Source organism: Pollicipes pollicipes, unplaced genomic scaffold (genome assembly GCF_011947565.3).
Source record: "Pollicipes pollicipes isolate AB1234 unplaced genomic scaffold, Ppol_2.1 Scaffold_6138;HRSCAF=7277_pilon_pilon_pilon, whole genome shotgun sequence".
Lineage (NCBI taxonomy): Eukaryota > Metazoa > Arthropoda > Thecostraca > Pollicipedomorpha > Pollicipedidae > Pollicipes > Pollicipes pollicipes.
Genome location: NW_023596818.1, coordinates 34,747,161 through 34,817,755, shown reverse-complemented (window position 1 = coordinate 34,817,755; position 70,595 = coordinate 34,747,161). Strand labels below are relative to the sequence as shown.

At 51.9% G+C, this 70,595-nt stretch overlaps 2 protein-coding genes across 5 annotated transcripts in view; both read right to left on the bottom strand.

The window, feature by feature from the left end:
* LOC119106324 (kielin/chordin-like protein) overlaps positions 1-28,015 on the bottom strand; it is a 32,235-nt gene extending 4,220 nt beyond the window's left edge. Inside the window, exons 1-18 of the mRNA XM_037229936.1 lie at positions 27,498-28,015; positions 21,846-22,082; positions 17,281-17,478; positions 16,255-16,473; positions 15,576-15,776; positions 14,738-14,865; positions 13,958-14,162; positions 12,581-12,757; positions 11,789-12,073; positions 11,436-11,588; positions 10,483-10,620; positions 6,082-6,184; positions 4,338-4,531; positions 3,450-3,588; positions 2,135-2,331; positions 1,597-1,756; positions 1,105-1,223; positions 381-482 (exon numbers count right to left, since the gene is read on the bottom strand). Coding sequence (XP_037085831.1) covers positions 381-482; positions 1,105-1,223; positions 1,597-1,756; positions 2,135-2,331; positions 3,450-3,588; positions 4,338-4,531; positions 6,082-6,184; positions 10,483-10,620; positions 11,436-11,588; positions 11,789-12,073; positions 12,581-12,757; positions 13,958-14,162; positions 14,738-14,865; positions 15,576-15,776; positions 16,255-16,473; positions 17,281-17,478; positions 21,846-22,082; positions 27,498-27,693 — 3,151 coding nt within the window. The 5' untranslated portion in view covers positions 27,694-28,015. The remainder of the gene's footprint in view (positions 1-380; positions 483-1,104; positions 1,224-1,596; positions 1,757-2,134; positions 2,332-3,449; positions 3,589-4,337; positions 4,532-6,081; positions 6,185-10,482; positions 10,621-11,435; positions 11,589-11,788; positions 12,074-12,580; positions 12,758-13,957; positions 14,163-14,737; positions 14,866-15,575; positions 15,777-16,254; positions 16,474-17,280; positions 17,479-21,845; positions 22,083-27,497) is intronic.
* Positions 28,016-37,137: 9,122 nt separating this feature from the next.
* Positions 37,138-69,920, bottom strand: LOC119106477 (uncharacterized). Of its 4 annotated transcripts, none has more exons than XM_037230122.1 (17): positions 69,689-69,920; positions 64,831-65,490; positions 63,565-63,783; positions 61,737-61,970; positions 58,791-59,009; positions 56,953-57,186; positions 54,240-54,458; positions 52,402-52,635; positions 49,550-49,768; positions 47,716-47,949; positions 45,248-45,466; positions 44,114-44,347; positions 41,845-42,063; positions 40,628-40,831; positions 39,355-39,558; positions 38,631-38,834; positions 37,138-37,807 (listed from the first exon to the last, which is right to left on the bottom strand). In XM_037230122.1, exons 1-17 carry the CDS (start codon positions 69,894-69,896, stop codon positions 37,551-37,553), a joined length of 4,221 nt encoding a protein of 1,406 aa, XP_037086017.1. In that variant the 5' UTR covers positions 69,897-69,920; the 3' UTR covers positions 37,138-37,550. The 4 variants fall into 4 exon arrangements, with proteins under 4 accessions (XP_037086017.1, XP_037086018.1, XP_037086019.1 ...); XM_037230123.1 differs by having other exon boundaries at positions 64,831-65,487; XM_037230124.1 differs by having other exon boundaries at positions 64,831-65,019.
* Between the last annotated feature and the right edge of the window lie 675 nt (positions 69,921-70,595).

The following is a 70,595-nucleotide window of genomic DNA, read 5'->3' as shown; positions in this document are numbered from 1 at the left end:
TGCAGTGTCGTATGTCAATGTTTTATGTTTCGGAAGACGGAATGACTGTCCTTTTGCCAAGTGCCAAAAGGAAAGTGAAAGGGCGAAAAAGGATGCCCTTTTGCTGTCCGTGCGGGACAGTGCTATCCCGCACGACACTGGCGACCAATGAAAGCTGCAGCACTGCACAGTTCCACAGCGGCTCTTTCGAACTATTGCTTGACACCGGACGTATCGCCTGAGAAAGATAAGTGCGTAGATGTAATTGCATATCCGAAATATGAAACGAAAACATAACACATGAAACACCTAGTACACCCGGCCAATGGCAGTTTTCAGGCTCGGGGGTTAGACATTCTTTAACAGACATTCAACGCGGACACATGTGTGCACCGACTTACTGCCGGTACTATCGGCGCACGCAATTTGTGTGCAGACTGCCAGTCCCTGGATGCATTGGCAAGTGTTGCAATCAATCTTCCACGTCTCGCCTTCCGTGCAATCTGTCAACAAAGCAACAACCGTCCGGAATAGCGGGATCTAACAACCACCATGTATCTTCAAGACACACGCGCAATATAACGAGCCGATTGGCGCCTGCCTTTTGATGTTCTGAAGCTTGATGTTCTTTTAAAAACAGCTTTTCGAGCGTATGTTATGCCACGAAGTTTCGTAACTTATCCAGTGCACTAGCGAGGAACATTATTCACATGTTTAAGACAGCAGTAATGGCCTCATGCATCGGAGAAATACCGGGAGAATGGAGATACAGTTGGGCTTAACTCAACTATATCTCCACTCTCCTGCTTTTTCTCTGGGGAATACGACTATTACTACTGTCTTGTCACGAAGTTTCACTGGTATGACTTTTGGCATGCCATGGTATAAAAGGGCATCCCTGAGCCGGCGAACGCCAGATGCCACGAAGCACACTCTCATCGATAGTGGGAGACGTGACACCGATGCACATGTCGTTTGTCTGCAATGGTGTCCAACTGAGGACTGTCCTTAGTGGTGCATGGCTGAGGACTATCTCCAGTGGTGTCCAGCAGAGGAACGTCTGCAGTGGTGCCGGCTGAGGAGCACTTGGGCGGGGGGGGGGGGGGGTCCGTCGTGGCATCTCACTGCTGCAGAGACGCTCTGTGCAGACAGCCAGGCCGCTCCGGCAGTAGCACGAGTTGCAGTCGCTGGTCCAGGTGTCACCGTCCTTACACGTGTCAGCGCAGTGGTAGATCGGACAGCATCTGCCCCGTAGAACAGGGCTCAGCCACACATCCAGGTGCACAAAAGCAGCCTCAGCCTCACTCTGTCATACTATTCAGAAAAGAGAACTTCCAAATCCACACTGAGCGGTGTCCCAACACAAAATATTTCCCTGGTGACCAGCTGGGTGTCATACCCTCCATACTGCAGCCCGCGGGCTGCGACCGCGCAGCATGGCAGCTGTGCGAGGCAACTGCTCGGTAGAATAGGTCCGGCTCTGGTGGGCCAGTCACCCAGCAATAGAGCACCAGACACGGAATGAACAGACACAAGCTTCCGGGGGAATGTGTTCGGGATTGCGAACGCCCTGTTGGCCGGCAGCGTCTGCGGTAGCTGAAGCTGTGGCTGCCTGACCTGCTGTCGTCCAGCAGCGGCCTGCAGTTGTCGGCAGGCGGTGGGTGGCACCGCACCTCCATCTCCTTGATGTGACCGTTGACGCAGGCGCGGTGCTTGCAGGGGTTGGGCGTGGCCCAGACGCTGCCGTGCACATGTTCGGCACTGGCGTCCCAGCAGCCTGGCGGAGTCAGCCGGAGGTTTGCGGCAGTGCGGACGCCGGCGTTTGCCTCAGCACGTCCTGACAATGCCCTGTCCAGCGTCCCAGGTCCAATGGTAGATCGCAGCCCTAGCTGTGAGATTCACGGACGTCCTCAGCTTCGAAAAGTGGAAAATGCAGGCTTCCGCGGATAACGAAACGCATTGCATGGGGCATCCCGAGCTGGAATAACCACCTAATTTGGTCATGACGCCGTCAACGCCAAACTAGCACGATGCCAATCTCGAATGAACTGTGCCAACCTGTAGCCAACATCGATGCCCCGAAGTCCACACCCACTAGCATCAGCGAGTGGCCGCCGCAGCCAGCCGCCCTGTCCTGAGCGGCCGGCAGCCTCACCGGCACTGGTGCAGTCCATCTTGGAGCAGAGCACGGTTTGCGAGAGGGGGCCGGCATTCTGCTGCGGAACGCACTCGCAGTAGACGCACTCGGTCTTGCTCTGGTAGATCTGGCCCAGACGACAGGGGCTGGACATGCCCGGCACGGCCTGACACTCCCAGCTCGGGCAGCAGTCCCCGGTAGGCTCGGCTATCTCCCTGACGACGCGGGTCAGTACCTGGTGACCCTTCTCAACGCCTTCGCTTTTACGCTCTTTATATTTTTACCGTTGTTACGCTTTTCGCACATTTTGGCGCTTTTACGCTTTTTTCATCAGCGCTTACGCTTTCTTCCCTAACGCTTATGCTTTTATAATACGCTTTGGCGTAACTCGGGTGGCCACGCATCTCCAGGGTACCGTATGCATAGTTGCGGGTGTCATACGACTTCCTCATGTGAGCACGCCTAAAACCTGACCCCGGTCCGTCCGATTGGTCACGGGGGCTGCCATGAGTGGTTAACGGTGTCTTGAGGCCGTCACTTTGGCCCACGTGCCGATGTGAAATGATTACGAGCGCAACACTACCTATACTTGCCTATACTTAAGATCACAGTTTAATCCTGGTTTTATATTTTCTGTGCGTAGGCGGGTCGAGACCTGATAGGGGGGAGGGGGGAGGGGGGGGAGGGGGGGGTCTAGTTCTGACTGTCGGCTCAGCTCGGCGGTTTCCGGTAGCGTGGCAAAACGGGCACGATTGTTAGCAGCCCATGTAGTCACGTCAGGGAGCAAACGGTTTAGCCATTTGCCGTAGTCAGAGACCACGCGATAGTCTAATTATAATTAGTTTGGTTTCAGTCTGATTTAATGCAATCATAGTCATCGAGCGATAGAAAACTTCTCCGAACGGAAATAATATTTCCAGGTGATTACCATACCGTCCGTGTCGTATGTCGGCTTGGTTGTTTCGTGCACGATTCCTTAGAATCATCTGGCCCATCCCCGGGTGTGCATCCACAGTGCATAGGTGATTTCGAATCGCTTGGACAGGAATAAAGAGTTGAACAAAGCATCCTGCTTAGAGCCGAACGTCGAAAAAAGCATCCCGCTTAGAGCCGAACGTGGAACGAAGCATCCCGCTTAGAGCCGCACGTGGAACAAAACATCCCGCTTAGAGCCGAACGTGGAACGAGGCATCTCGCTTACAGCCGAACGTGTCAGTTAGATGTCAGCTTCGCACTTCCAGAACACAGGCATGCTATGTAATAAGAATCGTTTGCCTCAGACCCACGTTCCGTTCTAGTTAAACGCGTGCCGGTATCAGTAAGAGCACTTTACCTGCATAGAAAGCTGGGCGGCCTCTTGCACTCATCCAGAACGGAGACGGCCACTCCGTCAATGCACGTTGACTTGTTGCAGCGGTCTGCGCCGATGATGACGTCACCAGTTTCGTACGTGGTGCCCGCCACCACGCACTCTGCGAAGAGCGACGACGATGACGTCAGAGGTCGTATCAACCTGGACTCGGGGCGGGCCTTCTGACCATGGGGAGGGCGTGTCAGCGACTGCTGATCACGGCGGTGTGTTGATGCCTCTGAAAGACGTGCCGCCGCACGCCCACGTGCTGGCAGATGTGCTCAGTGCGTATGTGCTTGATCTTGGGCAGATGTGCTCAATACGTACGTGCTCACGTTTTGGGCAGATGTGCTTAATGCGCACGTGCTCACATCTTGGGCAGATGAGCTCAATGCGCACGTGCTCACGTTGTGGGAATCAGTGCTCAATGCGCACCTGCTCACGTTTTTGGGCAGATCTGCTCAATGCGAACGTGCTCACGTCTTGGACGGATGTGCTCAATGCGCACATGCTCACGTTTTGGGCATCTGTGCTCAATGCGCATGTGCTCACGTTTTGGGCATCTGTGCTTAATGCGCACATGCTCACGTTTTGGGCACCTGTGCTCGGTATGGACGTGCTCACGTTTTGAGCAGATGTACTCGATGCGCGCGTGCTCACGTTTTGGGCACCCGTGCTCGGTGTGGACGTGCTCGTGTTTTGGGCAGATGTGGTCGGTGCGGACGTGCTCACGTTTTGGGAAGATGTGCTCAATACGCTCATGTTTTGGGCATCTGTGCTCGGTGTGGACGTGCTCAAGTTTTGGGCATCTGTGCTCGGTGTGGACGTGCTCGTGTTTTGGGCGGATGTGGTTGGTGCGGACGTGCTCACGTTTTGGGCAGATGTGCTCGGTACAGACAACGCCGGCGCTGTTGCAGGTGCAGACGTTGCAGTCGTCTTCCCAGGTGACGTCGGTGTAATTGGCTGGGCAGGGGCTGGAGGTGCAGTCCCAGCGGGGGCAGCACTCGCCGGGGACCGGCGTCTCGGCGCACAGGGGGCCAGGAGGCGGTGGGCACTGCGTGATTCTGCAGCGGCCCGGTCAGAGGCAGCCACTGAGCTGGGGCTTCAGATTGTCAGGGTGTGGGGATCCGGTCAGAGACGGACACTGAGCTGGGGCTTCACAGTAGCAGGGCGTGGCTACCAGGCCAGAGATGGCCGCTGGGCTGGCACAAAAATAGAGGTTCCAATTATATTCGGATTCTTTGGAATTCGAGGAAATGAAACTTCCAATTTAGAAACTTTACCGACAGGAGCAAAAATGATTCGTTTTTGGACAGATGACATTGTTCTGTCGCGTCGAGAATTAATATGCATTTCAACTTTGTCATGCTGTTCGTGCTCAAAGCAATTTGATTATAAACTTAAGCGAGTTGCTGATAGAGTACACAACAAGACACTTCTTTTTGAAACATGAAATAGAGAGTTCATTTGAAATAAGGGGTATCGGTATGAAAATGACAACGTTAATGTCTTTAGTAGAGAATATGATACTCACCACTAGCCTTGCTGCAATTTGTCACCACTCACCATCCGACTAAGCTGCTGTCGTTGATCCTAATGATAGTCAAGCTTATCGGCCATCGATTTAAATTGTGAATTGTGAGTATTTTCGCGAAGGCCTTTGATACAGATTACTCACCACGATCATGTTTTTTCATTTGATTCTGGTGAGGAAATGCAGGGACGTGAGGAGTATTTGAATTTACTGGGTGTAGGCAATAGTTGTTTTCATATTATCAAAGCGAAGCTTTAACATTTTTCAGTAGCCTAACTTTTTGGACGCTTTCGGACGGTCAGCAGGTCCATCCTTGGTCTTTGGATTGAACTTTGGACAATAATTTTCAGTGTACAGCACATCTGGTCCAGAAGTATAAACGCAGGGCCATCTCACGAGTGCCAGGGTGAAGGTAGGCGTAAGGGTAAAGACCCTTAGAATGAACACTGAATGTGCAAGTCAGGTACAAAACGGCAACAGAGATGTCCTAAGGGGGAGTGAATGATATGCCTGACTGTGGAACAGGGTTAGACATGGTCACAAAGGTGGGGGTGAGGGGGGGGGGCTGATCACTAAAAGCGCGACAAGAAAAGCTCGGTGATGTCGCCTAGTAAGTCAGACTACGTGGGGGCAATCAGGGATAAGGAATGCATTCCTGACGAATGTTTTGCATGGGTACCCGTGGGACCCGAGTCTTCAGTGGCTTGTGGAAACCCTGATGTCTCCAGCCCGGCAGAGCAATTGCGGTGTGGGGGTTAACGCTGGCCGGAAGATTTCGTTACATCGTATCATATCATGCTATATAATATAATAACACGGTCGCCCGGTGTCAGCCTGACCCTCTCGCGGCCCATCGCCGGTTGACTGTCCCTGACGGCGCGGAAAGTCGAATGCCGATTCCGGGATGCGAACCCACGCAGTCTCCCATTCTAGTAGTCAACTGAACATCGTCACAGCCGCTGAGCTTTCCGACGGCCCGTGCTCACAGCAGTTGGTTAGGATGGAACCGATGCGATACGCCCTCCATCAGAGAGGAAGGTCGCGTGCGGAGGTGCCGACGCGACCGTTGGCCTAGCTTACGAGGAGAGGATAGTGCCGTATCTGCAGGACATCTTGATGCAGGGTCTGTTGCGGTCGACCCAGTCTGCGCCGTGCTTGTGGTAGCCGGTGTGATGTGAGCATCCTGCAGTAGTGGAAGGCTCGCGTCAACTCCAAGGTGCACACATCAGCATCCTTACACTTCGGCGAAGCTCTGGCAGACATCTTCCCGGCAGAAATCACTGCGTGCTCTTCCTCGCCCCTTCCGAAGTAATGGAACGTTAGGGTGTGGTGAATGGCTTGCTATGACATGTATCGGGCAGTGATGCTCGCACAAGCTGTGACCAATGTTATAAAAAAGAACGCCACTGACTTTCGTTTTTTCCAATTTTACATGACTGAATGTTAAAAACTGCCTGGTAAAATAAGAACGGCACGGAAAATACGTTTCGAAAAGGCAGACAATGGGGCTATTTAAGTACCATAAAACTCTCTGTGAGACAACTTCTGGCGCGGCACTGCGCCATAGTTGTAAAGAGACGACATTTTTTACGTCAGATAAAAACGCCACCCTACCCCAACGTTGTTGTCCACTGCGGCATGACGCTCGTGCATTTCCAGTGACATTTCAGCTATTTAAGATAGGAAATGAAGCTAAGGACGTTCCAATGTTTTTAATGCAGTCTCTTATACCTCATGCTTCTAATGTTCCGTTTTGGGAAGAGCATTGGTAAGACACCTCCCTACCGCGCACATTACTTGGGCATGTGACCACATATGGAAAGAAGCAATTGAAAACGAAATGCAAGCCAATTCTTATTGCCATACGGTGAACCTTTTTGCCTTTCCCGGTTTTGGAGCTGTAGCAACATACTGTCAACACAAACATGAATTGATGCAAATGTAAAGCTGACTAACAAGAGCAATATACCTGGTTCGGATGAAATCACAGGAAAGTCCCATTGTGTGATGAGATTCTGTACCTCTTGTAAAATCAATGTTCAACTGAAAGCTAATAACTTAAGTCCTTCGACCGACATAGATAGGTCAGCATTGAAACCAGTATCTGAAATTTTGTTTTGCCCCTTGGGGAGAGAACAAAAATGCTAAAATCCGAGTCGGGCCCTTGATCTTAAGTCCCGGGAGGCCCTCCGGCCCCGCTTCGGGCTTGCTCAAACAAAGGCTGTGACAGACTATGGGCCACTACCCGAGGTGGGCCCCAGGGTTCAGACTGACAGGAAGCCAACTGTTCGGTGTTCGTGGTCTCTGGCCGACTTAGACGTCCGCGTTGTCTCAGAGGTTCTTTAAAAGGTGCAAGAGGACCTCGGACCGACATTTCAGGTCACGACCCTAGGGCTGCGATTCCTTATGCGACCTACAGCCAGCCTTTCGGGCACTTATGCCATCCTACCGGGCCTTTGATAGACGGTTCCGTTGGTCCCCCAAGGCCCATCTTCGGGCCCCCATTGAACACTGCCCTTGGTCGGCTCTGGGCCCCTTGTGAGCAAAGAGCCGTCTATTAGGCGTTGTGGGTCCCTGACAGATACAGGGGCCCGAACAGTGCCGAACAGTGAAATTTACTGGCTCTAGCTTTTTCCTTGTTTGGGATGGACCCTCAGACCCATGCCGTCACGGTACCGATTGTGCGGTACTGGTGGTGATTGACCGACCTATTGACCCATATATACTTAGGGCGTCCCTGATCGGCGCAAAGGGTCCCCTGGCTGCCATATCAGGTCGTGTCCCGCGGACCGGAACCCCTAAATAAGACTCTGACCAGCCCTTCGTGCAAAGAGACTCTCCAATCGAGCCCTTGATCGTCGGATCCGGTGGCCCCTCCAGGCTCGTCGGGCCTCCTCTAACCGACTTGGGACCCCTCAGTTATTTTCTCATTACACCATCAAAATGGAATTAGTTGATATTGCATGACAGTACTATGGAATACGGTACTCTGTACACATACTACATGTTCTCCAGAGGCGGATCCAGAATTTCGTCGAGGGGGAGGGGGGCACCCAACGTTGTGGGCCCCCTCCAAAAAATGTCCTCGCATTCCAGTAATTAAATTTTCAGACAAAAAGTAAGTGGGATGTGTATATATATATATATTATATATATATATATATATATGCACATATATACACATGCCTATATATATATATATATATATATATATATATATATATATATATGTATATATATACAAATATTGCAAATCTGGGAACCCATCTTATTGTGCTAAACCCGAGCATGTTATAGATGCACATACATAGAGCTCATTCATTTTCTCCAGATCACGTCAAACCCTTTGATTCTGAGGCCAAGTGTTTCGGAAAAACAGGCAAAATAAGCTCAAGTGAGCTGCCAAATAGCATCAAAACCAGGCGCCGACTCGATTCCTAGCTTATTTACGGCTAGCCGACTGGGCGATGTAGTCAGCTGACCGTTGTTAACTAATGTAGATGTGTATTTGTGATAAACGAACACAAAATATCCCAGCATTCAAAATATGTTAATAACGTGACGCACAAGTTTGATAAGTGTCACACGCTCAGTCGCCAAGGGAAATGACACGTGCGATGTCGGAGGCACGTAAAATCACCTTCCACAAATGCGCATAAAAATTAATCGGCACGTACACCATTACTGCTCTGAGGCTTGTGCACAAATGCTAATAGGGACAGAGCCTGACCGATCATGGGTGTCCTGCGAGGCCAACATAGAGGCTCCCGTCAATGAGTACAGGGTCCTCGGGGCAGGTGAAAAGAACACAAGACCAACGTGGGGGGGGGGGGGGGGCTGAACGATCGGCAGTGCCCCGGCAGGCTGACATATAAGGCCCCGGCCAGAGCACAGGACTCTCTGAGCAAGGGAATTATGCAAGGCCATGAATTGATATCCCTGTGCGGTCAAATGTACACGGGCAGGTTAACAGATAGAGCCCGATGGAAGTGAAGAGTGTGCCCGAACAGGTTAACAGATGGGCCCCGGCAATTGTGTACGGCTCTCCATTCAAATAAGAAGCACCAAAGACCCATTTTGGTGTGCCCCGACCGATGTGGCCGAGGAGATTACCAGATAGACGCTCGACAAGAGTGAAGGGCCCAAGGCAAGTCACGGAGAATTGGAAGCGCCCTAGACTAGTGTAGAGGGCCCATGAGACTGTCACGAGTGTGTCGGTAGGGTAAACGAAACCGACATAAAGGGCGCATGCGATAATACCCCAGCAGGCAAACATATGGGCTCCCAGCTTCAGCGTACAGAGCCTTTCCGGCGAATGGCAAAAATCTGTGGAAGGCTCCTGATTGACAAGAGCGCCCCGGCATCCTAGCAAGAAGCGCCCAGCAATAGCGCAGGGCCCCCCGAGCAAATGCTAAAAATCAAGGGCAAAGTGAAAGGCTCCTTAGCGGTCAGAATGACCCTGCAAGTGGGAATATAGGTTCCCCAGAAACGGCACAAGGCTCCTGGACAGTGACGAGGCTCTTAAAATTTCCAAATAACAGCTTTCCAATCACTGAAGTTTTGTTTTTGTCTACTCGTGGGCCCTTTACCTTCGCTTGCGACCGTTCTTGGTCGCCCTACAAGTCCAAAGACGCCCAACTTTGTTGCGTTTTGTGTTAAAAGAACTGCACCTGTTCGGCCAGCTATGGGTCCCTTCGGAGCCAATGGGCCCCTTCAGAGCCCAAGGGATGCACATGGCTCCGTGGCCACTCTCTGGATCCACGCCTGATGTACTCTGTGCATATATGGTACAGAGTACTTGGGGATATGGTACTCTGTGCATATACTCTGTGTACTCTGTGCAATATGGCAATAATAATTGGCCTGCTTTCGTTTTCAATTGCTTCTTTCCATATGCGGTCACACGCCCTAGTAATGTGCACGGAAGGGAGGGGTCTTGTCAATGCTCTCCTCGCAACGGAACATGAGAAAGGTGCAAGGCACTGCATGAAAATATGGCTGGGACAGTATTGGAGCAAAGCTGGTTTCATTTCCCCATCTCAGATAGCTGAAATCTTACTCCAAATGCACAAGTGACATGCCGCAGCGGACAAAAATGTTGGGGTAGGGTGTCGGTTTTATCTGAAGTAAAAAGTGCCGTCTCTACAACTATGGCGCAGTGCCGCGCCAGAAGTTGTCACACACAGAGTTTTATAATACTTAAATAGCCCCATTGTCTGCCTTTTCGTAGCGTATTTTCCGTGCTGCTCTTATTTTACCAGACAGTTTTTAGCATTCAGTGATGCAAAATTGAAGAAAAAAAGAACGTCGGTGGCGTTCTGCTTGTAACATTGGCCAATGGGCTTTAAAATGAGAAGAAAATGATTGGTTTGTCGCGGCTAATCGACAAGCACTTGACTCGGTCCGTGTGCAGGAGCTGCAATGCTTGACTGCGCCCCCCCCCCCCCAAGCCCCAACCACTCCTGCACTGATGGCACGCACCTGAGGGACTGCAATCCCGCCTGGTGCAGACAAGCGTGCCGGGCGGCAGGCAGGTGCAGTGGTTACAGCCGTCGAACGTGTGCTCCCCGGGCACGCACTTCTGCGCCGGACAGTCGTACACCGGGCAGCAGTCATCCGCTGCAAGGTCAGGCCAAGGTCAATCAGAGTCGAGGCTCACTATGAAGCGAGGCGGAGCCCCTGCAGGGGCTGCCGACCTTTGGAAGCCAGGTGAGAGGGTAAACGACGTCTGACAGCCGCTGAGTTTTGGACGAGGTGCCAGTTAAAGTGCGGCCCGTTTAATGTAGAGGTTGAATGCGGAGAAGCCGAAACAGCATTCGTCTGCTGAAACCGGGCCATGGGCGCCTGACTTTATAACATCTGCCATGAACACCTGCAGCTTGTGCAGCTCTTCTCTACAGCTACACAGCCTCCTCGCTAATTGCGTCTCACCGCTTGGCTTGGTCTTCTTACCGCGTGACTCGGTCTTCTTACCGCGAGCTTGTGACTCGGTCGTTGTAACGGACAACGGTCTAGGTCCCTTTGATTCAGACAAAGGCCGCAGCAAGGCGGGTCCAATGGAACCGAGGTAGTGTCCTGTCTCATTAGGGTATACCATTGCGAAGGATTTGCCGTGCCCATGACGCGCGCGCTTCGGACTTATGCGGGCAGTGTCTTTGGGAGTATTTGTGAGTATCACGGTCGAATCACCTCCTTTAAGTCTTCTGAGAGCAGCAACTAGCTGTGACCCATCTCCCAGGGCCACTTGAACTTGGGTCTGCAGTGTTATTTGCTGCTACATGACAGACGCCGGGGTCAACGGCCGAACACGCTAAGCCTGTGACGCGGGTAACGTCCGGTATGGTCGGTCTGTGACGACGCTGTGCACAGCTACTCACGGTGTAGGTAGCGTTTGGTGCAGCTGGTCTGTGGCGGCGCTGTGCACAGCTACTCACGGCGTAGGTAGCGTTTGGTGCAGCTGGGCTGCGGCGGCGGTGGGCACGGCTCGTAAACCTGGCTGATGCTGCCGCCGGCGCAGTGGTACTTGGTGCACTTGACGGACCAGTTAGAGCCCTCCGTGTGCACGCGCCCTTGCTCGTCCTTGCAATCTGCGGCCGGGTCACGTCGTCACCGTGCGAGGCGTGGCAAGACAGCGAGAGGCGCGGAACACGGCACACTACAACAGGCTGGGCTTGCGGACTATGCCTGGAGCATTAAACCTCGCATTGGTTGCTATTTACAGCAACTGGTACAGCAACAGCAGCGCGGGCCCAAACCGCGGCCGACTGCGCACAGCGACGCCGCGTACCTCCGGCGCAGCTGAAGAGCGTGCAGCAGCCGTCGTCGCTGGTGCCCGTGGCCTGGCAGCCGGGCTCGGTGGGTGGCGCGGCACACAGAACGGCGGCGCAGCTGCACTTGTACTGGGGACAGCAGTAGTCCGGCGGGCCGGGCGGGCCGGCCGTGCAGTCGGGCCGCGGCGGCGGCGCGCAGGCGATGCGGCGAGACTCCACCTGACCGTGCTTGCACGAGTATTGGTGGCAGCCGGCCGTCCAGAGCGCGCCGTCCTCCCTCCGCTGGCCGCCGTCCTCACAGCCTGGCCAGCGAGCACGGCGCTCAACAGCCAGCGACGGTCACGGCGGCACACACGTACACTCAACAGCCGGCGGCACACACATTCAACGGCCGGCGGCGGCCACAACACACACGTATGCTCAACCGCAGGCGACGGACACGGCGGCACAGACACTCAACGGCCGGCGGCAGCCATGGCGGCACACGAACGCCACTCGCTGCACCTCACAAGAATGGCGATAGAGATGTGACCCTGGGATTGAGGCCGCGGGTGACCTCTTCCTTCACCCGCGAGCTAAAGCCCGGGTCCGCTCTTGTCGGACAGTCTCTCATCGAACACCACCCGATATACCCGATGCGAGACGAGTTTCGCGACCGTACTGCAGTTGTCTCCGGAGTCAGCCCGCTGACACCGGATCCTGCCGAAGCCCCGCGACTGTGCCGACAGACAGCAACCCTCCATGCAGCTCATCTGACGGTCGCGGCGTAGCCCCGGGAGCCAGGTGACTCACGCCAGGTAGACTCTCACCGCAGTCGTAGCTGGGACAGCAGTCAGTCGAGCTGACCAGCCGGCAGTGCTGGTTCACGGGCGGCGCACAGCTCTGCGTGGTGGTGCTGATGACGCCGTCGCTGCAGCGGTATGTGGAGCAGCCATGCTGCCAGCTGGAGTCGTGCGGGTGGCGCGTCCGGTTGGTGTCCAGACAGTCTGGCGAAAGGCGGTGACTCGAATAGACATCTACTCCCTACGTAGCGGCGAAGAGAGCTATGGTAGACTCCCGCTCCTTCCGAAGCAGTGGACAGAGCTGTGATTGACAGTCACTCCCCCCGCAGTAGCGGACAGGGCTGTGATAGACAGTCACTCCCCCCCCCGCAGCAGTGGACAGAGCTGTGATTGACAGTCACTCCCCCCCCCCCGCAGTAGTGGACAGAGCTGTGATAGACGGCCGCTCCCTTCGCAGCGGGGGACACAGCTGTGATTGACGGCCGCTCCCTCCGCAGCGGTGGACAGAGCTGTGATAGACAGCCGCTTCCTCTGCAGCGGTGGACAGAGCTGTGGCAGACTCCCGCCCCGTCCGCAGCGGTGGACTTACGGCGATAATCACGCAGGGATACATTAAAGGCTCACATGCAAAACACGCCTCAGGTGCATGCACACATGCGCGCACACGTGCATTCATTGAGTTCCTGCTAAATGACTGCAGGTGCAATTCACTCTTAAGAGACGCGAGTGGCAAAATGTGAAGGTTCGGGGATAAAATGTTGTAATTTATAAGATACTGCGCATGAGGTGCTGCCCACCCGCCGCCGTCTTCACGCGCGTGACGAGTAGATTGGCTTTTTGGCGTGTACAGCATGAGCGAAGAGCAAAGTTGAACTGTATCTGAGAGGCGAGAGCTTGCGGTTCGCCGGTAAAAGCATTTTGTGAGACAAGTTAACGGAGTGTTGCTGGAAGAGCTAACTGGCAGTAGGCTGGTCCAGTTCCTCACGCGCGCCCGAGGTCTGATCAAATTTGCGACGGCCGGAAACGGCGCGCCGCAAAGTTCAAGGTCATTTGGAGGCGTTGCATGGTTTTATCCAACACGCTGCCTTAGCCTGCGAGGCAGCAAATATTCACACGAAGTGCACCCCCAGAGTGCCGAAAGCTTCCAGGATGTGCGGCAACATGACAGAGGGAGGGCTGCTGAACAATTCTAGAACGTGAGTTTTCATTGTAAAAACTGAAAGCATTGACGGCTTTTTAACGCTGTGAGAAAACACCGATAAGTCTGGTTCAAATACGTCTCTTACTTTTCACGCCGGGTACCCAGCTAGAGGCACAGGGCCATCAACTTGGACCCGGCTGGCACAGGGCCAGCCGGCCGGACGTCATCCGACGGTCGCGGCCTCGCCTGCAGCCGGAGCCTACCTCCGAGGCAGTCGAATGTAGGGCAGCAGCCGCGGTCCAACAGGCGGTCGCTGACGGTGCAGAGGCCCTCATGCGGCCCGGGCTCGTAGCAGAGCATGGACGGCGCCGCGCCGCCGTCCGGCCTGCAGTGGCCCCAGTACTTGGTGGTCTCGCATGACCAGCGCACGCAGCATGAGCCGGTCCGCCGCACCGGGGCGCAGGTCGCCTGCGGGCAAACGTTCTCAGAGACCGCACTTGCCGGGCGTCATCAGAACAGCAAGTAATGGCGTCTTGTAGTGTGGTTTGCAATCGACGCATTCCGGTCAGTATAAAAATCAAGTAAGCCCTTGATAAAGCTGGTGAAGGTAGGCCAAGTGAATGCCTCGAGTTTAGGCGTGCTAGGCAGTGAAGGGCCTTGCAATTACACTTGTAAGGCCTGAAGGTGTTGGGCGCTTGTGTTTATTACAACGATGGGCGTTAGAAATAGCTTCATAGGCTCGCCATCCGAACGTATGGAGAGAAAGGTGCGGAAAGCAATGCCATGTCACACTCTGATGGGCTGTGATTGAAAATGATTTGGCAGGCTGCCAGGCCAACAACTTGAGTGACAAGTATCGCAGACCAAGCAATGCTTTCACCAGTGAGTTGTGGATGTTGGCTGCGAAATGGCAGGTGGCTGCTGTAATCATTTGTGTGGCGTTGTGTACCAGTGTGTCGTCACCTCAGGAAGTTTGAAAACAAGGCTCAGCCGGCACATGATAGCCATAACAACCATGGCTCTGACGACAGCTATGCACGTACCCTGGGTGCAGGAGGACACTCTGAGTACTGCGATATGACCTTGCCATTGTTGCAAAGGTGAGCTGCACACTCATCACCCCACGTCTGGTTGTGCTGGTAACTGGAGCCAGCAACCAGACACGGTTGGTCTGAAAACAATAGCCATCGTGGTAAGCGCGGGCAGCGAAGCAATGCTAGGCCGGCTCCTTGTGGCGCACAGGGCACTTATTGGTATCGATCGCAGCCGTTAGATGGCAGGAAAGCTCGGGTCAGGATTTCTCCGAACCAGCCACAGCGGACTGATAAAGGCCTCATCTGGAACGTGAGCCTCTAAGAGTTGAGCAAGGGTGGCTAGGCACATTCCTATCACGTCGCAGGTCATCACACATTGCGAAATGGCCGCTAGACTAGTGGATCGGCGAGGCGCCGTCAGCGATTAGATAAAATAATCGACACGATCGTCTGCTAGCAGTGAGGTATCGCAACATACGCTGCGGCAAAGGCCGGGAGAAAAGCGGATAAGTATATCCAACGGCGTACAAAGTCTTGTTTTTCTCAGATTCGACCCACTTTTAAGTTGGGGAGCTGGAGTCCCCTCCCCACTCCCACACTTGAATGGAAACTTCACCTCCGTTACCGACAATACAAACAGATCAACAGCAATCGACACTTTGAACAGTGGAATCTAAGGCACTGTGGCAGCCCACATCGACGCCGGACCACCACTGTATCGACCGTTATGAGAGCCTGACCGCCCAAACCAGCGCTCGGTCAAGAGACAGCGTTCGTAGCGCTCCAACCGCAGTCAGCGCGCGGCAGGACGATCCACCTGCCCCAGCCCCAGCCGTCGGAGCCTGACCGGGGGTGGTGGCGGCGCAGCGGGGGCAGCAGGTGGCTGGATCGCGCTCCAGCTGGCAGCCGGGTGGCAGCGGCGGACATTGCACCGGGGTGCGCTGCACTACGCCGCGCCTGCACGTGCCCACCGTGCATGCGTCGATCTGCCACTGGGAGCCGTGCGGACGGTACGTGCCGTTCCACGTGCAGGGCCGCGTGTCGTCGTCTGAGAGGCAGGCGCCGCACAGGCGCGTCAGGGTGGGGCAAGCAGCGAAAGTTTCGGTCATTCAGTATGGCAGGGGACAATGAAAAACCGACCCTCTCCCAAGCATCGATGTTCCAGCGTCTGAAATCAAGTTCATACGGGTTGTCATAACCATTGCAGAGAACATTGATACAGATTATGCGTTGCCCAGAGCAACAGCAAGTAGAGGGTAATTGCAAATTAAAAGCTTTAATTCCTCCATCGTATACCATCCACCGGTCCGCCACCAGTGTGCATCATTGATCATTAGCAAGAAAAATGGAAACATGAAGGAAAAAAAATAACTAGACCCAAACAGCATTCAAGGCCTGTTTCATCCCAAGCTGACAACGGGCGCAGGGCCAGCTTGGAACTGACAGGGGTAGAGACGAGGTCTGCTATCTCGGGGCAGAATTGAAAGGAAGGCATAAATGGAATGTTGTTAGCCAGCCATACTCACCGCACTGGGTCTGGGTGGGACAGCACTGCCCGTAGCTGGGCACCGTCCGGCAGCGCGGCTTGGGGGTCGGGCAGCTGATGGTGTGTTCTAGCTTCTTGCGTCCCGCCCGACAGATGTAACGGCGGCAGGGCCGCTGCGCCGACTCCCACCACGTCTGGCCCTCGCTGTAGACGCGGCCGCTGGTGCTCCGGCAGGCGGCCGCTCCCGCCACAGATGTAGCTACAGGACAACGACTGATGAGGCGAGCTTGCTCGGGGTTTGGAACCGGGGTCAGCTGACCGCTGGTCTGCTGATGCTGATGCAGATGCTGATGCTGATGTCTGCTGATGATTAGCTGACCACTGGTCGGATGCGAGTGCGTTCTTACTTGCATACATATGTCATACTCGGTATTCGCGATTGTTCTAAGTAGGGCCCACTTGTAAAATCAGTCTTCTGACGCCATCTATTGCTAAAAGCTAGACAAATTGATTGAGGCCATGACAGTCCGGTCTAAGAACTATGTGCCGACCAGTCACTGCCTTAAAGCCTGACACAATGGAGCAGCCTTGCCAGCGGGCTCAATCAATGACAAAATTGTAATTTTTCCACTGCCAAAAATGCCCTCTACTACAAAAACTCAGCCGCCGTTCATCACTCACGTGTGACCCTAGTGGGGTGGGGGTGGGGGTGAATGGAGAATGGGGCGGGCGGGGTAAATGGGCCGTGGCACAAGGAGAGGGTATCATTACAGCCCCCGCTCTCACCGCAGGTGGGGGTGGGGGGAATGGGAGGGGCGGGGTAAATGGTCCGTGGCACAAGGAGAGGGTACCACCGCTGCTCCCGCTCTCACCGCAGGTAGGGGGGGGGGGAGGAGTGGAAGGGGCGGGGTAAATGGTCCGTGGCACACGGAGGAGGTACCATCGTTGCGGTGGTACCTTGCTCCCGCTCTCACCGCAGGTGGGGGGGGGGGGAAGGGGAATGGGAGGGGCGGGGTAAATGGTCCGTGGCACAAGGAGAAGGTACCATCGCAGCTCCTGCCCTCACCGCAGGTGGGGCAGCATCGGCCGTACACGGTCTGCGGCCGACACCGCGCGGCCAGTCGCGGACATGTGACAGTCATCTTGTGGACCGGGGCGCCGGCCCGGCACTGGTACTGCGTGCACGGCTTCCGCGAGCTCTCCCACCAGGTGGCGCCCTCGGCGATCTCCTCATCGCTGGCCGTGTAACAGGTCTTCGAGGCTCCTGTAGGGTCGGGAAATAGCGCTCAAGATCACACCTTCCAGTAGGCCCACGCTGAAGCCGGCCACGGCGCGTGATTCTTTTTTGTCGAGGCTGTCCCAAATTTGACGTCCGCTGGCTTGGTACGTATACGACCATACCGACCTTCTCGAAACGCTTTATGCAGGGATGGTGTTTTTAAAAGGCTGTTTTTATCATCGCGCCAGATATGCTCGACAATCACGTTATTCACATCGGAGTGGCCGGCTGCTGTGACGCAACCACGATTGCTGTGGACACCGCGCGTAGCAGTGTGGTAAGAGCTTTGTCATTGCCACTGGTGTCGTGGGCTGGCTCACTTCATCACACACTACCGACGGTGTACGCACCGGTCGGCGAGTGAGATTGTGACGCAGGGGGACGGGGGATGGCCTCCCACCCCTTCCCCTCGGTGGTTCACGGCTCGCAGGGGGACGGGGGATGGCCTCCCACCCCTTCCCCTCGGTGGCTCATGGCTTCCCGAGTCGTTCATCACTTCGAAGGGCGATAGTGGCTCTCTGAGTTTGTATTCTTATTACACCTGGACCTGGCTTCAAATTTACAACCCATGCCATATCATGCCACTGATCTATGGCATGACTCTCACAAAACCCTGTGCGGCACAAATGTTAAATAACTCAGCACCAGACGTTTCTCTTAAAAATCGTATCCGAATCTTTTTGGATGGATGGATTACTGGGATCAGAGCTCACGCTAAGCAGTGCTTGTGTGAGCACCGACCCCTACCCTCTGATCGCGTAATTCCAGCTCAGCGGCACCATTTGGTGACGGAAGTTTAGCGCGCCACAATGCTCAGTGCGGTCCGCCGTGCCCTCTGACGTCACCTGACCTTAAGCGCGACCGTTGCCACCGGCCGCAGGCCATGCCTGTCAGGAGCAAATGGCGAGTGGCTTAACACGCGCTCGGCTGGGGGTCTAATTGACCCCCGCAAAGGTTTTTCCCAGAATGGTTTCCGAACGGCGCGGCGTAGCCGCGCCAAATTTGGCACAGCTGTAGACAACTGAATGGCGGATCGTTCGGCATTAACAATTTAGATGTACCTTGTAAGGCTGCTGACCTATAGCATGTCAAAGTCAGGCCATGATTTCAGTGAAGGCAATTTCTAGGGAATCCTTCAATCTGATCCAACAACGGAGTGTTAGACAAAGCCACACATCTCTGAGATGCTTTCTTAGGCAATGCAAATATTGGATGAGCAAATAACATTGACCTAACGTCAGGTATGAAGGTTACACCAAGGTCCAAACCAACCTGTTTTGTTACTCTAGGGCTTGCTGTATGGGATAGTTTCTGGTGTTCATTTCCAGTACATCTTCCATGGACTTCTTAGAGGTCAGAAAAGGTCATTGACCTAGAATGACCGAGATCAACATTTTGTTTTGGGAACATACCGCCTAGCGTAATCTTTGTCGCTTAGTCAAATACAAAACTCAAAGCAATCTTGTATGATTTTGGTCACCTTGACCTTCAAAAGGTAAAACAAGGTCACTGACCTAGAATGAGAATGTGATCTTTTGCTTGGAAACAGCTATCTAGGTTCGGGCGGCACTTTGGAGACCAACCTAAAACTTGACCTTGTTTGGCCTTTTTTACTCGAAGATCATAACCTAGGAATCTGAAACTTTGACAGAAGTGGTTCACATACAGGTCAACACATCCTGTAAATTTGGTGTATCTAGCTTTCTTAGTTCCCGAGATCTCGGGGGGGGGGGGCAAATTGACCCCCCCACACCCGAGCGAAGGGTATCTAGCCTGCCACCCGGGCGCGTGTTAAATAATTCAAATGCACCCCGCCACCAATGAGTCGATCGCAGGGCACACGCTCTAATCAACTGAGCCAATGGGCGAACATTGTTAGTCTTGTGCGCAAGAAAAAACTCCGGTGATCCATAAGGAGTGAGGATGCGACCGATTGTGCATCGCCGACTACCATACAAGTCATCATAGCCCAGAGCTTCTCCCGCGTTCATTCGAGTTCAAAGTCACATCATGCCCTTTATGGAAAAGTGCATGGCATTAACCTTGAGCAACCTGTGTCGTGTCATGAGCCAAAACCAGCTTAATATGCCAACAGTCATGACAAGGCTATTTAAGGTCGAGGTCACGCGGACAGAAAACATCGCAAACATTGTTATTAGCCCTTTCACAGTATTCCGATATCATCACTTGCATAAAGTTTGTGCACCCCAGCCCATCCACAGTCCAGATTATAAGAGGTCGCGGAATACTTCAGATGGTATTCGCGGCTATTCACCCACATCACCTCGTGGAACTAAATCGTGACATGTATCCACAACCTACTGAGAGCGTATTAAAAGGTACATAGAGTCAGCAAAGACACAGTGTGACTATGTTGCTATATGGCAAGTCCGTTGCAGGAGACACCGCATGATAATCTGTTATTATTAGCACTATCACGTTATATCATCTATTTCATCATGATTCATCAATATCTTTCCCCATTTTGGTATGTCTATTCATGACTTTTATACGATGCTATATTATCATGTGACCGTTATCGCGTTGCATTATCATCATAGGCTATAACGCATAAATTTATTTCAGTTGCAGGTCAACAACAGGTCTGCTTCCACGGCTCTTTTACTCTAGTATATATTTTTCTAAAGGATTTGATCTGAAACCTTTGAATGGATGGATTTCTGGGATTAGAGCTCACACTAAGCAGGGCTTGTTGTGTGACGCCTGACTCTTGCCATCCGATAGCGCTATTCCAGCCAACGGCAGAATTTAGTGGCGAAGGTTGAAGGTGCCCCAGGGGTCGGCACGGTCCGTCCTGCCCTCTGACGTCAACTGACTTTTAGCGCGACCGCTGCCACCGGCCGCAGGCAATACTTGTCAAGGACAAATAGCGAGCGCCCTAAAGCGACTCGCACCCACCCCGCCATGGGTGGGCGGACATCGACTGTGAATCCATAGAGTGCAATTGTGTGTGTGTGGGGGGGGGGGGGGAGGAGGACACTCCTTACGCTACGGAAGGTGGCGAGGCCGTACGAAGCTGGGGAGGAATAACGACAGCCGCATGCACCACAACGCGAACAGAAGAGTTTACAGAGAGAGAGAGAAGAGAGAGAGAGAGAGAGAGAGAGAGAGAGAGAGAAGAGAGAGAGAGAGAGAGAGAGAGAGAAGAGAGAGAGAGAGAGAGAGAGAGAGAGAGAGAGAGAGAGAGAGAGAGAGAGAGAGAGAGAGAGAGAGAGAGAGAGAGAGAGAGAGAGAGAGAGAGAGAGAGAGAGAGAGAGAGAGAGAGAGAGAGAGAGGAGAGAGAGAGAGAGAGAGAGAGAGAGAGAGAGAGAGAGAGAGAGAGAGAGAGAGAGAGAGAGAGAGAGAGAGAGAGAGAGAGAGAGAGAGAGAGAGAGAGAGAGAGAGAGAGAGAGAGAGAGAGAGAGAGAGAGAGAGAGAGAGAGAGAGAGAGAGAGAGAGAGAGAGAGAGAGAGAGAGAGAGAGAGAGAGAGAGAGAGAGAGAGAGAGAGAGAGAGAGAGAGAGAGAGAGAGAGAGAGAGAGAGAGAGAGAGAGAGAGAGAGAGAGAGAGAGAGAGAGAGAGAGAGAGAGAGAGAGAGAGAGAGAGAGAGAGAGAGAGAGAGAGAGAGAGAGAGAGAGAGAGAGAGAGAGAGAGAGAGAGAGAGAGAGAGAGAGAGAGAGAGAGAGAGAGAGAAGAGAGAGGAGAGAGAGAGAGGAGAGAGAGAGAGAGAGAAGAGAGAGAGAGAGAGAGAGAGAGAGAGAGAGAGAGAGAGAGAGAGAGAGAGAAGAGAGAGAGAGAGAGAGAGAGAGGAGAGAGGAGAGAGAGAGAGAGAGAGAAGAGAGAGAGAGAGAGAGAGAGAGAAGAGAGAGAGGAGAGAGAGAGAGAGAGAGGAAGAGAGGAAGAAGAGAGAGAGCGAGAGAGAAGAGAGGAGGGAGAGAGAAGAGAGAGAGAGAGAGAGAGGAGAGAGAGAGAGAGAGAAGAGAGAGAGGAAGAGAGAGAGAGAGAGAGAGAGAGAGAAGAGAGAGAAAAGAGAGAGATAGAGAGAGAGAGGAGAGAGAGGAGGAGAGAGAGAGAAGAGAGAGAGAGAGAGAGAGAGTGGCGGTTGCACCGAACAGTCGCGCATTGGGGTAGAGTAGAGAGAGAGCGCGAGCGAACAGTAGAGTAGGTATCGAATAGTAGAGCAGTAGGGCAGAGTAAAGAGAAAACAATAAAGCATGCACCGAAGAGTTGAACAGTAGAGTGGAGGAAGAAAACAATGAAGCATGCACGAAGAGCAGAGCAGGAGAGTAGAGCAAAAAGAGAGCACGGACGAGTATGCGCCGAACACTTGGAGCAGAGTCCAGCGTTCCTCACCGCAGTCGGTCTCCTTGGGGCAGCACTTGCCGAACACCTCCTGGCTGGTGCAGCTGGGGTCGACTGGCGGACAGGAGACAGCCTGCTGGACGGCCCGCTGGCCGCCGCGGCACACGTACTGGGTGCACGGCTTGGCCAGGGTCTCCCACCACGTCTGCCTGTCGTAGTAGCGCCGCCCGTTGGAGGCCGTACACACCGCTGAGGTGGTCAGACGGCTGAACTTGGCCGGCGGGTCGGCTGCAGAGACGCGGCGTGCGTCAGTCAGCGGTGAGCGGTCACGGCCACGGTTATGCTTACGGACTGCGGTCACGGTCACAGGTCACGGCCGCAGTTACGGTCACGGTCGCAGTTACGGTTACAGACCGCGATCACAGCCACAGGTCACGGCCACGGTTACGGTCGCGGTCGCAGTTACGGTTACAGACCGCGGTCACAGCCACAGGTCACGGCCACGGTCACGGTCACGGTCGCAGTTACGGTTACAGACCGCGGTCACAGTCACAGGTCACGGTCACGGTTACAGTCACGGTCACGGTCACGGTCACGGTCACGGTCACGGTCACAGTTACGGTTATAGACTGCGGTCACAGGTCACGGTCACGGTTACGGTCACGATCGCAGTTAGGGTTACAGACTGCGGTCACAGCCACAGGTCACGTCACGGTCACGGTGACTGTGTCTTTTTATTGCAAAAGAGACGTCCGGAATATTAGTAAGATAACGCGCTTTAAGTTTCCCGCTTTTCGTCACGTCAAACAATGCCCTGGCTTGCATAGAAATGCACATGGGCTCGGTAGCAAAGGTTGACATTTAACACAAGTGTTATTAATACTAGCCTCAGAGAGTCCATAGCTTAGTGTAGTGCACAACATGCATTTAACAGCTCATAACGGTCTGTGGTAAACAGTGGACTTCAACTTCTGCGGGTCGCGGGTTGATGCTTTCAACGCAGTACTTACATCAAATACTAGGCGGCGCAGCGAAGCAGCTGGGCCTCAATAAAATATAATCGACGAAGCATGAATGAATTGTCGTGACGGCGTTATGGATGAAGGATGGTGGAAGGAAAATATGAAACTAGGAAGTATAACTTTGAATGGAGCGGCAAATGTAGCGGACGACCACAATGTTCAGGTGATAATTATTCACACGCCTGTGAGACCATTGCTGCTCAGCAAACCCAACTTCAAGTGACACATGATTTGCGAAAAACAATCTGAAAAAACAAAAAATGTAAAAGCTCTGGTGGGATGTGGGGCTCGACATCAGTGCTTCCAATGTCCGCTTTATGTGCGTGTGGCCCCGCAATACAGCGCCTTTGGCAAGGCGGCGCCTCTTTTGGCATCTGCTCCCCACACGTATTCATGACAATCGGTGATTTGTTGAGCATTTTTAAGTGTAAGACGCCTATTTAGACTACTTTGGGTGCTCTTGTAAACAGACATTTATTGGTTAAGCTTGAGATGCCCGCTTGTTACCACACGACAGAGCCTCTCTACAAAGTATTTTGGGACAACCAGAATCATCTTGCATGACTGACGTATTGTTATGTAATGGGTCTGTAGACGAAAATTGGGCTTCGAGCTAAAAGGCTGGGTTTTGTAATTCTCTTGGATGGTTTTTCGAATGTGGACGAGCGTTGCGGCTCCGTGTAGGTGGTCATTGGCACAGGGCGGCAGGCGAGCGCTATGTACCAACTCCATCGCCTCTCGTTAGAAGTTTTACGTTTAGTTATGCGCGTGCAGAGCGTGAGACCAAGCTTCTTTCTCCGCCATAATCCTGTGCAAGCAGTTATTCAGGTACCAAGTGCCTGACCTAAAACCCTGAAAGTACGCGGTAGCTGGTTCACGTGACAGTACAGCGCACCGGTTTGCTTGCTGTCGTTCTAACTCGTTTCGATTTGGAGAACGTCCTCCAGACAGCACCACTGAAAGCTATCCAAGTCGTGTCAGTACCACGAAGTCAAGACAAGGAAAATCGTTGCGTTTGAAATGCTTGCATATGCTGCTCTGTCATTGCAACATCATAGTTTCTTCACGCGATGTGCTTGAAGCGAGGAACACACTTCATGCGTAACACGTCACAAGTACGTGTTACACCGCCGTTGGATAAACCCCTATTTTTTGGCTCCGCCTAAGCATTCTAATTTTGCAAATAAGGCACATCCTACCCTTTTGTTGATCATATTTCACAATAATTTGCTCCCAAATGAGCCTAGGCTAATGGGTTGCGTGGCGGCTTTTTACGCCGCGACAGGATGGCGCCGTCCAGTGTCTCGGCCGGCGCCAGCGGTTGCTTTAAGGTTAAAAGGCCGTCTGAGCACGTGGCTGGGTGCCGTAATTTACTGCATCCGACCGATTACGCCATCTCGCATTGATATCTCGATAGCAAAGGATCACAGCCACCCGAGAGCGGCAGGAAAAGACGTGACATGCAAAATTATACGATCGTATGTATCGCGTCACACGCGCTCAAAGGTGGATTTTATCCACTGGTCCAAAGGTGGATTTTGTCCCTTGTCCACCGGTCACACGTTTTGTGTCAAATATCGGCACCTAGAAAACGGACTCACTTCGGAGTGGTACGCTTCTACAAAGACTGAAGGAGTAAGATGGTAGTGATTGGTCACACGTGCTACGTGTCATGGCGTTCACGTGTTGAAATATGAATTTGACTATTTTCGACGTGTTTACACGTTTTTGCGGCATCGCAGCACCCAGGGCATGAAGCGGTTCCGAGAGAACCATGCTTCAATAGACAATCTAATGGGCAATCACGTGGTGTAAGATGTAGATGTCGCACGTGCCACGTTCCACGTGCACACTAGCTGTGAGGATCTACTTTGCTGATTTCGTCGTTTTTTACGTCTCTTGACACGTTTCCGCACTCAGAGCATACAAATCACAAGGGACTGGTATGCCGCGATGAGGAACGAAACGTCTTGTGTTTTCACGTATACGTGCGCACGCGTTACGTGTCACACCCACACGCTCCGGAAAGCCCGAATTTCGTATTTTTGACAGGTTTGAAAGTTTTGTGGCGCATCGCTGCACCCAGGGCACGGAGCCACTGGGGAGTGGCATGCATTGACAGACAATTGAACAATCACGTTGCATGAATTGCCATGTCGCATGCGTTGCGTGCAATGCATGCACGGAACCAGCAAGATAGATAGTGGCCGTTACCGACCGTTTTTCACATTTTGCGCCACATCCCGGCAACCAGGGTACCTTGAACCGTGATTTAAACTGCGAAAGATGGACGATTAAAATTTCTGCGTTTTTTATTAGCGCGGCGAAGCAAGCGTGCAATCATGCACACGAGGTAAAAACAATTAAATCGGCCGTTTTTGACCGATTTTTAACATTTTTGGTCACGCATCGGCACCCAGTTTAGGAATATGCGTGTATTTTGTTTCCCAGCATTCACAATTAAAGCGGTTACAATTTCATTCGCATCGCGAGTTTGGGCAACGCACCGCCGAGCGGTAAATGGCAAGACAAATTGCAAGATGCCAAGTGTTTAAAGTCAGCGCCGAATACCAGCCTCTACCGGCGAAACTGTCCAGACTTTGTGTTGAAATCGTCATTAGCATGTTGGCTAGTTCATCCTGTCTCTCATCTTATCTTATCTTATCTATCATCCTGTCCCATCCTTTTGTTGTCCATATTTTGCAAAGATCGCTCGCAAATGATGCTAGACTAATGGTTGCAAGACGGGTCTTGTGCTGCGACGGAACGCCGCCGCCCAGTCACCGGCCGCCGCCGGCAGTTGCTTTCAAGGTCCAACGGCCGCCTGATCACGTGACTGGCCGCCACAATTAACTGTCTCCCAACGATTATGCCATCTCGCACCGATATCTCGAGAACGGCGGGTCGCAGCGGCACAGGAATGGTACGAAAAGATGTGCCATGCCAAAATGTACGGTCGCAAGTATCACGTAGCATTGGCTCGAAGATGGATTTCGCTCTCTTTCACGGGTTTTTACGTTTTGTGCCGCGTCTCGGCACCCATGGCACGAATACACTCGGGATTGGCGCGCTTCGATAATAATGAGTGGTAACACGTGCCACATGTCATGGCGCCCACTTGTTGACCTATGGATTGATACGTGTTTGCTCTTTTGACGAGTTTACACGTTTTTGGGATATCTCAGCAATCAGGAAATGAAGTGCGTCAAGACTGGCATGCTTCGATAGGCGATCTAACGGGCAACCACTCAAACGTGTACAATGTGATGCTGCACCTGTCATGCGGCACGTGCACATAAGCACATACGCCACGCATTATGCCGATTCCGTCGATTTTTACGCTTTATGCGGGATTTCGGCTCTTACGGCATGTAGGAACGCGAGACTGGCATTCTGCGATAGGCCATTGAACGGGAAAGCATGTGGTGTCACAAACACGGGTGGCACGTTCCACGTGTCGGCCACACACGAACCAGGAAGATGGCTTTTGCTCTCTTTCCACGTTTTTTTTTTCTACCACATCTGGGCACGTAGAGCACGGACGCACTCGGGAGCAGCACTGTTAGGAAATCGAAAGGGCAGTCACTGGGTATAAATTGGCATGTTGCACGTGTTGTGTGTCACGCGTGCACGAACAAGGAGGATGGATTCGGCCATTTGCGACCGTTTTTAAGTTTTGCACCAAATCTCGGCATCCAGACCAGCTAGAACCCATCAATCAAACTGCAAAAGATAGATAAGTCAAAATTGTGCGTTTTCTCACTGAGCGCAGCAAAGCAAGCGTGCAAAAGGTTGTTGCTTCTAATTTCAGAGATCATTCATAAACCCTCTAAAATATTAATCCCCCAAGTGATGCAGTTTCACTGGTGGCAGGTGAAGCCGGCTTGACGGAACACATGATAAATCCGAGCCCCTTTACACCTCCATAACTCAGCGATACCGGATCCCTTTCCACCTCCATGACTCGGCAATACCGAGCTCCTTTCCATCTCCATAACTCGGTGATACCGAACCCCTTTCCATCTCCATAACTCGGCGATACTGATCCCCTTTCCATCTCCATAACTCGGCGATACTCGTCACAGGCCTATCTGTGGATGCAGCCAATTCATTGCCAAATCGGGTGAAGCCATTTAACCCGATTTGGTATAGCATTGGACTGTCCGGGACGGTCAGCCCTCAATGCAAGGGCCCCATCCGGTTGTCTCCATAACCAATCATAGCACATCACCGAGAGAAACGGTGCGAAATGGCCGCGGAAACTTCATTCAACGTCGACAAGCCTGGTCTGACACAGGACAAACCACATCTCGAGGTAAAGGATCGCACAGTCACCAATAAACGTTCGTTGAGGAAACGTTGCACGGGACGAAATGGCAGGGTGGAAATACTGGTATAAAACAATCCTTTGTAACAAAATGGGAACGAAATCACACGTTGAATAATCGCCAAGGACCTTCAAGAACCAAGGTCACAATGTTTGCGGTGTTAGCACATCACCCACGATCTATAACATGCAAAACAAATCGTTGACCAAATGCAACGCGCGAAAATGTAAGGTAGGATGAGTGAGCCAGGGAAACCTAGCGGGCGAGTTCGCATTGAGCCGCCCCCCAGGCCGCGGCAGGTGTTGTTGCAGGGCGTCGGGCCGGGCCGCGCCCTGGGGCGCTAGCCCACTGACCTGTCTTATTGCAGCTGTCTTTGAGCAGCACGGCCTGGTCGTCCACGCAGCTGTAGATGCGACAGCGGCGCACCAGGTCCGGCACGTTGTAGTAGTGGGTGTTGTTGGCATGCAGACCGCCCAAATCATCCCTGCAGGGCCCAGCGACCGCGAGCGGCGCCGCCAGCAGCAGGACCAGGCTCCAGACGGGCGTCATGCCGGGACAGGGGCGCAGCGGCCGGGGGGCAAGCGCGGCGCGCCTCGGCGGAAACCAGAGTCAGACGACAGGACAGGCTGACAGAGAGGACTTAGCGGCCAGGCCAGGCGAGAACGGAGCGCCCAGTGACCAGGGCAGGTGGACAGGAAGGGCTCAGCGGTCTGAACAGGCGGACAGGCGGCGGATGAGCCGCCGGGGTCGAGCTAGGTCAGGCCTGGGTCATGTGAGGTTACCTGGCCGAGTCGGCCCTGCCGAGATGGCCAGTGTCGCGTCACCACGGCCGAAGCAGGGAGACCGGCCGACAGCTGGCGACGCGTCTGAACCCCCGCGGCGCGGGGAGGTGAGCTCAGCCTCCCGCGGGGCCCGGCGGCGGGCTGCCGCCGCTGACGGCAGCGGATGGTGGCGCCGTCAACCGCTGACGGCAGCGGCTAGGGGCGCCGTCAGCCGCCAGCGGCTGATAGCGGCCGGCGGCCGGGCGGCGCGCGTCCGGTGCAGCCGGACCTGAGGTCAGCCCCAGCTTGGATCCGGGCCCGTGCTCAGCTCCAGCTCCGTTTGCCACGCCGCTCAAGTATCGTGTCCGGCCACCTCAGGGCGCCGGCGACCCCTGCTCCGGCGGCGCCGCCGCTGGCCCTCAGGGCTGGGCTGGGGAGCCCGATCACACCACCAGCTCAAACAGTATGTGGGAGCTATGACATCACAGCACAGCGAGCAAGACACTGTGCGCGAGGAAAGGTGTTTTCATTCACTGGGACACCGTACGGCCACACGGATCGGTAAATTTACGCGCGTGTTCAATTATAATGAGATGTTATCATTTGTGAAATGCTTGTCTGCTCCCGTTTCTGAAATGTTTTGCAAGCCTGCGTTATCTGCAAGGAATGGGTGGTGTGACTCAGGTTCCATTTCGAACGCAGTTCTTCCCGTGCGTCACGGAGGCTTACGCTAAACTCTCATGACTCATAGGCCACGGTTTATCTGGCCGCCGTCCCGATATTCACGATCATTAGCATAAATCGATGCTTTTATACGGTAAGTGCCACACGCTGCTATAATTGGTGTCAGTGTTTTAGTTTCATTTTTATTGCCAGCAAGAAAATCGCTTCATTTCCGACACTAGTTGTCATCATTCATTGACAGCGTCATCCTTCGGATCTTCTTCGTCATTCATGGTGTGGTACTGATTGAGGTCGAGTCGGTGTAACTGAACTGGCTGCACTCGAGCTCAGGGAGCAGAGCATGCTAGGTTTCAATAGGGGTAGTATTGTGCAGGTGCTCTATTCTTTGAGATCTAGTGTTTTTTCTCGCATCAAGGTGAAATATTCTCTTTGTAAACGTGTTAAACAAAGGAGGACAATCCTCCCCCTACCCTAAAATTTCGTTAGGTAGTGGTGCACTATTTTCGGAGCATTGCAAGAACCCTAGGCAAAATTATAGATGTGCGCAACTTCACGGACCAAACAGGGCATAAGGCCGAGCTCATAATTACTGTTCATCAAAGAGAGAGAGAAAAAAAAGGAAGGGGAAAGAGAGGGGAGAGAGAGAGGGAGAGAGAGAGGGAGAGAGAGAGAGAGAGAGAGAGAGAGAGAGAGAGAGAGAGAGAGAGAGAGAGAGAGAGAGAGAGAGAGAGAGAGAGAGGAGAGAGAGAGAGAGAGAGGAGAGAGGGAGGGGGAGAGAGAGACAAAATGGGGAGATTATGAATTATGTGTGACGAATAGCACACACATCATTACTACTCAGTAATGATGTGTGTGACTTAGACCCTATGCTACACTGTAGGGTCTATGTTCAATGCCGTGCTATGCAAGTCCGGGACATTTTCATATGGAAATGTGAGGTGAAAATTCAGAAAAAACAACGCCTCTGGAAAAGCTGGACAAGGAGAGCGTCATCTGATCGTCATCTGATCTGCGTCATCTGATCGTCATCTGATCTGCGTCATCTGATCGTCATCTGATCGTGTAACGCGTTATAATTCTCCTGTGATACTCGAAAATGGCTGAATGAACTGGTTTGTCTACATTCGGATGATGGGGTTAAAGTCTTTGCAAGAAGACACGGTTAGCCAAGCTAAGCAACGGCGATTTACAAAGATGCGGTGTTCAGTTTAAAATACTTTTACTCGAGCACCGAGGGTACAACCATGCGGGCACGACGTCGTTGTGGGAGCACAGTCGGCCGACAACGTACATCGCTGATAGCCCAACATGACCTTTTTGTTCAAATCACCCCTTCCCAGCGCATTGGTCGGTGCTACCAGTCCGGCTGTATATTGTACCAACGGCTCCATTCCCAAAGGTCATCAAGTACGCTCAGCTGGCTCTGACGCTGCCACCATGTCTATCGGGTCAGCAAACGTGTCATATTTGCAACTGCGGACTGCTGGGTAGATACATGCCGAGAAATGTGCTGTGCAGAATCATATACAAGCTATGTGAAACAGCCAGGCAAATATAATTTACGTGGTCGAGAGCAAGCGTCCGATCAGAAATCTTTTTAACGAGCATTTGGAGTGCGCCCACTTAAGAAAACATGACAGCCGTTGTAGAAACATTGGTTCCGGGGCATGCGAGTGTTTTAAAGCCCGAAATAAACGCTGCCTTCGGATCAAGCTTTTTGGGACGGGATGAGTTTTGGGATGAGTTTTGCATGTGGTTCTGCTCGTCGTTTGGTCGGCCTGGGGGGGGGGGGGGGAGGGGGCTGTTGCTTTTTAACATGCGCAGCATGAACCTGGTTTGGTCCTGGGATTGACGCCCCTCACGTGGTGTGTGAAATCGGAAAACGTCCGGCTCGTGGTGCCGAGCTCTATGCGTTAGTCGTCATAGAAAAATCACCTCTTTTTTGTAACCATTTCACATCTGTTGGGCAACACGACTAAAAGATCCGTAACTACCAATGACTCATTCTGCATAGCTCTATTCCTGGGGCTATGGTAAGATTGATTTAGACGTATGACCGAAAGTCGTTCCGCCATCTGCACGTTTCTGCATAATGGCTGCTATGTACAATATGCATATATATATATATATATATATATATATATATATATATATATATATATATATATATATAGCTATGAGTATGTACATTTCCTCGCACGGCAAACCTAGCTCTGTCAGCGACAGAGGTGGTAAAACCTGCCGACTTAATGGATAAGGTCGGCGATACAAATATATATATATATATATATATATATATATATATATATATATATATATATATATATATATATATGTATATATGTATATATATATATATATACTTGTATATATATATATACATATATATATATATATATATGTATGTATATATATATATATATATATATACTTGTATATAAATATAAATATATATATATATATATATATATGTATATATATACATATATATATATATATACATATATGTGTATATATATATATATATATATATATATATATATATATATATATATATATATATATATATTTACATATATGCATATATATATGTTCACGCCAAGCGTGGTCCTAAAAGCGTTTTTGGACAGCAAATTTTGGTGACGGCCAAGACGAAACTATACAGCACGCTTTGCAAAATATAACATGAGGTCTCCATACATAGATCCTATGCCTCCATAGTAATGCATTTCGTCACACAGCATCAGTAAACGAGTTCGTAAAGACTTTACCGTGCTCTACGGCGCCATGGTATATTTTCTACGCTTCACTCCAACCCGGCGACAAAAACGTCCCATAATTTTTAGTTGGTCGGCCGACTTGGTGACAGCTCGGCGAGAATTCATTGTATTTTCTATGGCCCTGCCGGTCGGCCGAATCGCAGTTTTTAACAGCCGGCTCTCAGTGTCCCAAACTGGACAGTAAAAATTACTAAAAAAAATATAGATATGGAGATTAATCTGGCCGCAAGGGCATGTCACAGCCGTTGTAATGCGGCTTATATGAGTTGGGCGGTGACTTTCAGTGCACTGCAATTTTGCAAGTGGCATTCGCATTGCAGTGTTATGAATACCTGCCTAGGGTTTAATTTTTGACATTGCTTACTTCGCCGACGGTGCCGTGATTCAGCATCCTGTCCTCAGCGACGAGAGGCATTGACAGTTTATGGTAAGTCGGCGAGATGATCCGGTCAAGTTAGAAATTAACCTATGATTGTCCAAAACGCCTTTTCATCACACCGAAAAGGATGTTGACTCAGTGAAGCAGTCACAAGCGACCAGCCTTCGTCCCCTTGAAAAGAACCGTGGGTTTAACACGCTCCCGTGTGGCCGGCTAGATACCCTTCGCTCGGGTGGGCGGTCAATTTGACCCCCTGAGATCTCGAGAACTAAGAAAGCTAGAAACACCAAATTTACAGGGTGTCTTGACCTGTGCGTGATCTCACTTAGGTCAACGTTTGAGCCTCTTAGGTCGTGACCTTCAGGTCAAATAAGGTTAAAAAGGCTCAATTCCAAGTTGGTCTCCAGTGTCCCCAGAACCTAGGCAACTGCTTCTAAGCAAAAGGTAAAACGCTCATGCGAGGTCAGTGACCTGATTTGACCTTTTGAAGGTCATGATGATCAAAATCATACAAGACTGCTCTGAGTTTTGCATTTGACTAAGCGACAAATATTACGCTAGGCAGTGCGTTCCTAAAACAAATTGTCGACCCGGATCATCTTAGGTCAATGGCCTTTTCTGCCTCTTATAAGTCAATGGAAAATGTATAATGCGGTTCCTGCTGTCAATAAATTTGAGATGAGCACCACAAACTATCCCATACAGCAAGCCCTAAAATAATAAATCGGGTTGATTGTGACCTTGGTCTCGCCTTTATACCTGACCTTAGGTCAATGTTATTTGTTCATTCAATATTTTTGGTGCCTAAGAAAGCATCTCAGAGATGTATGGCTTCGTCAAACACTTCGTTATTGTATCAGATTGGACGATTCCCTAGAAATTGCCTTCGCTGAAACTATGGCCTGACTTTGACCTGCCATAGGTCAGCGACATTACAGGGTACATCTAGGTTTGAGATGTCAAACGACTTACTATTCAATTGTCTACAGCTATGCAAAATTTGGCGCCGCTACGCCGCGACGTTCGGAAACTATTCTGGAGAAAACTTTTGGGAGGGTCAATTTGCCCCCCCCCCGCCGACCCAAGCGCGTGTTAATGTTGAAGTCTGATGACAGTCCTCATGAAGGGGATAGCAGCGGGTGATAATAGTTGAGATGACAATCTACGTCATTTTTGCTCTTGTCTTGATTGAGAATGGTCACCAGTCGCATAGATATCCAAATCAGGGTTGTTCCTACTTTTCATTCAGTTCAGGGCTCCATCCCTCCCCCCTAAGTTTGTGGAGAAGTGTGGCAATCTAGGAGACATCCATACCTTTGGGGTACGTTGGGGTACGTACAACGTACCTTTGGGGTACGTTGCATGATTTGTCACCGCTCTCAAACTTGTTTTCAAAAACTCCCTGAAATTAAATTATTTCATTGATGTTTTTATCGCAAATGAACAATCAATCACTGCTCAACCTTTTGCTAGCGTGAATCTTTGTTGCTGGAAACTTATATGATAGCCAATGATGTAGGCCATGGGAAGGCAATGAAAGTAGTGTAGCAAATGTTAGTAATGAAAAGGGGGTACAGGTTTCATTACCATCTCCCTCGTCAACAGGATTTTTACTTCAAACAACAAGGGGTTTTATGGCATTGTGACCCAACTGTATTATGAGGTCAGTGAAAGGCTGGCATTTGGTTGTTTCTGAGCATAATGTGATAGCACACTAGCCCTAATAGGAAAGCTCTGGAAGTCATTCGTTCTGCATTGTTCATGCATATGCATATCTTATTTGCACTTGTGAGCATGGCATTACATGGATGCAAATATGGTATATTTCATTACTGTTTTTGCTAACATTAAATTGCAAAATTGTCGTGATGGAACCATTAGCATAATCACTGTATACATTTAAGTACACGTTGTGAAGGCAGACAGCTTATCTTATATACAGCCTACGTTGATAGGAGGAATCTACTTAGTTTGTGCGGTGAAGGTACAATGATAAGTGACAATTGTTTATGCATGATTGGGGGGGGGGGGGGGGTAGTAGCAGCCCATGAATCACGGTCAATAAATTAGTTCCAGAAGAGATGGTTTTGTATTAGTTAGCTTTTTCACACATATTTTTGATTATTTCCGGCTAGAAATATTGGTTTCGGGAGAAAAGGGGCCCAACCTAACATCAGTATACATGACAAACATCACCGATAACCTTAGATTTGCATGCTGCTTGCATGCTAAGGGCAATTTTCGCTTACTCATTGAATATCAACCATTGTTTGAACGTTGGTAATGAAATGTGTCATTCTGCTGTAGCAGTTGATGTTTTCAGGGTCTGAAGAGCAGGTGTTTACGCCAGCATATAAAAATCAGCTAAAAAAAGACGGCAGTCAACGATTTTAACCCCTACCCTGATTCGCCCGTTTTCGTAACGCTGGACTGTTGGGGGAGGGGACTCCCTGACTTTTGTCAACTAAGAAAGGTAAAGCCTTGAAAAAACAAAGAAACAGCGAACTGTCTTAACGAGATCTCGTAATTGGTAAACATTTTCCTGTTGTTATTTGACTCCACTAGACCAAGTCAAAGGTCAAATTTTCCTGAAAACCCAACATCAGCTTTGCACGTTCATATATACGAAACCATGGAGTGTAGTGACTTGGAGCACAAAAAGGCGTGTCCCATGTATAATTATGAGTACAATGGCATGTAGTTGTATTTGTTTGAAGCCTATATTTATAATGTTGGGTGTCGTTCATGTAACGGTGCCACCCCTCCGCACGCAGTCCGCCGGATCGTCGTTTGCCGCCCGCCGCACCCGCCGGCCTCGAGTCGTCTTCCAATGCTCGGAAAAAACATCGCTACTCTGAAACCAGAATTGCTAGGAATGCTTTTTTGGTGTCAACACACGTGCAATGGATGCCCCAGAGGCTACCAAAGATTTGAGCGCGGCTGCACAATATGTCGCACTGGTATCAAAGAAAACCGCAGCAGGGGGTAGGGGTTCGCACGGCCTACCCTCCAGCCTCTCGTTTGGGCAAGTAACTTGTTCAAAAACAGCCAGCCGCGTGATGTGAAGTTATTGACAAATTTCGATATAATTTACTTGTTGGGACGCCGCGAAAGGCGGGGTGCCGATAGTGTAGTGGTTAACGCGTCGGCGTTAACCAATGCGCGTCTGGGAAACCAAAGGCACGGGGCTCGGTTCCCCGCGGTGCCCGCCCTTCCTGCCAGGGTGAGAGGCAGGCGACGCCGATTTTATCGGCGAGAGCGAGAGAGAGAGAGAGAGAGAGAAGAGAGAGAGAGAGGAGAGAGAGAGAGAGGGGAGGAGAGAGAGAGAGAGAGAGAAGAGGAGGAGAGAGAGAGAGAGAGAGAGAGGAGAGAGAGGAGAGAGAGAGGAGAGAGAGAGATGAGAGAGAGAGAGAGAGAGAGAGGGAGAGAGAGAGAGAGAGAGAGAGAGAGAGAGAGAGGAGAGAGGAGAGAGGGAGAGAGAGAGAGAGAGAGAGAGGAGGAGGAGAGAGAGAGAGAGAGAGAGGGAGAGAGGAGAGAGAAGAGAGAGAGAGATGTATCTTATATATATATATATATATATATATATATATATATATATATATATATATATATATATCTATCTATCTATCTATCTATCTATCTATCTATCTATCTACCTATCTATCTATCTATCTATCTATCTATCTATCTATCTATCTATCTATCTATCTATATAAACCGTGCACGTTATGGAATGCAACGGCTTACAGAACCGATCTACCACCAGGTCGCTTGGGTTTCAGCGGAATTAATAGATGTTCTCAGTTGGAGGCGCATGCGCTGTCTGTATGTACTGTATGTCATGCTGTGACTAAAGCCAATTTTTGCTGGTATCCTTGTCATGTCTCAAAAAGCGCAGGCTCAAAAACGCTGCACATGAATTGTGCTATTCCTTTTCGTGAGCTTGCCAGAAGCCATCACTAAAAGTGAATGATGTGTAAGCCTGAGTTAATATTTCAGATGAATCATTCATTCAATCAATTAAAAGATGTTCTATTTACGTTTTCAAAGAACGTACAAAACCGGCGTCACAAGCGCACGAATGCGAATACATAGTATACTTAGCGGGACGAATATAGAGCACTATATACGAAGTTGATGTTTTTTTCAAAGCCGTCGTGCATAACGTAACGCCGATAACGCCGATGACATTTGAGGACTCACAACTTTACAATCGCAAATATGTAAATTACAAGTCAATAAGAAATATATAACTATAAAGTAAATAATCCAAGTCTCTTGGTCAACTGTAAATTCAAGCAAGCGGTTCGTAACTTATCCCAAACAAGACCGCATTGTCACTCACTCCAAAGGGACGGTTGTTTGAACTGGTCAACTGGTCCCAATTTATTTCACCATCAGATAAAATTAAGGTATCAGTTCAAAAGAGCTTTGCGTTCTTTTTTGAAAGCTTTATTCACGACGAAAGAAAGCGTCGGCACATCGTCGGAACCAAAGACTTCAGCCTTCGGTTTCGACGATGAATTGAATTTCTATAAATACTCGAAGTATATAGCAATACAGTGCTTTTTAACGCGCTAAGTGGGGATGCCCAAGTGGGGATGCCCAAATGCGAGATGCCCAATCGTTCAGGGTGCGATTGGACATCCCCAGCAACCTGCGATCGCCTGGGATGGATTTTTGCCGGCTCCCCTCCCTTCCCTTTCAGTGCACGCAGTCGTAATAGGCCTTCCAGCGGGCGCGTTACACGAAAAATATATCCTACGGCAGTGGTGGATAGAGCGGCTATCAAGCTGACGTTTGCATTTCCTTCTCCTTCTTCTTCTTTTTCTTCAACTTCGTTCACCGTGCTGGAATCTTCGGTTGGCAAGAAGCGAGCTCGTCCATATCTTCCGATATGAAGAAAGGAGAGGCACGTTGGTATGACTGGTGCGATCTTCCTAGAAATGCAACGGTTGAAATCGGCCAGATTCGGCTCGAACGCAATAGCGAAAACAATGTAAAAATAAAGCAAAAGTAATGTTTTGCTCGCCGGTGTGATTATCCATATCGTGTATGGTTGAAGAGAAATGATGAAGTGGGAAAGGAGCGCTAGATCTGGTAAATCAATGGCGTTCTTCGTTTGGATGTCGAGAGGCGACACATGGCGTCTGTGTTTGTAGGTTTCAGTAAACCGCGGAGCTTCAGCAGCCATGGGAAAATATTTCAGTTCGCACGTGTCAAATCGGTCGGCGAGTATAATAGAACACCTGTATTAAGTTTGTGAGAACCCCGATGCTTGAAGGTACGAAGCAAGGAACACTGTCGCTGATTTCAAGGCGTTAGTTCCTATGAATAAAAAAGCTTGTTTGACGAGGCTGTCGCTTGACATCAAAACCAAACATCTGAATTCCAAATGCATCGTGTTATTGATATTACACACATATTTAAGGTGAGTGCATAGATATCACATTAATCAGGTAGTGCACCATCGATACGCTTTCTTAAACAACCCACTCTACTGCCGGAATGCCAACAGCCTTATGCAAAAATTGGCGACGCAACCGGTCTTAACATCGGTTAGGGCGACTATCCCACGGCTTGCAACATGACTTTGAAGTTAACTGACAGAGTCGCACCAGATCTGCTTGAACGTCGACGACAGAGACTGATCATTGGTCGCCGCACATCGACAACAGGTTTGATTGACCAGTCGTGGAGGAGGGGATCGCACGGCCCAGCAGACGTCCGATCGCGGGCGTGGGGTGACGGTGGGACGCGCGGCAAGGGCGGAGAGGCGCCTGGGACCGCGCCGCCTGGCCGCTAGCCCAGAGACGTGCCGACCTTCTGGATCAGATTCCCCAGCGGGTCGAACATGCAGAAGGGGCAGGTGTACTTGAAGTGGCAGCACTCTGTGCCTTTGAAGTTGGGCCTGCAGCCGTCGGGCACCTCCTGGCAGGGCAGCAGGTTGTCCAGCTGGAGGACGATGCCGTGGCGGCACGTGTACTTCACGCAGCGCCGAGCCGGGTTGTCCCACCAGACGTCGCCCTCCGGGTGAGTCGTGCCGTCCTGCGTGCACTCTGCCGGCGTGCGTCACGGACAGTGGTGTGACGTCTTAGGCAGTGGCGTCATGTTACGGCTGGCGACCATCGGAGTCACACGCGTGCGTCGCGAACAATTACAGGCTCCACGCCCGTCCCGGACGGATGCGTGACGTCACTGAGCTATGGGTTGCAACTGACTGTTACGTCACGTCACGCGTGTGAAGTATGTTCTTATGACGTGACGCCCACCGCCGAATGATGCGTTGCATGACGCCGCTGACAGTGATGTGACGTCACTCAAGCTATATGACGTCACGCCCGCCGCAGACGAATGCATTTCGCCGCTGACAAGCCCGTGATGACGTCACCGATAGTGACACCTCGTCAAGCCGGTTGCAGACAGATTTGTGGTGTTGTTTGGCACATCGGATTCGACCACTCTGGTATCTGGGGACCGATGTGTTCTCCTGGTCACGGATTTCTACTTATGAGTGCGTGCAAATTCGCGCGCAGCTCACGCAAATGCCTCGACAGTTAGCGCGCAGCTGAGTGGTAAGAGAGACCGCCCCGGCCTTGGTATTGGTCGGCTCACGCAGCTTTGTTTCCCGTTTACGAAAATACGCCATGTTGGCAATGGGGTGAGACACCGTGACCTCCTATGACCTCCTCTATAACCTCCTCCTATGACCGAGGCCGCGCCTCATCCGACTGATGCCGCACGTTGAATGCGCATTGGACCACCGGCAGACCAAAGCGGCCTTTTTTGGCCTCAGCTTCGTAACCAAAACAGGAGGAGTCAGGTGGACCTGCTGCCGGCTCAGAGTGCAGAGTGCGGAGAGTGTGCAGTGCGGACACTCACGGGGGCAATCCCAGTGTTTGCAGCACTGTTGTGGCTTGCGGTGTCCCTGGCAGCGGGGGTGCGGCTGCGATCGGCAGTGGGGCGTCTGGTCCTCCACCTTCTCCGTGCCCGAGCGGGTGCACTTGAAGCGCTTGCAGGGATACACCGGATCATCGGGCCACGTCTGGCCCTCCGTGTACACCACGTTGTTATAGGTGCAGTTCACTGGCGATCAAACGGCGCCTTGGATTGGAGGCGTGCATCCGGCACGATGTTGTCATGAGAATTCTCCCTGGTTTTATCATGCTGAAAGGAACAGTCATCCAGGAACTGATTTCCTATCCTGACTACATTAGCTGGCGTGCAGGCGTGATAACTAACGTTCTGCTTCGCTGAAAATAATTTCAACTGCGGCTTTCACTGGCATGAGAAGCGAAGTTCTGAACATCAAAAGGTAGGCTAAAACAAACCAATTTTAGCAAGGTCATCTGCCCTCATCTATAACAGAAATCTTGTCAGTGTTCAGCAAAAATATCCACCCGCGGGTCCCACGATTGCTACCCGAAGCCGGTTTTCCCGGCGCTGGCCCGCTTCATCTGCAAGACAGCAGTGGCACTGGGATGCCGTCGAACACGGGAACACTCGAGTCCGTTTGGCAAGCGCGACCGGCCCGGGTCCTGAACGCCGCTGTCGCAGCGGGGCGTGGTGCGGCGCCCGGCGGCAGGGCCGCCCGTGCGCGGCGCACCTGTGACGCAGTCGTACGCCGGGCAGCACTGGTAGGCGACGTGACGTTTGACACAGTGCGGCTGCGGCGGCGGCGGGCAGAGTGACGTCAGATCCTGGGAGCTGACGTCACCGTTCAGGCAGGTGAGGATGACGCACGGCCGCGCCGGGTTCTGCGGCCACGAGGTGCCGTGGTCCCGCTCGCGACCCTTGTACACGCAGTCCTCTGCGGGCGCAGGGCGCCAGGTCACCGTCGGACAGTAGCGACCGCTCTGAGGCAGCTCCGGCTGTGTGCATTTTCTAAAGGTCATTTGACAATGCGATTGATGGGATCTGCGCTGCTTAATGTCTGCTCACGCCTGTGCTGACCTTAGACCTTAGACCAGGTGCTGACCTTGGATTATCAGTCGCATTCTGCAGTTCACCCATTGCTGATCGGGTCAGGTTACGTTTCGATTATTCTCGGCAGCTCACGGATCAGATTACATTTGCTCGGTCACCGCTTAGAAACCGAAGCAACATCGCAAAAATGTCAGCTTAGAAATACATAGATATAATGCACATGATAAGTTGAGAATTGAAATATTTGTGTGAAGCTACGCGCATCAGTCCCTGATATGAATGCGGCTGTTGCAGAACCATTTTTGTTAAAGTGTCGTTACACTGTTGTCAATGCTTTAAGGTGAGGATCGCCCACTCCCTTCACATCAATCACGAGCACCATACTACCCCCGACGTCGTGAGTATAGTGTCCTACACCAGTAGCGAGGCTCCAGCCGCCCCTCTCAAACTCAACAAAGGTGGGTCAATTGGTGGGAGAAACCCGCTTGCTGTGCATTTTGGGTTGATTCATCCATTTTCTTCTCTCAGACTCAAATTTTTTTCAAGGCTACGCCCCTGTCTGGCACTTGTAACAAACAATAACATTAATCCACCCCAACGTTACTAAGACAAGAAATCGCCTAATAACATTTAGCATCAAACTGATGCCTTTGAATTTTTTGAAAGGATCTGACTCGGGCAAGTACCTGCAGTGACATACTTTCAGAAGCAAAACGATAAAAATGTAGGGAAATATCATAATGGTACGGTATAAAATGATATTTCACGACTCCATAGGCATGGAATCATAAAAACCACAGCGGAGCATCGTTCACAGCAATGCAGTCCACAGCACGCACAGCAAATAACCCGCGTGATGTATACTCACAAAGAAATGAAACGCCGAGCACATGTGAATATCATGTAAACCATTCACGCCAATGCAAACCAGGAGGAAGACGGCTGGGGCTTGCCTGCGGGACAGTCGGACTTCGGACAGCAGCGACCGTTCATGAGCCACGACGTGCAGCCCTCAGGCACGTCCATGCAGGTGATCTTGTCGATCACCTCGATGACGCCGTCATTGCAGCGATACGTGATGCACGGCCGGATGGGGTCGTCCACGAAGGTGGAGCCGTGCTGGTGCAGCGCGCCGTTGGGGTCCCGGCAGGCCGCTTCTGTGGGCGGAAAAGGGAGCGACAGGGTGCGGTAAGGTGGAGCTTCATGCCACGGTGTGTGGGAGCTTGTAGGGAAAGGGGAGGGGAGGGGGAGAGGGAGAGCGAGAGGGAGGGGGAGAGGGATAGGGAGAGGGCAAGGGAAAGGGAGAGAGCGAAAAAGAGAACGAAAGAGAGAGAGAGAGAGGGAGAGGGAGAAGGAAGGAGAGAGACAGACAGACAGACAGACAGATGGACACACAGACACACAAACGCACAGATACACCGATACACAGAGGAGGAAAGAAGGAAATATGGAGAGTGAGACGAAGAGAGAGAGAGAAGGAGAGAGAGAGAGAAGAGAGAGAGAGAGAGAGAGAGAGAGAGAGAGAGAGGAGAGAGAGAGAGAGAGAGAGAGAGAGAGAGAGAGGGAGGGAGATGGTAGCGAGAGTTCGTAGAAATGTATTACGGGTAGCTTGTAGTGAACGAAGACAACGCATTAATAGCATGGGCAGCAGATTAATGTTCTCGGAAGACGTTCCTCGGTATGGGAGGTAAATAAAGTAGCTATGAAACAATGCTTCTTTGGGGCAGTCATCGGACATTTGCTTGATCATCTCAGGAACTTGGCGCACAGGAAAAAAACGAGCATAGCAGATTAAGAAAGGAATTCAGTTCCGTCCTTCCCACGGCTTGCTACGTTGTGATAATTGAGCGAGCTGTAGCGTGGGCTATCCGGCGTTCAAAAAATCAAAAGGGCGGGCGGCTCTCAAGCCCAAAGCGGCTCTGGCGGTGCCCTGCTGCGGGGCGGGCCCAACCGCCGGCCAGGGCTGCCAGCTGGGCCGGCGCCGGCCGGGGCTGCGAGCTGGGCCGGCGCTGGCTGGGGCCGCCAGCTAGCCTGGCGCCGGCCGGGGCCGCCAGCTGAGCCGGCGCCGGCCGGGGCCGCCAGCCGGGCCGGCGCCGGCTGGGGCCGCCAGCTGAGCCGGCGCCGGCCGGGGCCGCCAGCTGGGCCGGCGCCGGCTGGGCCACGCACTGACCGCCCGGGCTGCAGTCCACCGCCGGGCAGCAGTTGTTAGGCACCGCTCGGCTGGTGCAGCCGGGCGGCGGAGCGCCGCAGTTCTTGGTGATGTCCAGCACCAGCAGCGGCCCCACGCCCGCTGTCGAGTTGGCGCACAAGTAGCAGTACTGCGGCGACGATGGGTCGTCCACGTACACCGTGTTCAGCTGGTGCACCGTGCCGGCGGCGTCCGTACAGCCTGTGACAGAGCGGCCACACAGGCTGTGACAGAGCGACCACACAGCCTGTGACAGAGCGCGGCCACGTAACCTGTGACAGAGCAACCACACAGCCTGTGACAGAGCGGCCACATAGCTTGCGACAGAGTGGCCACACGGCCTTAGGCAGAGCGTTAGCGTAGCCTGGGGCGGGACATCCCCACGGTCTGAGGGTCGAGCGTCGGTACAGCCTGAGACAAAGGATTGGCTAAGCCCCGAGCGGGGCGCTCGCGCAGCCTGTGACAAAACGTCCATACAGCTTGTGGCACAGCGTCGGTACAAGCTGCGCCGTAGTGTTGTGGAGTGTTGTAGTGTTGTAGTGTGTCGTAGTGTTGTAGACGAACCCTGCCTGTTTCATGCGCGACGTGCCGCGACAAAAAACTCAAGGACAGGAGGCGGCCTTGTACTTCTTCGGCAACTTTTACCAGGGTAGTTTGCCTATCTGCTACGATCGACCCGTCCGATGAAGTCCAGGCCGGTCAGAATGTCTTCTGATCCTGGTTCTTTCCAGTGATGGAAGCGCACATGACCTCAGCAGTCACATGCGCCCATAAGTATTCTAACAATCAGGGGTTAAGCCACGTGTTAACTGTGAATATAAAGCTTTTCAAACGTGTGTACAGTACAGTCAGTCAAAGTTGCATCACACCCCCATGCGCTACCAAACATCGCACATCACGGAACCATGCGCAACAAGATATGCGAACATTAAGCCATTACCCCGCGAATTCAACGCAACGTTTTGCTGACTTTGATCGCTCCTCTTGGCGTTAACCACAGGAGCTCTTTTCGCGGCGTACTTTGGCTTTGGGAATGGGGGCATCACACAGTTTGCTGTGACGAACTGGTCTAAACTTCAGTCCATGCGCTCCTCGGTTACGGGCTCTTGTCGCCCGCTGGGCCAACCACAAGCGTTATTTCATACGCAGCAGTGTGCCACGGCGGTTGCCGTAACGATGGCAATCGCGGCTACAGAGAACAGTAGTTCGAAAGTTTTAACAGCATAATCTGAACAAGTAAGTTATCAGGATTAATGCCCTCGTGATGCTTTGACAATGTTGCAGTGGCACTACTCAGCACTATTATTAGACGCAACTGGTTTCAGGTTAAACTACAGTACATTTTTGAAAAATGACCCAAAGGTGGGGCACACTCTATAACAACTTCGCCACACAAGGAAAACCATGGTCTGCGTCCAAAAGCGCAATAGGTCAAACCTATTGACACCAGCTCTTGCCAGTACGGTTCTCCTTGCTATCTCCGTTATAATAAGTTGAGTCTCGCGTCACTGCTTCACTGTCATTACGATACTACGATCACACTGCCACTACGATACTGGGTCGATACAGAGATCGCCGAGATCGCTGCCTGGTTTCTCGTCGTGTTCTATAGCCTTTTCGCAGCTTTCGTGTTCTGTTTTTCCATGTTTGTGGAACCGAATCGATGTTGTTTTACTGCAGAGCTACTCACCTGATCCAGAAGCTCATATGTGCGTTCTAATAAAATCTATATCGCACAAGCTTCATCAAACCCTGGCTCTTGTTGCTGAAAGCGGCGTGAACCTTTCACAAGTGCAACGCTATTGGCTGCTAGAAGGCGTGACCTCAAGCTTAATATCACGTCGAAGCTCAAGCAAAACTCTCGACTTGTGGCCTAACCGTAACAACTACTCCACAGATCAGTCACCAGACGATGATGATGATTGGGGTTTTCTTGCGCGCAGACTGCGATCAGTCACGATATATAGCGCGATGTTGCCTTTCGTAGGGAACGGGCGTCGAGCAGCGCAGTGGTGCACTCCAGATTTGCACAGCGTAGATCAGTGATACTAAGGAAAAGGTTTCACTATCTGGCGTGGTAAGAAGCTGAGGATTCATATCAGGCACATACGACTTTGGTTTATGCCGAAACAAATTTCAGTGCAATGTGCTGAATGCCCTGATCGACGTCTCCTAAAACTAGCAGGCTGCACCGAACCATTGCGCTGTTGATGGAGAATATTACAACCGGTGCCTTTAGTGGAGAGCTCACCAGGCTCTGGGAGTATACCAGAGAACAGCGTGGTGAGATCGGCCAGCAGTATGCCGGCGCTGGTGGAAGGGTTGTTGCCGTCGTACGAGCGCAACCACTCGATGAACTCGCGGATGTCGATTTTGGCGTTGTTGATCTGGTCGTCGGTGAGCGATGGGCCGAGTTGATCCAGCAGGGCCGCCAGCTGATACTGCAGCTGATTCACCAGGGCGTGGAGGCCACCGCCGGGATTTCCTGACGGAGACGCAAGTGCTCTAGTTTTACACGGCTCCTGGGCTTTACAATATCAGTGTACATATCCCTGTTACCAGCAAGCCATACTCGTGTTTATTGCAGTCCATGTCAGCGAACTACACCTACTACTGACTACCGCAGACGGACTCGGGGAACTGCTAGAATTGGCAACGAAAGTGTGCCGCAGGGCAGGTAACAGGTGGCATAGGCTGAGCGCTGAAGGAAGGCTGCCGTCCGTTGTTTGGTCACAGCGATTTGGCCCGCTCTGTTTAGTAACGGACTAACTGCGAGCCATCTGCTCTGAGTTCTGATCCGCAGCATTTGCTGTTTCAGTGATGAAAACGAGGCAGTGGGCCCTGTGCTATCGCCTTCTCCCGTGCGAGGCAAGTCACAAGCATCATGTTCCATCGGGCATAGCGAGGGACGATCGATGGATGACGAATAGAGGTAGATCAAGTGGGAACTCTCAGCCGGCGAGCACTGACCTCCGCTCCGCAGAGCCGCAGGAGCGCAGCACACTCACCGTGGGTGGTAAAACCTGTCGACTTGGTGGATACGGTCGGCGACAAAAATGTATATACTCACGCGAAGCTTGGTGCCAAAAATGTTCTTGGACAGCACATTTTGGGGACGGCCAAGACGAAATGATACAGCACATTAAGCAAAACACAACATGAGGTCTCCATACCTTGATATTACGTCTGCATGGTAATACATTTCGTCACACAACATCAGCAAATGTTTCCGTAAAAACTCTTTACCGTACTCTATGGCACCACGGTATCTTTTCTAGGTTTCATTCCAGCCCGGCGACAAAACCATCCTGTGATTTTTGGTTGGTGGTCAGGCCGGTGACAGGTCGGCAACAAATCGGTGTATTTCCTATGGCCTGACACTCACCCGGGCTGGGCACGCCCAGGATGTTCAGCAAGTAGATGATGTTTTTCAACAAGGACTCGATGGTGGTGCCGCCAGTGCCCTGTATGAGGCCGCCCAGGCTGTTGACCAGCTGGTGGAGGCTGCCCTCCAGCTGGTCCAGCTGCGGCTGTCCCAGTCCCAAATGCTGTGCCAGCTGCTGCACTGCGTTCTTCAGCTTATCCAGGTTGGACGTACCGGAACCTGCGGAGTCGTGCTTACTCTCATTATTAAATTGTGACGAGTTCCCCAACGGCCTTTACACACAAGCCACCGCCAAATGGACCTGGAGAGCACCAGCCTGACGAGATGCTTAGTATTGCTCAACTGGTGGCCCATGTAAAAGGTGCCATCTGAGGACCGATTGACACAGCAGCAGTCCACTGATGGCCGCATGCACCGCACCAGTCTGCTGATGATCCCTATGTACCACAACAGCCCATTGCTTGCATGGAAGAGCGTCCACACAGTCCGTGGCTGAGTGCCCACACAGTCCGAGCGTCCACACGGTCCGTGGCTGAGCGTCCACGCAGTCCGTGGCTGAGCGTCTACACAGTCCGTGGCTGAGCGTGCGCGCAGTACGTGGCTGAGCGCCCACGCGGTTCGTGACAGTGCGTTTACACAGGTTGAGGGAGAGGGCCCACACAGTGGGACAGAACATCCACACAGTCTGTGACAGTGCGCTCCCGCAGTCATTGATAGCTCATCCACGCAGTCTGTGACAGCGCGTTCACACAGTCTGTGACTGAGCGTCCACACAGTCTGTGACAGTTCGTTCACATAGTCTAACACAGTGTGGCCAAACAGTCTGCGGCTGCAGTCGCGTTGATTTTGACAGAACGTTCTTACGGCCTGTTACAGAGCGCTCACACAAGCTGAAACAGAGTGTACACACAGGCTGAGAGTCCGTGCAGCCTGTTACAGAGCGTTCACACAAGCTGAAACAGAGCGTACACACAGGCTTAGCGTCCGTACAGCCAGTTGCAGAGCGCTCACACAAGCTGAAACAGAGCGTACACACAGGCTGAACGTCCTTACGGCCAGTTACAGAACGCTCACGCAAGCTGAAACAGAGTGTATACACAGGCTGAGGCGGACCATTGACATGGTGCGGGCAGCACATTCACACGGTCTCAGGGCAGGGTGTCGGTACAGCCTGCGAAGGACTGTTGAAAGTCACAAGTTATGATGGAATAAGCTCACTTAAAACTTTTGACATAATTTTAGCGGCAGCGGCTGTTTAAGCCAGCATGGATTCCCTGTTTAGCAAATATGTTTATCAATACGCCATTGTTTGATTACGTCACTAGACCATACTCAGCATAGATTGAGAGTAAATTGACGGCTGTTTTGTCTGGGAATTGTGCTCATGAACGTCAAATATGAACGCTTCCACAATTATATTTTCCTTGTCCTTGACCGCCGCATGGCTAATGGAATGGCAGGATCTGAATTGCGTTTTTATGACGTCATGGATGCTTGCGTGGCTTTGAAAAAGTCTCCCGAGATAGCACACCTCCGCCGGCGTGTAGCTCAGAGCCTAGAACGGCTCAGGTCTTAAGAAGGGCAGGGCTGTGAACTGCGCCGTATAATCTTCAGAATTGCCATTTCAGGTTAAACTGCATACAAATGGCGAACACTTTCCTTAAAAACGTCCCATAGTGGGGTGGCTCATAGCCTGTGCACAATAGCACTCTCTTGTTTGAGCATATAGACACCAACATTTGCCATTACGGTTCTCCTTTTCATTCTCCTTGGAAGGAGTCGGTCTCATGCCTCTGTGATGCCATACTGCTGAGACATCATCATCATCATCATCGTCATCATCCGGTGTTTAGCCGCCTTATTTAGTCTTTTTGCAAGATCCGTATTTTTATTTTCCATTTGAATGGAACTGAAACCTAGCAGTGTTGCTATGCTGCGGGGGAATTTTGGCTCATTACACAATCTGTACACGAATGCCAAAAAAATACGTTGCACGACTTTCAGCTAACCACGGCCCTTGTCACTGAAAACAGTGAACCCAAGTGTAGAAGTGGCAACTTGACTATCAGGCGTGACCTCAAGTTCAATATCATCCGCAGCTCACGCAAAACTGTCGAGTTGCGGGCTTGCTCGTAATAGCTGCTCGACAAATGCTTCACTATCCAAAACGCAAAGTAGCGCTTAGCGACAAACGTGAGTCGAACAGCACAGTGGTGTTATCCGCGCTTGTATGGTTTAGATCAGTGACATTGAGAAGGAGGCTCGATCATCTGGTGTGGTGAGAAGCTGAGGTTTGCATATCAGATACAAACAAGTCCAGTTTCTGAAGCACACTAAGTTTTGGTGCAGTCTTCTGAGGAGGCTAGTCGCCATCTCCGAAGTCCGGAGAACTTGAAGAAACCGCTGTGTTGATGCTTTTGTAAAGGCAAATGCAAAGACACGACCTGTGCCTTTGGTGGAGAGCTCACCAGCCTCTGGGAGTAGACCAGTGAACAGCGCGGCGAGATCGGCCAGCAGTGTGCCGGCGCTGGCGGTAGGGTTGTTGCTGTCGTAGGAGCGCAACCACTCGATGAACTCGCTGATTTTGATTTTGGCGTTGGTAATCTGGTCGGCGGTGAGAGATGAGCCGAGCTGGTCCACCAGGGCCACCAGCTGATACTGCAGCTGATGCAGCAGCACGTTGAGATCGCCGCTGGCATGCCCTGTAGGAGACGCCACTGCTCTACTTTTGCACGACTTCAGGGCGTCATGACCACTTGGGATCGTTCTATTGTGGTAGATGTACGCATAGGGAGCGTTTTAATTAGCACGCGCTTCTTGCTTTTGCTGTTTGATGTCATGATCCCTTGTCCTGGATTTTACAGCACTATGTAACCACATTGACTGAACTCGTTTTCACCGCCGCATAGAAGTATTCCACTGAATGACTACAGCCATGACTATGAAATGTAACCAGCAAGTCATGCCAGCGTGTATCGCAGTTTGGGTCGGTGAACTACACCAGTTACTGCAGATGCGCCTGAAGTTGGCACCGAAAATGTGCGGCGGGGAAGGTAACAGGTTGCATATGCTGTGTGCTTTGGCTATCGCAGCACCGTTGACATGGAGGCTGCGGAATGGTTTGATGGTGAGACCGCGACCTGCACGAAAATGGCGTCTTCCGTCTGTGCCATGTTTCGGCGAACGGTGATCGTTTCTGAGGATGCAGCGAGTGCTGAAGCCCGCGCAGCCATCTCAAGGACAGTGCAAGGTCCGGATGGTCGTGGTGTGGCTTTTGGTGGCCGTAGCGCAGGAGCCAGTGCGGATGAGTTGGGTACCGTGGGTATCTGTAGGGAATTGAGCCGGGTTGGGAACATATTTTGGGGAAATTTCGGGCATGTGTGTAGGCGCGGATAAAATGTTTTAGTCGAACGCTTCTCAGCCGTAAACAGATCCATCCATACACTTATTTTGCGATCATCAACAAGAAGTACGGTTTGGAGTAAAATATCCTGCCAGTCCGTCACAACTTGCACCTAAACGTCCAGTAATGTGAGATGGTCATGCTGGGGCGCATGGAGCGTCCAAAGAGGCTGCTGCGTGAACTGGATACCGGAGGAAGGCTGTGGCGTACGATGGAGGAACGGAGGAAGGCCGCCGTCCGTTGTTTGGTAACTGCGATTTGGCCTGCTTTCCTCGGCACGGGGCTCACTCGAAGCCAGCTGCTCTGAGTTTAGATCCGCAGCATTTGCTGCTTCAGTGATGAGCACGAGGCAGTGGGCCCTGTGCTATCGCCTTCTCCCGTGCGAGGCAAGTCACAAGCATCATGTTCCATCGGGCATAGCGAGGGACGACCGATGGATGACGAATAGAGGTGGATCAAGTGGGAGCTGTCAGACGGCGAGCACTGACCTCCGCTCCGCAGAGCCGCAGGAGCGCAGCACACTCACCATGGGTGGTAAAACCTGTCGACTTGGTGGATACGGTCGGCGACAAAAATGTATATACTCACGCGAAGCTTGGTGCCAAAAATGTTCTTAGCACATTTTGGGGACGGCCAAGACGAAATGATACAGCACATTAAGCAAAACACAACATGAGGTCTCCATACCTTGATATTACGTCTGCATGGTAATACATTTCGTCACACAACATCAGCAAATGTTTCCGTAAAAACTCTTTACCGTACTCTATGGCACCACGGTGTCTTTTCTAGGTTTCATTCCAGCCCGGCGACAAAACCATCCTGTGATTTTTGGTTGGTGGCCAGGCCGGTGACAGGTCGGCAACAAATCGGTGTATTTCCTATGGCCTGACACTCACCCGGGCTGGGCACGCCCAGGATGTTCAGCAAGTAGATGATGTTTTTCAACAAGGACTCGATGGTGGTGCCGCCAGTGCCCTGTATGAGGCCGCCCAGGCTGTTGACCAGCTGGTGGAGGCTGCCCTCCAGCTGGTCCAGCTGCGGCTGTCCCAGTCCCAAATGCTGTGCCAGCTGCTGCACTGCGTTCTTCAGCTTATCCAAGTTGGACGTACCGGAACCTGCGGAGTCGCGCGTACTCTCATGTGGTGGCGGCGGACTGAGCCCTCAAGGGCCAGCGACATGAGTCGTGCGTTGTGCGTCGGAGGCGGAGTGGCCTGACGGACATGCCCGGCGCTCCTGCTGGCCAGGCCGTGGCAGCGCTGCCATTGGGGATTTATGCACAAACCTCAACCACAAACCATGATTTACTGACCTATAGATTACCGGATCTCTGGATCTATGCATCCAATGGTCAGTACACACAACCTCACCCTATTACATTGTGACGAGTTCCCCAACGGCCTTTACACACAAGCCACCGCCAAATGGACCTGGAGAGCACCAGCCTGACGAGATGCTTAGTATTGCTCAACTGGTGGCCCATGTAAAAGGTGCCATCTGAGGACCGATTGACACAGCAGCAGTCCACTGATGGCCGCATGCACCGCACCAGTCTGCCGATGATCCCTATGTACCACAACAGCCCATTGCTTGCGTGAAAGAGCGTCCACACAGTCCGTGGCTGAGTGCCCACACAGTCCGAGCGTCCACACGGTCCGTGGCTGAGCGTCCACGCAGTCCGTGGCTGAGCGTCTACACAGTCCGTGGCTGAGCGTCCGCGCAGTACGTGGCTGAGCGCCCACGCGGTTCGTGACAGTGCGTTTACACAGGTTGAGGGAGAGGGCCCACACAGTGGGACAGAACATCCACACAGTCTGTGACAGTGCGCTCCCACAGTCATTGATAGTTCATCCACGCAGTCTGTGACAGCGCGTTCACACAGTCTGTGACTGAGCGTCCACACAGTCTGTGACAGTTCGTTCACATAGTCTAACACAGTGTGGTCAAACAGTCTGCGGCTGCAGTCGCCTTAATTTTGACAGAACGTTCTTACGGCCTGTTACAGAGCGCTCACACAAGCTGAAACAGAGTGTACACACAGGCTGAACGTCCATACGGCCTGTTACAGAGCGTTCACACAAGCTGAAACAGAGCGTACACACAGGCTTAGCGTCCGTACAGCCAGTTGCAGAGCGCTCACACAAGCAGAAACAGAGTGTACACACAGGCTGAACGTCCCCACGGCCAGTTACAGAACGCTCACGCAAGCTGAAACAGAGTGTATACACAGGCTGAGGCGGACCATTGACATGGTGCGGGCAGCACATTCACACGGTCTCAGGGCAGGGTGTCGGTACAGCCTGCGAAGGACTGTTGTAAGTGACCCCCTGCACTTGTGCGTGCGCCAGTTTCGAGACTCGATAGTGGGTTTGTGTCCTGTACATTCGCCTGCGCCATGCTGTTGGTTTGACGTCATTATCTTTCCCGTGTAGTGAGACTTGACACCAATCTTTAAGGGCAATGCTCCATATTTGAAGATTCTGAAGCAAGCATCAGTTATGATGGAATAAGCTCACTTATAACTTTTGACATAATTTTTAGCGGAAGCGGCTGTTCTAGCCAGCATAGATTCTCTGTTTAGTAAATATGTTTCTTAATACGCCATTGTTTGATTACGTCACTACACCATACACAGCATCGATTGAGAGTAAATTGACGGCTGTTTTTGTCTGGGAATTGTGCTCATGAACGCCAGATATGAACGCTTCGACAATTATGGTTTCCTTGTCCTTGATCGCCGCATGATGGCTAATGGAATGGCAGGATCTGAATGGTGTTTTTATGGCGTCATGGATGCTTGCGTGGCTTTGAAAAAGTCTCCCGAAGTAGCACACCCTCGCCGGCGAGTAGCTCAGAGGCTAGAACGGCTCAGATCTTAAGAAGGGGAGGGCTGTATACTGCGCCGAATTATCTTCAGAATTGCTATCTCAGGTTAAACCGCATACAAAAGTGGAACACATTCTTTAAAAAACGTCCCATAATGGGCTGACTCATGGCCTGTGCACAATAGCACTCCCTGGTTCGAGCATATAGACACCAACTTTTGCCATTACGGTTCTCCTTTTTATTCTCCTTGGAGGGAGTCGGTCTCACGACACTGTGATGCGGGGCTGCTGATACATCTTTCCGGTGTTAAGCCGTCTTATTTAGCCTTTTTGCAAGATCCATATTTCTATTTTCCATTTCAATTGAACTGGAACTTAGCAGTGTTGCTATTCTGCGGTGAAAATTTTGCTCATCACACAATCTGTACATGAATGCTAAAAAGATACGTTGCACGACTTTCAGCTAACCACGGCCCTTGTCACTGAAAACAGTGAACCCAAGTGTAGAAGTGGCAACATGACTATCAGGCGTGACCTCAAGTTCAATATCATCCGCAGTTCACGCAAAACTGTCGAGTTGCGGGCTTGCTCGTAATTTTGCTCGACAAATGCTTCACTATCCAAAACGCAAGGTAGCGCTTGGCGACAAACGTGAGTCGAACAGCACAGTGGTGTTATCCACGTTTGTATGGCGTAGATCGGTGACATTGAGTAGGAGGCCCGATCATCTGGTGTGGTGAGAAGCTGAGGTTTGCATATCAGGTACAAACAAGTCCAGTTTCTGAAGCACACTAAGTTTTGGTGCAGTCTTCTCAGGAGGCTAGTCGACATCTCCGAAGTCCGGAGAGCTTGAAGAAACCGCTGCGTTGATGCCTTTGTAAAGACAAAGGCAAAGACACGACCCGTGCCTTTGGTGGAGAGCTCACCAGCCTCTGGGAGTAGACCAGTGAACAGCGCGGCGAGATCGGCCAGCAGTGTGCCGGCGCTGGCGGTAGGGTTGCTGCTGTCGTAGGAGCGCAACCACTCGATGAACTCGCTGATTTTGATTTTGGCGTTGGTAATCTGGTCGGCAGTGAGAGATGAGCCGAGCTGGTCCACCAGGGCCACCAGCTGATACTGCAGCTGATGCAGCAGCACGTTGAGATCGCCGCTGGCATGCCCTGTAGGAGACGTAACTGCTCCACTTTTGCACGACTTCAGGGCGTCATGACCACTTGGGATGGTTCTATTGTGGTAGATGTGCGTATAGGGAGCGTTTTAATTAGCACGCGCTTCTTGCTTTTGCTGTTTGATTTCATGATCCTTTGCCCTGGATTTTACAGCACTATGTAACCACATTGACTGAACTCGTTTTCATCGCCGCATAGAAGTATTCCACTGAATGACTACAGCCATGACTATGAAATGTAACCAGCAAGTCATGCCAGCGTGTATCGCAGTTTGGGTCGGTGAACTATACCAGTTACCGCAGATGCGCCTGAAGTTGGCACCGAAAATGTGCGGCGGGGAAGGTAACAGGTTGTATATGCTGTGTGCTTTGGCTATCGCAGCACCGTTGACATGGAGGCTGCGGAATGGTTTGATGGTGAGACCGCGACCTGCACGAAAATGGCGTCTTCCGTCTGTGCCATGTTTCGGCGAACGTTGATCGTTTCTGAGGATGCAGCGAGTGCTGAAGCCCGCGCAGCCATCTCAAGGACAGTGCAAGGTCCGGATGGTCGTGGTGTGGCTTTTGGTGGCCGTAGCGCAGGAGCCAGTGCGGATGAGTTGGGTACCGTGGGTATCTGTAGGGAATTGAGCCGGGTTGGGAACATATTTTGGGGAAATTTCGGGCATGTGTGTAGGCGCGGATAAAATGTTTTAGTCGAACGCTTCTCAGCCGTAAACAGATCCATCCATACACACATTTTGCGATCATCAACAAGAAGTACGGTTTGGAGTAAAATATCCTGCCAGTCCGTCACAACTTGCACCTAAACGTCCAGTAATGTGAGATGGTCATGCTGGGGCGCATGGAGCGTCCAAAGAGGCTGCTGCGTGAACTGGATACCGGAGGAAGGCTGTGGCGTACGATGGAGGAACGGAGGAAGGCCACCGTCCGTTGTTTGGTAACTGCGATTTGGCCTGCTTTCCTCGGCACGGGGCTCACTCGAAGCCAGCTGCTCTGAGTTTAGATCCGCAGCATTTGCTGCTTCAGTGATGAGCACGAGGCAGTGGGCCCTGTGCTATCGCCTTCTCCCGTGCGAGGCAAGTCACAAGCATCATGTTCCATCGGGCATAGCGAGGGACGATCGATGGATGACGAATAGAGGTGGATCAAGTGGGAACTGTCAGACGGCGAGCACTGACCTCCGCTCCGCAGAGCCGCAGGAGCGCAGCACACTCACCGTGGGTGGTAAAACCTGTCGACTTGGTGGATACGGTCGGCGACAAAAATGTATATACTCACGCGAAGCTTGGTGCCAAAAATGTTCTTGGACAGCACATTTTGGGGACGGCCAAGACGAAATGATGCAGCACATTAAGCAAAACACAACACGAGGTCTCCATACCTTGATATTACGTCTGCATGGTAATACATTTCGTCACACAACATCAGCAAATGTTTCCGTAAAAACTCTTTACCGTACTCTATGGCACCACGGTATCTTTTCTAGGTTTCATTCCAGCCCGGCGACAAAACCATCCTGTGATTTTTGGTTGGTGGTCAGGCCGGTGACAGGTCGGCAACAAATCGGTGTATTTCCTATGGCCTGACACTCACCCGGGCTGGGCACGCCCAGGATGTTCAGCAAGTAGATGATGTTTTTCAACAAGGACTCGATGGTGGTGCCGCCAGTGCCCTGTATGAGGCCGCCCAGGCTGTTGACCAGCTGGTGGAGGCTGCCCTCCAGCTGGTCCAGCTGCGGCTGTCCCAGTCCCAAATGCTGTGCCAGCTGCTGCACTGCGTTCTTCAGCTTATCCAAGTTGGACGTACCGGAACCTGCGGAGTCGTGCTTACTCTCATTATTAAATTGTGACGAGTTCCCCAACGGCCTTTACACACAAGCCACCGCCAAATGGACCTGGAGAGCACCAGCCTGACGAGATGCTTAGTATTGCTCAACTGGTGGCCCATGTAAAAGGTGCCATCTGAGGACCGATTGACACAGCAGCAGTCCACTGATGGCCGCATGCACCGCACCAGTCTGCCGATGATCCCTATGTACCACAACAGCCCATTGCTTGCGTGAAAGAGCGTCCACACAGTCCGTGGCTGAGTGCCCACACAGTCCGAGCGTCCACACGGTCCGTGGCTGAGCGTCCACGCAGTCCGTGGCTGAGCGTCTACACAGTCCGTGGCTGAGCGTGCGCGCAGTACGTGGCTGAGCGCCCACGCGGTTCGTGACAGTGCGTTTACACAGGTTGAGGGAGAGGGCCCACACAGTGGGACAGAACATCCACACAGTCTGTGACAGTGCGCTCCCGCAGTCATTGATAGTTCATCCACGCAGTCTGTGACAGCGCGTTCACACAGTCTGTGACTGAGCGTCCACACAGTCTGTGACAGTTCGTTCGCATAGTCTAACACAATGTGGCCAAACAGTCTGCGGCTGCAGTCGCGTTGATTTTGACAGAACGTTCTTACGGCCTGTTACAGAGCGATCACACAAGCTGAAACAGAGTGTACACACAGGCTGAACGTCCATACGGCCTGTTACAGAACGCTTACACAAGCTGAAACAGAGTGTACACACAGGCTGAGCGTCCGTGCAGCCTGTTACAGAGCGTTCACACAAGCTGAAACAGAGCGTACACACAGGCTGAGCGTCCGTACAGCCAGTTGCAGAGCGCTCACACAAGCAGAAACAGAGTGTACACACAGGCTGAACGTCCCTACGGCCAGTTACAGAACGCTCACGCAAGCTGAAACAGAGTGTATACACAGGCTGAGGCGGACCATTGGCATGGTGCGGGCAGCACATTCACACGGTCTCCGCGCAGGGTGTCGGTACAGCCTGCGAAGGACTGTTGTAAGTGACCCCCTGCACTTGTGCGTGCGCCAGTTTCGAGACTCGATAGTGGGTTTGTGTCCTGTACATTCGCCTGCGCCATGCTGTTGGTTTGACGTCATTTTCTTCCCCGTGTGGTGAGATTTGACACCAATCTTTAAGGGCAATGCTCCATATTTGAAGATATTGAAGCAAACATCAGTTATGATGGAATAAGCTCACTTAAAACTTTTGACATAATTTTTAGCGGAAGCGGCTGCTTGAGCCAGCATAGATTCCCTGTTTAGCAAATATGTTTCTCAATACGCCATTGTTTGATTACGTCACTAGACCATACACAGCACATATTGAGAGTAAATTGACCGCCGTTTTGTCTGGGAATTGTGCTCATGAACGCCAGATATGAATGTTTCCACAAGTATATTTTCTTTGTCCTTGACCGCCGCATGGCTAATGGAATGGCAGGGTCTAAATTGCGTTTTTATGACGTCATGGATGCTTGCGTGGCTTTGAAAAAGTCTCCCGAGGTAGCACACCTCCGCCGGCGTGTAGCTCAGAGCCTAGAACGGCTCAGGTCTTAAGAAGGGCAGGGCTGTGAACTGCGCCGTATAATCTTCAGAATTGCCATTTCAGGTTAAACTGCATACAAATGGCGAACACTTTCCTTAAAAACGTCCCATAGTGGGCTGGTTCATAGCCTGTGCACAATAGCACTCTCTTGTTTAAGCATATAGACACCAACTTTTGCCATTACGGTTCTCCTTTTCATTCTCCTTGGAAGGAGTCGGTCTCATGCCACTGTGATGCCATACTGCTGAGACATCATCATCATCATCATCATCATCATCATCATCATCATCCGGTGTTTAGCCGCCTTATTTAGTCTTTTTGCAAGATCCGTATTTTTATTTTCCAGTTGAATGGAACTGAAACCTAGCAGTGTTGCTATGCTGCGGGGGAATTTTGGTTCATTACACAATCTGTACATGAATGCTACAAAGATACGTTGCACGACTTTCAGCTAACCACGGCCCTTGTCACTGAAAACAGTGAACCCAAGTGTAGAAGTGGCAACATGACTATCAGGCGTGATCTCAAGTTCAATATCATCCGTAGTTCACGCAAAACTGTCGAGTTGCGGGCTTGCTCGTAATAGCTGCTCGACAAATGCTTCACTATCCAAAACGCAAGGTAGCGCTTGGCGATAAACGTGAGTCGAACAGCACGGTGGTGTTATCCACGTTTGTATGGCGTAGATCGGTGACATTGAGTAGGAGGCCCGATCATCTGGTGTGGTGAGAAGCTGAGGTTTGCATATCAGGTACAAACAAGTCCAGTTTCTGAAGCACACTAAGTTTTGGTGCAGTCTTCTGAGGAGGGTAGTCGACATCTCCGAAGTCCGGAGAGCTTGAAGAAACCGCTGCGTTGATGCCTTTGTAAAGACAAAGGCAAAGACACGACCCGTGCCTTTGGTGGAGAGCTCACCAGCCTCTGGGAGTAGACCAGTGAACAGCGCGGTGAGATCGGCCAGCAGTGTGCCGGCGCTGGCGGTAGGGTTGCTGCTGTCGTAGGAGCGCAACCACTCGATGAGCTCGCTGATTTTGATTTTGGCGTTGGTAATCTGGTCGGCGGTGAGAGATGAGCCGAGCTGGTCCACCAGGGCCACCAGCTGATACTGCAGCTGATGCAGCAGCACGTTGAGATCGCCGCTGGCATGCCCTGTAGGAGACGTAACTGCTCCACTTTTGCACGACTTCAGGGCGTCATGACCACTTGGGATGGTTCTATTGTGGTAGATGTGCGTATAGGGAGCGTTTTAATTAGCACGCGCTTCTTGCTTTTGCTGTTTGATGTCATGATCCCTTGTCCTGGATTTTACAGCACTATGTAACCACATTGACTGAACTCGTTTTCACCGCCGCATGGAAGTATTCCACTGAATGACTACAGCCATGACTATGAAATGTAACCAGCAAGTCATGCCAGCGTGTATCGCAGTTTGGGTCGGTGAACTACACCAGTTACTGCAGATGCGCCTGAAGTTGGCACCGAAAATGTGCGGCGGGGAAGGTAACAGGTTGCATATGCTGTGTGCTTTGGCTATCCCAGCACCGTTGACATGGAGGCTGCGGAATGGTTTGATGGTGAGACCGCGACCTGCACGAAAATGGCGTCTTCCGTCTGTGCCATGTTTCGGCGAACGGTGATCGTTTCTGAGGATGCAGCGAGTGCTGAAGCCCGCGCAGCCATCTCAAGGACAGTGCAAGGTCCGGATGGTCGTGGTGTGGCTTTTGGTGGCCGTAGCGCAGGAGCCAGTGCGGATGAGTTGGGTACCGTGGGTATCTGTAGGGAATTGAGCCGGGTTGGGAACATATTTTAGGGAAATTTCGGGCATGTGTGTAGGCGCGGATAAAATGTTTTAGTCGAACGCTTCTCAGCCGTAAACAGATCCATCCATACACTTATTTTGCGATCATCAACAAGAAGTACGGTTTGGAGTAAAATATCCTGCCAGTCCGTCACAACTTGCACCTAAACGTCCAGTAATGTGAGATGGTCATGCTGGGGCGCATGGAGCGTCCAAAGAGGCTGCTGCGTGAACTGGATACCGGAGGAAGGCTGTGGCGTACGATGGAGGAACGGAGGAAGGCCGCCGTCCGTTGTTTGGTAACTGCGATTTGGCCTGCTTTCCTCGGCACGGGGCTCACTCGAAGCCAGCTGCTCTGAGTTTAGATCCGCAGCATTTGCTGCTTCAGTGATGAGCACGAGGCAGTGGGCCCTGTGCTATCGCCTTCTCCCGTGCGAGGCAAGTCACAAGCATCATGTTCCATCGGGCATAGCGAGGGACGATCGATGGATGACGAATAGAGGTGGATCAAGTGGGAACTGTCAGACGGCGAGCACTGACCTCCGCTCCGCAGAGCCGCAGGAGCGCAGCACACTCACCGTGGGTGGTAAAACCTGTCGACTTGGTGGATACGGTCGGCGACAAAAATGTATATACTCACGCGAAGCTTGGTGCCAAAAATGTTCTTGGACAGCACATTTTGGGGACGGCCAAGACGAAATGATGCAGCACATTAAGCAAAACACAACACGAGGACTCCATACCTTGATATTACGTCTGCATGGTAATACATTTCGTCACACAACATCAGCAAATGTTTCCGTAAAAACTCTTTACCGTACTCTATGGCACCACGGTATCTTTTCTAGGTTTCATTCCAGCCCGGCGACAAAACCATCCTGTGATTTTTGGTTGGTGGCCAGGCCGGTGACAGGTCGGCAACAAATCGGTGTATTTCCTATGGCCTGACACTCACCCGGGCTGGGCACGCCCAGGATGTTCAGCAAGTAGATGATGTTTTTCAACAAGGACTCGATGGTGGTGCCGCCAGTGCCCTGTATGAGGCCGCCCAGGCTGTTGACCAGCTGGTGGAGGCTGCCCTCCAGCTGGTCCAGCTGCGGCTGTCCCAGTCCCAAATGCTGTGCCAGCTGCTGCACTGCGTTCTTCAGCTTATCCAAGTTGGACGTACCGGAACCTGCGGAGTCGCGCGTACTCTCATGTGGTGGCGGCGGACTGAGCCCTCAAGGGCCAGCGACATGAGTCGTGCGTTGTGCGTCGGAGGCGGAGTGGCCTGACGGACATGCCCGGCGCTCCTGCTGGCCAGGCCGTGGCAGCGCTGCCATTGGGGATTTATGCACAAAGCTCAACCACAAACCATGATTTACTGACCTATAGATTACCGGATCTCTGGATCTATGCATCCAATGGTCAGTACACACAACCTCACCCTATTACATTGTGACGAGTTCCCCAACGGCCTTTACACACAAGCCACCGCCAAATGGACCTGGAGAGCACCAGCCTGACGAGATGCTTAGTATTGCTCAACTGGTGGCCCATGTAAAAGGTGCCATCTGAGGACCGATTGACACAGCAGCAGTCCACTGATGGCCGCATGCACCGCACCAGTCTGCCGATGATCCCTATGTACCACAACAGCCCATTGCTTGCGTGAAAGAGCGTCCACACAGTCCGTGGCTGAGTGCCCACACAGTCCGAGCGTCCACACGGTCCGTGGCTGAGCGTCCACGCAGTCCGTGGCTGAGCGTCTACACAGTCCGTGGCTGAGCGTCCGCGCAGTACGTGGCTGAGCGCCCACGCGGTTCGTGACAGTGCGTTTACACAGGTTGAGGGAGAGGGCCCACACAGTGGGACAGAACATCCACACAGTCTGTGACAGTGCGCTCCCGCAGTCATTGATAGTTCATCCACGCAGTCTGTGACAGCGCGTTCACACAGTCTGTGACTGAGCGTCCACACAGTCTGTGACAGTTCGTTCACATAGTCTAACACAGTGTGGCCAAACAGTCTGCGGCTGCAGTCGCGTTGATTTTGACAGAACGTTCTTACGGCCTGTTACAGAGCGATCACACAAGCTGAAACAGAGTGTACACACAGGCTGAACGTCCATACGGCCTGTTACAGAACGCTTACACAAGCTGAAACAGAGTGTACACACAGGCTGAGCGTCCGTGCAGCCTGTTACAGAGCGTTCACACAAGCTGAAACAGAGCGTACACACAGGCTTAGCGTCCGTACAGCCAGTTGCAGAGCGCTCACACAAGCAGAAACAGAGTGTACACACAGGCTGAACGTCCCCACGGCCAGTTACAGAACGCTCACGCAAGCTGAAACAGAGTGTATACACAGGCTGAGGCGGACCATTGGCATGGTGCGGGCAGCACATTCACACGGTCTCCGCGCAGGGTGTCGGTACAGCTTGCGAAGGACTGTTGTAAGTGACCCCCTGCACTTGTGCGTGCGCCAGTTTCGAGACTCGATAGTGGGTTTGTGTCCTGTACATTCGCCTGCGCCATGCTGTTGGTTTGACGTCATTTTCTTCCCCGTGTGGTGAGATTTGACACCAATCTTTAAGGGCAATGCTCCATATTTGAAGATATTGAAGCAAACATCAGTTATGATGGAATAAGCTCACTTAAAACTTTTGACATAATTTTTAGCGGAAGCGGCTGCTTGAGCCAGCATAGATTCCCTGTTTAGCAAATATGTTTCTCAATACGCCATTGTTTGATTACGTCACTAGACCATACACAGCACATATTGAGAGTAAATTGACCGCCGTTTTGTCTGGGAATTGTGCTCATGAACGCCAGATATGAACGTTTCCACAAGTATATTTTCTTTGTCCTTGGCCGCCGCATGGCTAATGGAATGGCAGGATCTGAATTGCGTTTTTATGACGTCATGGATGCTTGCGTGGCTTTGAAAAAGTCTCCCGAGGTAGCACACCTCCGCCGGCGTGTAGCTCAGAGCCTAGAACGGCTCAGGTCTTAAGAAGGGCAGGGCTGTGAACTGCGCCGTATAATCTTCAGAATTGCCATTTCAGTTTAAACTGCATACAAATGGCGAACACTTTCCTTAAAAACGTCCCATAGTGGGCTGGTTCATAGCCTGTGCACAATAGCACTCTCTTGTTTAAGCATATAGACACCAACTTTTGCCATTACGGTTCTCCTTTTCATTCTCCTTGGAAGGAGTCGGTCTCATGCCACTGTGATGCCATACTGCTGAGACATCATCTTCATCATCATCATCATCATCATCATCATCATCATCCGGTGTTTAGCCGCCTTATTTAGTCTTTTTGCAAGATCCGTATTTTTATTTTCCAGTTGAATGGAACTGAAACCTAGCAGTGTTGCTATGCTGCGGGGGAATTTTGGTTCATTCCACAATCTGTACATGAATGCTACAAAGATACGTTGCACGACTTTCAGCTAACCACGGCCCTTGTCACTGAAAACAGTGGACCCAAGTGTAGAAGTGGCAACATGACTATCAGGCGTGACCTCAAGTTCAATATCATCCGTAGTTCACGCAAAACTGTCGAGTTGCGGGCTTGCTCGTAATAGCTGCTCGACAAATGCTTCACTATCCAAAACGCAAAGTAGCGCTTAGCGACAAACGTGAGTCGAACAGCACAGTGGTGTTATCCACGTTTGTATGGCGTAGATCGGTGACATTGAGTAGGAGGCCCGATCATCTGGTGTGGTGAGAAGCTGAGGTTTGCATATCAGGTACAAACAAGTCCAGTTTCTGAAGCACACTAAGTTTTGGTGCAGTCTTCTGAGGAGGCTAGTCGCCATCTCCGAAGTCCGGAGAACTTGAAGAAACCGCTGTGTTGATGCTTTTGTAAAGGCAAATGCAAAGACACGACCTGTGCCTTTGGTGGAGAGCTCACCAGCCTCTGGGAGTAGACCAGTGAACAGCGCGGTGAGATCGGCCAGCAGTGTGCCGGCGCTGGCGGTAGGGTTGCTGCTGTCGTAGGAGCGCAACCACTCGATGAGCTCGCTGATTTTGATTTTGGCGTTGGTAATCTGGTCGGCGGTGAGAGATGAGCCGAGCTGGTCCACCAGGGCCACCAGCTGATACTGCAGCTGATGCAGCAGCACGTTGAGATCGCCGCTGGCATGCCCTGTAGGAGACGCCACTGCTCTACTTTTGCACGACTTCAGGGCGTCATGACCACTTGGGATGGTTCCATTGTGGTAGATGTACGTATAGGGAGCGTTTTAATTAGCACGTGCTTCTTGCTTTTGCTGTTTGATTTCATGATCCTTTGCCCTGGATTTTACAGCACTATGTAACCACATTGACTGAACTCGTTTTCATCGCCGCATGGAAGTATTCCACTGAATGACTACAGCCATGACTATGAAATGTAACCAGCAAGTCATGCCAGCGTGCATCGCAGTTTGGGTCGGTAAACTACACCAATTACCGCAGGTGCGCCTGAAATTGGCACCGAAAATGTGCGGCGGGGAAGGTAACAGGTTGCATATGCTGTGTGCTTTGGCTATCCCAGCACCGTTGACATGGAGGCTGCGGAATGGTTTGATGGTGAGACCGCGACCTGCACGAAAATGGCGTCTTCCGTCTGTGCCATGTTTCGGCGAACGGTGATCGTTTCCGAGGACGCAGCGAGTGCTGAAGCCCGCGCAGCCATCTCAAGGACAGTGCAAGGTCCGGATGGTCGTGGTGTGGCTTTTGGTGGCCGTAGCGCAGGGGCCAGTACGGATGAGTTGGGTACCGTGGGTATCTGTAGGGAATTGAGCCGGGTTGGGAACATATTTTGGGGAAATTTCGGGCACGTGTGTAGGCGCGGATAAAATGTTTTAGTCGAACGCTTCTCAGCCGTAAACAGATCCATCCATACACACATTTTGCGATCATCAACAAGAAGAAGTACGGTTTGGAATAAAATATCCTGCCAGTCCGTCACAACTTGCACCTAAACGTCCAGCAATGTGAGATGGTCATGCTGGAGCGCATGGAGCGTCCAAAGGGGCTGCTGCGTGAACTGGATACCGGAGGAAGGCTGTGGCGCACGATGGAGGAACGGAGGAAGGCCGCCGTCCGTTGTTTGGTAACTGCGATTTGGCCTGCTTTGCTCGGCACGGGGCTCACTCGAAGCCAGCTGCTCTGAGTTTAGATCCGCAGCATTTGCTGTTGCAGTGATGAGCACGAGGCCGTGGGCCCTGTGGTATCGCCTTCTCCCGTGCGAGGCAAGTCATGTTCCATCGGGCATAACGAGGGACGATCGATGGATGACGAATAGAGGTGGATCGAGTGGGAACTCTCAGCCGACGAGCACTGACCTCCGCTCCGCAGAGCCGCAGGAGCGCAGCACACTCACCATGGGTGGTAAAACCTGTCGACTTGGTGGATACGGTCGGCGACAAAAATGTATATACTCACGCGAAGCTTGGTGCCAAAAATGTTCTTAGCACATTTTGGGGACGGCTAAGACGAAATGATACAGCACATTAAGCAAAACACAACACGAGGTCTCCATACCTTGACATTACGTCTGCATGGTAATACATTTCGTCACACAACATCAGCAAATGTTTCCGTAAAAACTCTTTACCGTACTCTATGGCACCACGGTATCTTTTCTAGGTTTCATTCCAGCCCGGCGACAAAACCATCCTGTGATTTTTGGTTGGTGGCCAGGCCGGTGACAGGTCGGCAACAAATCGGTGTATTTCCTATGGCCTGACACTCACCCGGGCTGGGCACGCCCAGGATGTTCAGCAAGTAGATGATGTTTTTCAACAAGGACTCGATGGTGGTGCCGCCAGTGCCCTGTATGAGGCCGCCCAGGCTGTTGACCAGCTGGTGGAGGCTGCCCTCCAGCTGGTCCAGCTGCGCCTGTCCCAGTCCCAAATGCTGTGCCAGCTGCTGCACTGCGTTCTTCAGCTTATCCAGGTTGGACGTACCGGAACCTGCGGAGTCGCGCGCACTCTCATGTGGTGGCGGCGGACTGAGCCCTCAGGGGCCAGCGACATGAGTCGTGCGTTGTGCGTCGGAGGCGGAGCGGCCTGACGGACATGCCCGGCGCTCCTGCCGGAGCGCTCCTTCAGCATGACTATCGGGCTGCACTGCAGGCTGCACACTTTTGGTTGTTGGTGATCCGTGCACAAATCGAAACACAATACAATGAATGTGATGTGATGACATGCGCAATGGGAAATGACCGAAATAGCATTGACCTGTAAACGACCAAAGCTCTGGATCTGTGTATCCATTGGAGGTTAGCACATACAGCCCTGCCAGGCGTGTGACGGCCTCCCAACCCGCCTGTGCAAGCAAACCACGAAACCACCACGAAATGAACCCGGAGAGCACCAGCTTGACGAGATCCAACTTTTATTTGAAGATGGTGAGTCTGTCAGTCTGTATGTCTCCCGTCTTTTGCGTCCTGGGCCTTGTGCAGGCTTACGGTGGATTACTTAAAATGCAAGTTTGACTCCGTGTATGTGCGCTCGAGGCGACGTGCCGACGCCAAATTAACCCGCTTTGACAGAGAACTGAGCAGAACACCGCGTGATGTCACGTGGGAAGCTGCACGTGTCATGTTGCACGCATACAGCGATTTTTAAGACAGCTGTGAAGACGGATTTTTTCGTTTTTGACCATTTTTCACGCTTTATTCCACATCCTGGCAGCCAGAGCTGGTGGAGGCGTAAATCTAACTGTGTAGCGTCGACGGGCGTGCCGTTTCGTTGATCACTCTTTTTGGAAGCTTAGGACCTATTGACATAACAGCATCTCTCTGACGCCCCACATGTGCCGCACCAGTCTCCTCATGCGTCCTATGTACCACGCCAGCCACCTCTGATGACCTGTATGTACATCAACCCGCTGGTAGCCAGCAAATGCATCACCAGCGCTCTGGTGACCTGTTTGCACAGCATCAGCCTGTTGCTGAGCTGCATGCATGACAGCAGCCTTGCGTTGACCGGCTTGTACGTGACCAGCCCACTACTGACCTGGTGGACAGCTCCTGCAGCAGTCGCCGACGGGCCAGATGGGGTTAGCGCAGGCCGGCTCCGCGCAGTGCTGGGGTGCGCCCAGAGACACCACCAAGCCGTGATCGCACACCTTCTGCTGGCACGGGTGCAGCGGGTCGTCCGGGAAGTGCTGGCCGGTGGTGTACGTGTTGCCGCCGTACGTGCAGCCTGTGGAGGGCGGGGTGCAACTGACGCTGGGGCAGCACTCGCCGGGCGGCACAGCGCCGGCCACGCAGCCGGGCGGCAGCAGCGGGCAGCCGACAGCTGAGGTCACCACCAGGCCGTTCTCGCAGCGGTACTGCACGCACGGCTGGCCGGGGCTGGTCCACTCCTCCCCGTCGCCGTGTAGCTGGTTGAGCTCGTCGTAGCAGGGACGGCCGACCACCGGCGGCGTCGGCGGCGGCGGGGTTGTCGTCGGGCAGTGGTAGACGCGGCAGCACTTGCCGGCCGGCCAGGTGTACGGACAGTGCGGACTGTCCGTCCGACACCTGTCCCTGTGGTCGAACAGGGTCACTACCACACCGCGTGCGCAGGTGAACTTGCGGCACGGGTGGTCGTTGTTGTCGTACCAGTGTGAGCCGGCCGGTCGTGACGCGCCGGTGTTATCCGTACAACTACCGTCGTATGTTGGAGGACCTGCTGGGGGGGGGGGGGGGGGGGGCAGTCAGCGCGTTGCACCTTTGACACATATGCATCTCTCTTTTAAAATAGGGTGGCACCTAACTTCTTTTTCTGTCTTGTAAACAGTGACGGGAGATAAGGATTGGAATGTGCTTACAATATGCCAGCTTTTAGTTGCGGCTTTCTGGGTCCACGATTTTCAGCGCATCACCGTATCCAAAAACATTAATTAAATTTATGAAGACACTGTCGTAGTTGTGATGCACATTACCTCAAGGAGATGGGCTCGCGAAAACAAATATCATATTATAAATCCCAGAATGGGTAGCCAACCTGTGACCTACAAATCTGCTTCCCTCTCTAACCGATGCAACGAGGTGACAACAATGCCACTTGTGTAACGGGGACTTGTTCCGACTGCTCCATTGCGTGATGCACCAGCTTCCAGTGGTAAAACAAATATTTGAAGAAATGTCTCACGGTGCAGAGTCGAAACGACACCCAATGGGCGCTGTGAGAAACGAGCGTGCTGCGCCGGTGGGGCCCAACGTGCACCATTCCTTGCAGCTGAGGAGGATGCACCAGCACCAGAGAGCTCTGGTGAATATCGCAGCTGTGCGATGTTTTCCTTGTCAGCGATGTTCTGACTCCGTGGTGACGGTCGAGCCACCCGCACGGGCCGGCTTGGCGAACCCACGCTGCGGCGTCAATACTCGCTAATGCGAAGTTTGCTGCGGCCCGAAGCGGCCTGCCCCCGCGAGGCCAGGACCCGACTCCCGCATGAACGACGAACGTCACTAGACCAGAGCGAACCAAGGCGCCGCTGAGCGAACTATCGCGCTTGGCGGTCAGCCCTCACAGCGCTAGAAGGTGGTCGATGAAAAGAGAAAATCGCTGGCTGTAGAACATGGGCAAAGCGACGTTGCCTTGCAGTGGTTAGCACTAGAAGCGACACGAGGGAGTGCGACGGTCGCACAACGCAGGCCGTTTTATTACGCCGTGCTGTAATGAAACGGCCTGCGTGCTGTAATCAAATGGCCTAAAATGACGTGCTGTGTCATCGCTCTCCCCGTGGATTGCCTTCGATCAAACAAAGCAACGCATGACGCGTAGTGCATGCTTCATTCACAACCGACCCAAAAAAACACGCCGCCCCTACGAGGTGTGTTTCTCTGTCCAGCAAAGTAGTTAAAAGAGCAAAGTAGTTGAATGGAAGAGATGACATTCAGGACGATGCCAGTTGCGTCTACGGGCACCCAGAACCGGAAAGTGCTCAACGAGGGCGGGCTGGATGGAAAGGGGAAAAGAAAAACAGCATGACCATTTTGTTACGGTGGCAGTCCCAAGGACGATGGCCGTTCATGACCCGCTTCTTATAACTCGTGACAAATATGTATGAATGGTAGGAAGCCCTCATCAACCCAGTCGGGTGCAAGCATGCAGTATGTACGTGGCTTGTGTGTCAAAAGTCAAGAGTCTGGTATATCAGTGGTGGAGGTGGTTGTTACCAAGACTCTCTGACAGTTGACTACTATTCTCACTGAGGAGCGTAAACATCAGTGAGGTGCATTCTGGGCTGTTTAGTAATGCCTTTGCTTCATGAAAAACCTCAGTTGTGACGCCAAGCTTCGAGTGCTATGGTGGACCGTTGTCCTTTTCATTGAAGGGCATTTGCAAAGCCCGTTTTCTGAAAGAAGTATTTCAATACTTTCAAGACTTAAAGTCAAGACGATCTTGACACAAATCAAGTCTCACCTGGGTTGCGTGAAACCAAGGTATGGAATGATACAATCAAGAAAAAATGAAATGTGCTCTGCATGTTACTTCTGTGTAATTAACTCAGACAGCCCTGAGCTCTAATGTAAACGATGGGAAACAGGGAAAGTTTCCCTCATTAGGAAACAGGGAAGTTACGGCACGCAGAAAAGGACAAGAAGCGAACGAGATTTAAGAAAACGAAACACAACAAGCAACTATTAAAATATTTAACAACCTCTGTTCACGTCACCGCGAATTACTACCCGCTCTCATCTTAGACCACAACTTTTGGATCAGTTGATCGTGGTGCCTTGGTGAATAACGGGCTTCTGATTGACGAGTCAGGCGGCAAACCTTGTGAATGTCATTTGGATTATGACAGAATTTTCAGTTTGTGCGGACCGGCCTGGCCGTTACTCCCTTTAGGAACCGTTTGTTTCCGTTGGATTCCGTTCGTTGCCGTTTCTTTCTTAACTTCCCTCTAGCTCATCTTCCGTTAAACCTAACTTTCTCTAGCTTTCTAGCCTTTTTCTTTTATCCTGCTTTCCTTTTTTAATGGGCATAAATGGGCATATGTATCATTATGTTGCGACGTAAATATGGTGCACGGCTAGCACAAAATTAAGGATTATCAATGATAATCATGCAAAAATTGTGTGGGTAGCACAATTTTTGATCTTCTACTTCTTATCACTTTTTCCTTCGGTGTCACACACTGCAGATGGAACACTGCCTTGGATTGAGCATTTGGTTCAAATTTTGAGGCCAAATAAATGCTTCGTTTTGGACCAACAGGTAGGGAAATGTGCTTCACCCAAAAAGGCGATCATCCATATTTAAATTTAACATTGACTTACCTGGCGCTCTTCCGTAATTTATGTTACAAACGCATTTTTCTTTCACGCTGTAATGATCTGCAACACCCATAGTGAAGAGTTAAATGCTTTTTGCGGTTTTGAAAGGTCAGTGACCTGGCGGGTGCGGTGGCACAATGCGTCCTTGTAAAATATGACTCTGCCGTCGGGCACGTGACGCGTGTGGCACTTGTAAACGTGCCCGTTTAGTTTAACATGGAAACGCAAAATTTTAAAATCGATCCATTCCGAAATCGAATGAAATCAACAAATTAAATATCTAATAAAACTGGCCGAAATGAGTGCCAGAACTGCGTGCATAGCTCGACACCCCGGCGTCACAGCGGAAGGCAATCACCACATCTCGGCTCGGAAAAGAAAGGGAAATATCGCATGCACAAGCGCGAATTCATGCGCGTTGTGGGTGTAGCGCGCTCGTGCACGAAGAACAAACTCGACCGTTTCGGAGCGTTTTTAATGATTAATATCAGATCTCGGTGGTCGGTGATCCCACGTGCGGTGACTCGTCTGGCGCAGCGATGGATATTTGGCAGCGGAGGTCGAAGATAAACATGACGAAAACATTTCAACTGAGGCAATAGCACGCCATTGTGCTGGCGCCCATATCGGTTTCTGTGCGCAACTGACTGGTGCCGTTGAGCGCGATCGCTGGATTGGTTAATTCTCCCAATTATCGGCTAGTATGTCGCAATATTCGCGCTCAGAATGCTTAGACGCATGAAGGGTTATTCAGCAGTGCAGGTCAGTGGCCACTAAGGACAAAGTACCGCAACCGACTCGGATTTAGTTTACTACCGTCCAGCGTATCTTGCGGGATAGCTAAAAGCTGCTTCCTCGCAAACTATGCGCTTAGCATTTTTTGACAGATTTTGGCAGACATCAACGTGTGCCAATGATTCAGTCAGATAGTGGAGTCCTATGAAGGTTTGATCCATCAGGTTTGGTTTTCGCAGGAGGCGGTGGGTGGGAGTCATCGATCTCGGAGGCTTGGCGGTGAAATGCGTCATTGTAAAATGTGACACCACTCAGCGCGGCTTGTTGTTCTAAGCCACTGGAGGCCGAGACGCCTCAAAACTCACTTTCACCCCGGCAGCGGCTTTAACAGACGAGACCACCGCCCCTGGAGAAGTGACCGCCTGGAAGACCATGTTGCCCAGGGCAGTGCTCGGGCCGCCCTGAGCTCACATGGCAGAGACAGACCGTTCTAGATTGAAAATGAAGACGGTTGGATTGTGCCAGTAAGTCAGGAAAATTGTCGTGACGCGGTGTTAAAGTTATCACCAGTTTTCGCGGTCATCAATTATTCATCCGCCAACGGTTTCAGGAAGATTAAGCCACTCCTCATATTGCGAGGAGACCAAAAAAGGGAGTGGGTGGGCAATATGACGCTAAATCCATTATTTGTAAACAACGCCTATTCTTCTTCTTCAGGTTTTCCGTACCAGTCCACAACATCGGAGAAGCAAACCCCCCAGACATCTGGGGAATGGCAGGTGGGTGACCGGGAGCTGAGGAGCCGTGAGCTGGCCCGACAGTCCGTACGTCCACACTCTGCACTCGTGTGTCCACCTTGTCCCCCTCACCTGGCGCCAGACTGAGTTTTGCGGCGATAGCGTGATCCGCCGGCGGAGGACAGCATTCGCCATGGCAACGACAGCACATCTCCTGCACCGTCTGGAAGCCGCAGCCGATGTTGCAGAAGTTCTTTCTGAAGCCCTGGCAGGCGATGGCGGCGCGCGCTGGCGCGCAGGCAGCGACCACCACGATCACCAGCAGCCAGCCTCCGGCCATGGTGGTGTGAGAGACGTCGGCGCCGGCAGCCGTCTGTGGCCGCGCCCGGCCGGCAGCCCTGTCATCGGGTGGCCGCCGGATGGGTGCGACGGGCGCAGGGGACGCCCAGGTCAGCGACCGCGCACGTGTCAGCGCTGCAGCCTCCAACGTCAGCCCGCCGCCGGATCTGACGTCCTCTGTCACCTACGGCCCTCCCCCACCCCCCCCCCCTCCCCTCCGTGGAAACTTGTGGAAACTTTCACAGATTCAGTGTTCGTGAGCCAAAACACAAATTACAGTAACCCCAAGATGTAAATTTTGCTGTTACTCCAAAACGGTGGGACTGGACTTGTGTCAAACTTGTATCTTTGTGTCAAATCCAATCGTATGTCAACCGCCCATCAATTTTGGGCAAACTGATTTATTCCTATACTGGTGAACATCACATTGTTCTGACTCCCACAGTCCTCGACACAAACAGGCGCACCGAAGCTAGAAAATTTGGGGAAGAAAATTTGGTGTCGGCGTTTGGCGTCGTGAACCAGACGCACCTCATGATCTAGGTACGAGTGTATCAGTTATCCAGCTCGTCCCGTGTGCTTGCGTTCCAATACGCGAGGGTCTGAATGAGACTATGACGTCAGCAATCCCAGAAAAGGCGAGACACAACACATTGCCGCTCGGTGCCCAGGCGTTGGAACCGATGAGCTGCTCGTAGGC

Bases quoted from the DNA above. Each gene is read 5' to 3' on its own strand.
- LOC119106477 (XM_037230122.1), bottom strand. From the start codon at position 69,896: ATGGCCGGAGGCTGGCTGCTGGTGATCGTGGTGGTCGCTGCCTGCGCG. The intron at 52,636-54,239 runs GTGAGTGTCAGG...CGTCTCCTACAG, and splicing joins CCTGGGCGTGCCCAGCCCGG to GGCATGCCAGCGGCGATCTC. The intron at 45,467-47,715 runs GTGAGCTCTCCA...ACGACTCCGCAG, and splicing joins TGGTCTACTCCCAGAGGCTG to GTTCCGGTACGTCCAACCTG.